The sequence below is a fragment of the Hordeum vulgare genome, chromosome 7H, assembly GCF_904849725.1.
Source record: "Hordeum vulgare subsp. vulgare chromosome 7H, MorexV3_pseudomolecules_assembly, whole genome shotgun sequence".
NCBI lineage: Eukaryota > Viridiplantae > Streptophyta > Magnoliopsida > Poales > Poaceae > Hordeum > Hordeum vulgare.
Window position 1 is genome coordinate 5,372,770 of NC_058524.1, and position 72,089 is coordinate 5,444,858.

Sequence of the window (72,089 nt, forward strand, 5' to 3'; positions counted from 1 at the left end):
AGCGTTGGAAATTCTTCGTTGCCAAGCAATGGCATTTTGATTCCTGTACGTCAACACCAACATATAAAATTGTTATAGAAGTCTGTGTTATTTGTTGCAGTCTTGCAACGATCCCTTTTACCTAGGCTTGGGCATTCGGTTACCCGGAAGAGTTCGGTTCGGTACTTCGGGTTATTTTTAATTTCGGTTTTGAGAATATGCTACCCGATCGGTTAACTAAAAAAGAGATAACCGAGGATTCGGTGCACCAGATATTCGGTTCGGTGCTCGGGTTGATCAAGTAGGACCGATACACTTCAGTGTAGAATCACCGCCGCTCGCCAAACTTTTTTTTGAAGGGTCCGCCGCTTGCCAGACTTGATGGCAGAGAAATGCAATTGTGCAAGATAGGTTTAGATAGCAGCAGGCAGCGAGCGCATTCTTTCATGGGGCAGTGTGCAACTAAAAAAGTTGATGGGTGTCTGCGCAAAAAAAAACTGATGGGTGACAACGTGTCACGGGAAAGAGCAAGGAGACGTCGCTATCCAAGTATCCATGATGCCTCAGAGTATATCCAGGAGAAGGTGTAAGGCATGTTTCTTTTTTTATTATAACAAAGCCTACGTATGTTTTACAGTCGTCTAGGAAAAGAAAAATTGACGTGCACTACTTGTTTGATGGGCTAATCGGCCTAGCTAGATGGGCTTTACTTAATATTATATAGAGTAGTAAAATACTTCGGTTCATTCGGGAGATTCGGTCAGCGGACTCCAGTGACCGAATTCACCGAACTAATTTCGGTTTTTGCCATTTGCTAACCGAACAAACAATTGAAGCTTCGGTTCTAGGTTATTTCAGCTTCGGTCTCGGTTTTTTCGGCTTCGGTCTTCGGTTCTCGGTTTTTATGCCCACCCCTACTTTTACCAACTGCAGTATAAGCATTGCATTATGCACTAGCAACACTGGATAAGGCTACGCATCGCAAAGTGTTGGTAAAGACATTAGCAACGCATATATGGACATTTAGATACGGAAAAAGGCGTTGCTATAGGGGGTCCTGTTGTAGTGGAGGGGAACTTGGATGATGATGATTTTACAATTGTTAGATCCAGAAAAAAAAGAAAGAAAGAAAGTGAATGTCATGATATCTAAACATGTGACTAGAAGTCAAAATCAAAAGTTGAGTGGAGTTGCAGTTAAGACCATGGCTCCTGGTAAACCTGGCAACAAATCTCAATCTCTCAGAAAAAAAAGAAAAAATGATTAGTCTATTTTGGAATTGTAGGGGGATTGGGAAGAGAGGCATGGTGATATATATATCTGATCTGATTAGAGAGTATAAACTTGACTTTGTTGGGATTCAGGAAACTACGAAGAAAGATTTTTCCTCTAAATTCTTGAGGAAAATTGATCATGGGGATGTTTTTTGTTGGAATTGGATTCCATCGGAAGGGAAGTCGGGATGTATCTTATGTGGATATAGGAATAATACCTTTGATTTGGTGAATTGTACTGTTGGCAAGTATGTTATGAAACTTGAGTTGTGGGACAAAGGCTTGAAAATGAACTGTTGTATTCTGGTGGTTTATAGATCTGCGCACGAAGAATTTAAGATTTAATTCCTTACAAAGCTTGCAGCGATGTGTGGAGATATATCATGACCATATATTGTAGGAGGAGATTTTAATATTCTTAGATTTACTAATGAGAAGAATAAGAAAGTCAAGTTGGGTCATTCCTCGAATCTTTTCAATTCCATTATCAATTCTCTTTCCTTGCGAGAGGTGGATATGAGTGGTGGCATGTTTACTTGGTCTAATAATCAGTGCGAACCAACCTTAGAAAAATTGGATAGAGTTCTCATGTCCAAATCTTGGGAGTGTCTGTTCCCTTTTACCTTTGTTAGGAAGATTGTGAGAGAGATCTCGGATCACTGTCCCCTGATCCTTAATACTCATGATAATGTGCCTATTCTTACTGGTAAGAGGGAATTTAAATTTGATCTAAACTGGGTACATAAACCTGATTTCCTGCCACTAGTGGCCAAAGTTTGGATAAAACCTGTGCAATCTGACAATCCTATTGACACTATGAACATTAAGTTGAAAAGATTTAAGAAATATTTCAAAGGTTGGGGCTCAGATAACTTTGGTAAGGCCAGAAAGAGAAGAAAGTGGCTGAGAGAGGAACTGGGACACCTTAAGAAGTTGCAAGAAACAGATACCTTGAGCCCTGAGCTTTACTGTAAAAAAGTTGACCTTCTAGTTGAGTTGAATAACCTCTTATTAGAAGAGGAGGTTGCGTGGTTGCAGAAATCTCATGAAAATTGGTTGTTGAAGAGTGATAGCAATACTGAATACTTCCACATGACGGTGAATGGTAGAAGGAGGAGGAATACAATTCTTTCGCTTAATTGTGGAGATACGGTTATTGAAGGAAACAAGAATTTACTTAAGCATGCCATTGATTATTACAAAGAGCTTTTTGGGCCTGCTCCTGGAAACTTGTGCGGGATTGACAGTAATATGTGGGTAGAAAAGGAAAAGTTGGGTGATATTGAAAATTTTATTCTTGTGAGACCTTTTTCGGACACGCAGATTAAAAATGCTTTGTTTTCTATGAAACACAATAAAGCCCTTGGTCTTGATAACATTACAATTGAATTGTTTCAATATTGCTGGGGTATTGTGAAAAAGGATGTAATGTTGCTTTTTGAGTGGTTTTACGAGAATAAGCTTGATGTGGAGAGACTTAACTATGGTATTATAACTTTGCTTCCCAAGGTGGTCGGGGCTAATAAAATGCAACAATTCAGACCTATATGCTTGCTTCGATGTGTGTACAAGCTGATTACTAAAGTGCTTACTATTAGGTTGGAACCTTTTGTTGATATTCTGTTTAGTAGGCACCAGAACACTTTCATTAAGAAAAAGGGATATCATGGATGGAATTATGTCGCTTCATGAAATTCTGCACCACTCCTATGCTCGTAAGAAGCCTGGGATTGTGCTCAAACTCGATTTCGAAAAGCTTATGACAAAGTAAATTGGGGCTTCCTGTTAGAATATCATAGAAAAAGGAAGTTTAACACCCAATGGATAGACTGGGTTAGGAAAATCTTGGTGGGAGGCACTACCAGCGTGAAGTTGAATGATGAGGTGGGGGATTACTTCCAAAGTTCCAAAGGGGTGAGACAGGGTGACCCCTTCTCTCCCTTCTTGTTTAATTTGGCAGTTGATTGCCTGACAAAGATGGTACTTAAGGCGCAGGCAAATGGCTTGTTTATAGGACTAGCAGCAGATTTATATTAATGAATCATGGGGTAGCTATATTACAATATGCTGATGACACCATCTTATGCTTTGAAGATAATCCTAGAAATGCTCTTAATATCAAACTGTTGCTATACTTGTTTGTGGTTATGTCAGGCCTAAAGATCAATTTTCTGAAAAGTGAGATTTTTCGGTTGGTGCTGATGATGAAACAACGAGAACTTATGTTGAAATGTTTAACTGTAAAATTGGATATTTTCCCATTAAATACTTGGGCATGCCTATCAGCTATGCTGGCCTTAAGGGCAATGACTGGTTGTTTATTGATGATAAATTTACTAGCCATGGAGAAACCTGGATTAGCGAAACCTTGTCTAGCGGAGGCAGACTTATTAAAGTCAATGTTGTACTGTCGCACATTCCATCCTGTTATATGTCCATGTTCTTAATTAAGAAAACTACTTTGGAAAGATGGAACAAGCCTAGGAGGAATTTTTTTGGCATTGTAATGGGAGAAAATGTTATCATATGGTGAAATGGACTCGTGTTTGTAGATCCAAGATGAAAGGGGGCTGGGGGTAAAGGATTTGAGGAAACAAAATATTAGCCTGCTCACAAAATGATGGTGGAAACTAGAAAAAAGGAAGGACTGTGGTAGGATATTGTAAAAGCTAAGTATCTTAAAAAAATCCTCAGTGGCTAGGGTCAAACAGAAAGCTAATGACTCCCCATGTTGGAAAGCTATATTGAAAGTCAAAGAAAACTATATGGCTGGTAGAGGGGTCCAGCTGAATAAAGGAAATATAGCTAGCCTTTGGCTAGATGACCTGGGGATAACTTCCTTTTAAAAGACAAATACCCTAAACTGTTTGGAATGTGTGTGGATAAGGAATGTACTGTGGACAAGATGAATAATATGAACCATCTTTCTTCGTTTAGAAGAAGATTGTCCAGTGAACTGCTCCAAAATTTGCAACATGTAGGCTCAGCCAGTGTGAGTTTTATGGGATTGTAGTACTAGTACTATAATTCTTTATGGAACTGCCCCTACTTTATTGGAAACACGTGCATTGAAGGTACATGTTGCAAATTGCTACGGAGTGGTCCATGCTGATACAACTAACCTCCTACAGAGTGGTTCCATGGTGCAAATGTTTGAAGCAAAAACACACGCCCAGTTGACTGTCTAGATGGCGGGAAAACACTAAGGATCTACGAATAAGGGTTGGCGTTTTGGCTCCCGGGAATGTGCTCCCGGACGAATAGTAACACAAAAATTATATTAAATATTTTTAAAAGTTCTGAATTTCTTTTTGTAGATGTGTGTGTTTTATCGCAAGCATGCAAAACAGAGCTGCGGTATTTCGTCGGCACAAAAAAGACAAAGGTGGGGTGACATTTTGGGCTAATTTTTTATCTTCAATTTGTTTTTGTTTCACAAGCCAAAATACTTAACCTTTTTTGCGTCAAAATTTGCAGGTGACATTTGGATGTGACTAAGTACACATCAAAATTTTATCTTGAATATTTTTCATTTCAATTTTTTTTGAATCTGGAAGCCAAATTAACGTTTTGTCTATGAATCAGTATATACTAGCAAAAAAACCCGTGCGTTGCAACGAAAGAGAAAATAACACACGCTTTGAACGCAATATATTTTCACATGGCATCACATTTGTGTTGTTGACGATGACCTCAGTGCTCACACAACGAAAACGTGTTTGAATGTACAATCACTCGGAATAAGATGAGAAATATGTGGTTTCTCCCCACGAGATTTTCGAAAGGTGTGCATGTGTGGTTAACGATGTTTTCTTTCCTCTCAATTTGGTTTTAATTTAATGGATATTTATTGCAATTCGTATGGTCGTCGGAAAGAGAGAAAAAAAGACCGTGCACTACAGATTAAGTTTGCACCAAAAATAATATTTAAGAAGTATTCAACAGCTAAAAATAACATCCTATTTAGATTCTACACATTTTTTCAATCAAATTTCATATATAACATGTTAAAATCGGAGTTACGGTTTAAAATATATGGATAATTTTGTTTTAGATAAAATATGGATTGATTAACTGAAAAGTCAGGGTTTTTTTGTTAAAACAAAAAAACGTTTCGGCTGACTTAAATAGGGACGACGGGTTGATTACCTGAAACATCAGGGAGTTTTCTGTAAAATGCAAAAAAAAAACGGTTCGGCTCTGACTAAAAGATGGAACGCGGGTTGTTTATCTAAAACTGTGAGGACTTTTCTGCAAAACGACAGAAAACGGTTCGTTCTGACTTAAAGTTGGACTGCGGGTTAATTAACTGAAACTGCGAGGGATTTTCTGCAAAATGACCGACGCCGGACGACAGAAGCGCTGCGCGCTTTATTATTACTAGTAAAAATGCCCGTGCGTTGCAACGGGAGGAAAAGAAATAATTACGCTCAATATCCACACTTGTCAATTCCAAGTTTCCACCATCGCACGACACACATGTCATTGAATGTAAGGGAATGTTTGAAACTGAAAAAGCTATTCTCCTTGAGCTGGATGTGAGGGCCGCCCTCCACAAGCTACACCATGCACCGGGTCTGACGCATCGCGTTGCAACCGCAACAAGAAGCAATTGAGCAAATCAACATTGTGAGCCGGGTGTTGTTAGCTCACGTCGTTGAGATCTGAGTGATCTAGCATTGGCACTCCGCCTACGGCTCGCATTCGGCAACATTACATCAGCTCTAGCTAAAAGATGAGCCAACATATTTGCTATTCTGCATCAAAAAATCTCCTCCTGAATATTACTTGTACACATCTCTTTAATTTCCTGAACAGAAGGGCAAACATGATGTCGATCTAACCCATCACACTGAGAATTTTTTTACTATCTTCGCACAGTTAAGCTCAATAACCCATCACAAGGCCTATGTGTTAAAAAACTCAATAATTACATTGTTAACCCTTGATTTAAGCACCATCTCTATTGTCATACTCATATGCGCCACCAATAACTCAGCAAAAGAGGGTCCAATTGCCGTTGCAACACAACCTGCATCCAAACACCCACTTCTCTTGCTCCTTTACCTGCTTATTATTAGCAGCAAAATAATGCTTTTCGTGTCCTCCGTGGCATGGCAGTCCCACCAGGGCAACTACTTTGGATTCTGGAGTGCCTCGCCTCTCCCATACAACATCCTAAGTGACATACATAGGTGTTCCTCCTATCGAGAAGAGATTGTATTTAAGATCCACAAATTCAGATCACCAGCCGATCTGCCCTTTTCCCTTTCATAGGATAGTTGCCATGAGAGGTCACAAATTTATTCCAGCTCCCTCTATGCCTCTTTGACATAAATACAGTCGTAAAATCAGTGATAAAAGATTCCCCTGAAGCAATACGAACAGCTTACCAGATCTTTACTCTTTCGCCTCTTAAGCTCATCTCCAACAACAATACTCCAAAAAGAAATAAACCAAAAATAGATTTTTAGGCACACCATGGTAGCATCGTATCCATCCACACACACATCACGCTAACATGAGACCCAAACATGAGAGAGAGAGGAGATGAGACTGCAAGGCTAGCACATGGGAGCAGTGTTGCTGCCGGCATAGCATCATGGTCGCCAACGGGAGCAGGAGGGCAGGGGTGCTGCTGTGGCCTCAAGGCTAGGCAAATGCGGATGTGTACGTTGTGGTCTCGTGGAAGACCGGCGATGGCAGCCCACACGAGCAGGGGTGGGGTGCCGTTGCAGGGTGGATGCGAAGGTTGTGGATGTCTACAAAATCTGTGTATCATGAAAGTTCGCATAATATAATCTGGCAAAAGAAAAGGACCACACAAATATTAAGAGAAGTGAGCATTACCATTAGTGGTAACAAAAAAAAAGAATTGGTTGCCTGGTGTCATGTTTCCTAGACACCCATGCAAAGGGCTGGCGGATAGCATATTCTTAAATCAAGATTTCTCACAACCCTAACATATTGTGCATATACAACTTCAAACCCAGACAAAGTATGACAATCAAAAAAGGGAAAATACATTTAGAAACGACTTGTTGATGAACTTATTTTTTCATGAAGTTGAATCAAACACGGAGCAAATAGAGAATCAAACTGAAGTGTAGCATCTCAAATATTTTCAATCACTACAAATTTTCTACCCAAATATGAATCTAATCTTTCAGACCAAATCAAGGAGAACGGTAACTTTTCATGATTCTAGATGAAACTTTTACAGAATAATTTGGGAAAATCTGATACATACCTCAGGTGTAACACGTTCAGACATCAGATGTTCTTCTGACTCAGGTGTGTCATGCTCCGACCATAGATGTTCTTCTGACTCAACTGTATCATGCTCGGACCGCTGTTGTTCTTTTGGCCTGGGTTGAGCATACTCGGACGACAGATGTTCTTCCGGAAGACTCAACATAATCGACATTGGAGGATTATTCGAAAGTTGCGATGTGACGTGATTTAATGGAGGTTTTCTGGCATACGATTAGTAGTCTACCATTATCTCATATGGTTGCTATTTTCAACTATGGATGCAGTATCGCAGTTGTCGTGCCCTATCACTGATAGCTTATACATTGCTCTCTAGTTTTGTTAAAGCAAAAGGATGCTAAATAGGAAAGTATTTCTCCATTTTTTGTCTATTTTCCCTTTGTTGATAAACGGTTTACTTGCAATTTAAATTCATGTGTTTTACTTGATTCCTTCATTTTTTTAAAGTGATATTAATCCTTACTTTGGTCATATCCCACCATTGGCTTCCTTCATAGTAGTACAGCTAAGCTCTTTCAAGCCTTATTAATGGTATAAGTTATTTTTTACTTATTTAGCTGAATACAAGTGATTGGTTTACATAGGAAATCAATAAAAAAATTAGCAATTACGGAATAACCGGACTTCAACCCAAAAGTCGATAAATAAATAAAGTGTGATGTTAGGTTTTTTTGCTATCGTATACAACCAGCAGTCCTAATGGATGTATATTCCTTTCAGAACACATTAAGCTGCTGTTAGCTAGACCCTCGAGATCTATATCATCAAGCAAACGCTTAAAATTACTGCAAACTGTAATCCCCCAACACCATGCATTTGCTTACCTTCTCTGTGTATAACTCAGATCCGTCCTTGCATCTCTAATCTTACTTCAAAAGAAAAAATAATAAATCTGAATGAGCTAAGCTGATATACAGTGTATAACCCCAACCATGGACCAGTTGACGAGATAACCGAAGCATACAAATTGATGTACAATTACCTTCGATCTAGTGGGTACCATCGACTTCTTGAGGAGGGACAATGACCACGGCATCAAACTTTTCCTTTTCTCGGGACAACGTCCACACTACAAGAAATATGCTCGTTTATGACAAAAATATATCGACCGTGGTCAATAGGTCATAGAACTATGACCAAAATTTACGAAATTGCCATGAAGTGTCCAAGGGGGCTCCTTACTCTACACTATTATGATCGTTGATGTCAAAAGGTCAAGTTCTGATTGCATCGAATGGTCATAAAAAGATATATCACTAGCCGTAGCCTTATTTTGGGTCTTCCTTGACCAAATTAATAAGGTCACTGGCTTGGATGGGGTGATTGGAGAGACACCATTTAGTAATTTTGGACATATGTCGTACATACATGTCAATCTAGCCTATGTGTGTAGGACACCAAAGTATATAACTATACTAACATGTAGGAACCGACTAATTGGTGGGACCAATATCTCAAGAGTAGGACTTGCTAATATGCAAGGTGTTGGGTAACGTCGCATGGGAAACAAAAATTTTCCTACGCGCACGAAGACCAATCATGGTGATGTCCATCTACGAGAGGGGATGAATGATCTACGTACCCTTGTAGACCGTACAGCAGAAGCGTTTAGAGAACGCGGTTGATGTAGTGGAACGTCCTCACGTCCCTCGATCCGCCCCGCGAACAATCCCGCGATCAGTCCCACGATCTAGTACCGAACGGACGGCACCTCCGCGTTCAGCACACGTACAGCTCGACGATGATCTCGGCCTTCTTGATCCAGCAAGAGAGACGGAGAGGTAGAAGAGTTCTCCGGCAGCGTGACGGCGCTTCGGAGGTTGGTGATGACCTTGTCTCAGCAGGGCTCCGCCCGAGCTCCGCAGAAACGCGATCTAGAGGAAAAACCGTGGAGGTATGTGGTCGGGCTGCCGTGGAAAAGTCGTCTCAAATCAGCCTAAAACCTCCGTATATATAGGTGGGAGGGAGGGAGCCTTGCCTTGGGGCTCAAGGAGCCCCAAGGGGGTCGGCCGAGTCCAAGGGGGAGGACTCTCCCCCCCCCCCCCCAAACCGAGTTGGACTAGGTTTGGTGGGAGGGAGTCCCCCTTCCTTCCCACCTCCTCCTTTTTTTTCTTTCTCTCTTGATTTTCTTCTCCTTGGCGCATAGGGCACTTGTGGGCTGTTCCACCAGCCCACTAAGGGCTGATGTGTCTCCCCCAAGGCCTATGGGCTTCCCCGGGGTGGGTTGCCCCCCCCCCCCCCCGGTGAACTCCCGGAACCCATTCGTCATTCCCGGTACATTCCCGGTAACTCCGAAAACCTTCCGGTAATCAAATGAGGTCATCCTATATATCAATCTTCGTTTCCGGACCATTCCGGAAACCCTCGTGACGTCCGTGATCTCATCCGGGACTCCGAACAACATTCGGTAACCAACCATATAACTCAAATACGCATAAAACAAAGTCGAACCTTAAGTGTGCAGACCCTGCGGGTTCGAGAACTATGTAGACATGACCCGAGAGACTCCTCGGTCAATATCCAATAGCGGGATCTGGATGCCCATATTGGATCCTACATATTCTACGAAGATCTTATCGTTTGAACCTCAGTGCCAAGGATTCGTATAATCTCGTATGTCATTCCCTTTGTCCTTCGGTATGTTACTTGCCCGAGATTCGATCGTCGGTATCCGCATACCTATTTCAATCTCGTTTACCGGCAAGTCTCTTTACTCGTTCCGTAATACAAGATCCCGCAACTTACACTAAGTTACATTGCTTGCAAGGCTTGTGTGTGATGTTGTATTACCGAGTGGGCCCCGAGATACCTCTCCGTCACACGGAGTGACAAATCCCAGTCTTGATCCATACTAACTCAACTAACACCTTCGGAGATACCTGTAGAGCACCTTTATAGTCACCCAGTTACGTTGCGACGTTTGATACACACAAAGCAATCCTCCGGTGTCAGTGAGTTATATGATCTCATGGTCATAGGAATAAATACTTGACACGCAGAAAACAGTAGCAACAAAATGACACGATCAACATGCTACGTCTATTAGTTTGGGTCTAGTCCATCACGTGATTCTCCCAATGACGTTATCCAGTTATCAAGCAACAACACCTTGTTCATAATCAGAAGACACTGAATATCATCGATCAACCGGCTAGCCAACTAGAGGCATGCTAGGGACGGTGTTTTGTCTATGTATCCACACATGTAAATGAGTCTTCATTCAATACAATTATAGCATGGATAATAAACTATTATCTTGATACAGGAATTATAATAATAACTATATTTATTATTGCCTCTAGGGCATAATTCCAACAGTCTCCCACTTGCACTAGAGTCAATAATCCAGCCCTCACATCACCATGTGAATTACATTGTAATAAATCTAACATCCATACAGTTCTGGTGTCGATCATGTTTTGGCCGTGGAAGAGGTTTAGTCAGCGGGTCTGCTACATTCAGATCCGTGTGCACTTTGCATATATTTACGTCCTCTTCCTCGACGTAGTCGCGGATGAGGTTGAAGCGTCGTTTGATGTGTCTGGTCTTCTTGTGAAACCGTGGTTCCTTTGCTAAGGCAATGGCACCAGTGTTGTCACAGAACAAGGTTATTGGATTCAGTGCGCTTGGCACCACTCCAAGATCCGTCATGAACTGCTTCATCCAGACACCCTCCTTAGCCGCCTCCGAGGCAGCCATGTACTCCGGTTCACATGTAGAATCTGCTACGATGCTTTGCTTGGAACTGCACCAGCTTACTGCACCCCCATTAAGAATAAATACGTATCCGGTTTGCGACTTAGAGTCGTCCGGATCTGTGTCAAAGCTTGCATCGACGTAACCTTTTACGGCGAGCTCTTCGTCACCTCCATACACGAGAAACATCTCCTTAGTCCTTTTCAGGTACTTCAGGATATTCTTGACCGTTGTCCAGTGATCCACTCCTGGATTACTCTGGAACCTACCTGCCATACTTATGGTCAGGCTAACATACGGTCTAGTGCACAACATCGCATACATGATAGAACCTATGGCTGAAGCATAGGGGACGGAGCGCATATGCTCTCTATCTTCATCAGTTGTTGGGCACTGAGTCTTACTCAATCTTGTACCTTGTAAAATTGGCAAGAACCCTTTCTTGGACTGTTCCATTTTGAACCTTTTCAAAACTTTATCAAGGTATGTGCTTTGTGAAAGTCCTATCAGGCGTTTTGATCTATCCCTATAGATCTTAATGCCTAGAATGTAAGCAGCTTCTCCTAGGTCCTTCATAGAGAAACTTTTATTCAAGTAACCTTTTATGCTCTCCAAAAGCTCTACGTTGTTTCCAATCAGTAATATGTCATCCACATACAATATTAGAAACGCCACAGAGCTCCCACTCACTTTCTTGTAAATACAAGATTCTCCAACCACTTGTATAAACCCAAATGCTTTGATCACCTCATCAAAGCGTTTGTTCCAACTCCGAGATGCTTGCACCAGTCCATAAATGGATCGCTGGAGCTTGCACACCTTGTTAGCATTCTTAGGATCGACAAAACCTTCGGGTTGCATCATATACAACTCTTCCTTAAGGAAACCGTTAAGGAACGCCGTTTTGACATCCATCTGCCAGATTTCATAATCGAAAAATGCAGCTATTGCTAACATGATTCTGACGGACTTAAGTATCGCTACGGGTGAGAAAGTCTCATCGTAGTCAACTCCTGGAACTTGTGAAAAACCCTTTGCCACAAGTCGAGCTTTATAAACGGTCACATTACCGTCAGCGTCCGTCTTCTTCTTAAAGATCCATTTGTTCTGAATAGCCTTGCGGCCCTCAGGTAGTATCTCCAAAGTCCACACTTTGTTCTCATACATGGATCCTATCTCGGACTTCATGGCTTCTAGCCATTTGTTGGAATCTGGGCCCACCATTGCTTCTTCATAATTTGCAGGTTCATTGTTGTCTAACAACATGATTGATAAGACGGGATTACCGTACCACTCCGGAGCAGCGCGTGATCTCGTCGACCTGCGTGGTTCAACAGAAACTTGAACTGGAGTTTCATGATCATCATCATTAACTTCCTCCTCAACCGGCGTCGCAACGACAGAGGTTTCCCCTTGCCCTGTGCCACCATCCAGAGGGATGAGAGGTTCGACAACCTCGTCAAGTTCTATCTTCCTCCCACTCAATTCTCTCGAGAGAAACTCCTTCTCGAGAAAAGCTCCGTTCTTAGCAACAAACACTTTGCCCTCGGATTTGAGATAGAAGGTATACCTAACTGTCTCTTTTGGGTAACCTATGAAGACGCACTTTTCCGCTTTGGGTTCCAGCTTTTCAGGCTGAAGCTTTTTGACATAAGCATCACATCCCCAAACTTTAAGAAACGACAACTTTGGCCTTTTGCCATACCACAGTTCGTATGGTGTCGTCTCAACGGATTTTGATGGTGCCCTATTTAAAGTGAATGCAGCTGTTTCTAATGCATAACCCCAAAATGATAACGGCAAATCAGTAAGAGACATCATAGATCGCACCATCTCTAACAAAGTACGATTACGACGTTCGGACACACCATTACGCTGTGGTGTTCCAGGCGGTGTCAACTGTGAAACAATTCCACATTTTCTTAAGTGATCACCAAACTCGAAACTCAGATATTCACCCCCACGATCAGACCGTAGGAACTTGATCTTCTTGTTACGATGATTTTCCACTTCACTCTGAAATTGCTTGAACTTTTCAAACGTTTCAGACTTGTGCTTCATCAAGTAGACATAACCATACCTACTCAAATCGTCAGTGAAGGCGAGAAAATAATGATATCCGCCGCGTGCCTCCACGCTCATTGGACCACACACATCGGTATGTATGATTTCCAATAAGTCACTTGCACGCTCCATTGTTCCGGAGAACGAAGTCTTAGTCATCTTGCCCATGAGGCATGGTTCGCACGTGTCAAGTGAATCAAAGTCAAGTGACTCCAAAAGTCCATCAGCATGGAGTTTCTTCATGCGCTTTACACCAATATGACCCAAGCGGCAGTGCCACAAAAATATGGCGCTATCATTGTTTACTCTAACTCTTTTGGTCTCAATGTTATGTATATGCGTATCGCTATCAAGATTCAATATGAACAATCCTCTCACATTCGGTGCATGACCATAAAAGATGTTACTCATAGAAATAGAACAACCATTATTCTCTGACTTAAAAGAGTAACCGTCTCGCAATAAACAAGATCCAGATATAATGTTCATGCTCAACGCAGGCACTAAATAACAATGATTTAAGTTCATCACTAATCCCGACGGTAGCTGAAGTGACACTGTGCCGACGGCGATTGCATCAACCTTGGAACCATTTCCTACGCGCATCGTCACTTCATCTTTCGCCAGCCTTCGTCTATTCCGTAGTTCCTGTTTCGAGTTGCAAATATGAGCAACAGAACCGGTATCGAATACCCAGGCACTACTACGAGAGCCGGTTAAGTACACATCAATAACGTGTATATCAAATATACCTGATTTTTCTTTGCCCGCCTTCTTATCTGCCAGATACTTGGGGCAATTGCGCTTCCAGTGACCCATACCCTTGCAATAGTAGCACTCCGTTTCAGGCTTAGGTCCAGCCTTGGGTTTCTTCGGCGGATTGGCAACAGGCTTGCCGCTCTTCTTCGAATTGCCCTTCTTGCCTTTGCCGTTTCTCTTGAAACTAGTGGTCTTATTCACCATCAACACTTGATGTTCTTTACGGAGTTCAGACTCTGCGACTTTCAGCATCGCAAATAACTCGCCGGGAGACTTGTTCATCCCTTGCATGTTGTAGTTCAACACAAAGCCTTTATAGCTTGGCGGCAGTGATTGAAGGATTCTGTCAGTGATAGCTTCTTGCGGGAGTTCAATCCCCAGCTCAGCTAGACGGTTTGAGTACCCAGACATTTTGAGCACATGTTCACTGACAGATGAGTTTTCCTCCATCTTGCAAGCATAGAATTTATCGGAGGTCTCATACCTCTCGATCCGGGCGTTCTTCTGAAAGATAAACTCCAACTCCTGGAACATCTCAAATGCTCCATGACGCTCAAAGCGACGTTGAAGTCCTGGTTCTAAGCCATACAAGACTGCACATTGAACTATTGAGTAGTCCTCCTTACGTGCTAACCAAGCGTTCTTAACATCCTGATCAGCCGTAGCGGGTGGTTCATCTCCTAACGCAGCATTAAGGACATAATCCTTCTTCCCAGCTTGTAAGATTAGCTTAAGATTACGAGCCCAGTCTACAAAGTTGCTTCCATCATCTTTCAACTTAGCTTTCTCTAGGAACGTATTAAAATTCAGGATGACCGTCGCGTGAGCCATGATCTACAACACAAATATATTCAAAGTGGACTTAGACTATGTTCAAGATAATTAGAGTTTAACTTAATCAAATTATTCGCTAAACTCCCACTCAAAAAGTACATCTCTCTAGTCATTTGAGTGGTTCATGATCCACTTACACTAACTCAAGTCCGATCATCACGTGAGTTGAGTATAGTTTCAGTGGTAAGCATCCCTATGCTAATCATATCATCTATATGATTCATGATCGACCTTTCGGTCTCATGTGTTCCGAGGCCATGTCTGCACATGCTAGGCTCGTCAAGCTTAACCCGAGTGTTCCGCGTGCGCAACTGTTTTGCACCCGTTGTATGTGAACGATGAGTCTATCACACCCGATCATCACGTGGTGTCTCGAAACGACGAACTGTAGCAACGGTGCACAGTCGGGGAGAACACAATTTCGTCTTGAAATTTTAGTGAGAGATCACCTCATAATGCTACCGTCGTTCTAAGCAAAATAAGGTGCATAAAAGGATTAACATCACATGCAATTCATTAGTGACATGATATGGCCATCATCACGTGCTTCTTGATCTCCATCACCAAAGCACCGGCACGATCTTCTTGTCACCGGCGCCACACCATGATCATCCATCAACGTGTTGCCATCGGGGTTGTCGTGCTACTCATGCTATTACTACCAAAGCTACATCCTAGCAAAATAGTAAACGCATCTGCAAGCACAAACGTTAGTATAAAGACAACCCTATGGCTCCTGCCGGTTGCCGTACCATCGACGTGCAAGTCGATATTTCTATTACAACATGATCATCTCATACATCCAATATATCACATCACATCGTTGGCCATATCACATCACAATCATACCCTGCAAAAACAAGTTAGACGTCCTCTAATTTTTTTGTTGAATGTTTTACGTGGTGACCAAGGGTATCTAGTAGGATCACATCTTACTTACGCAAACACCACAACGGAGATATATGAGTTGCTATTTAACCTCATCCAAGGACCTCCTCGGTCAAATCCGATTCAACTAAAGTTAGAGAAACCGACACTTGCCAGTCATCTTTGAGCAAAGGGGGTTACTCGTAACGATGAAACCAGTCTCTCGTAAGCGTACGAGTAATGTCGGTCCAAGCCGCTTCAATCCAACAATACCGCGGAATCAAGAAAAAACTAAGGAGGGCAGCAAAACGCACATCACCGTCCACAAAACTTTTGTGTTCTACTCGAGAAGACATCTACGCATGAACCTAGCTCATGATGCCACTGTTGGGTAACGTCGCATGGGAAACAAAAATTTTCCTACGCGCACGAAGACCTATCATGGTGATGTCCATCTACGAGAGGGGATGAATGATCTACGTACCCTTGTAGACCGTACATCAGAAGCGTTTAGAGAATGCGGTTGATGTAGTGGAACGTCCTCACGTCCCTCGATCCGCCCCGCGAACAATCCCGCGATCAGTCCCACGATCTAGTACCGAACGGACGGCACCTCCGCGTTCAGCACACGTACAGCTCGACGATGATCTCGGCCTTCTTGATCCAGCAAGAGAGATGGAGAGGTAGAAGAGTTCTCCGGCAGCATGACGGCGCTCCGGAGGTTGGTGATGACCTTGTCTCAGCAGGGCTCCGCCCGAGCTCCGCAGAAACGCGATCTAGAGGAAAAACCGTGGAGGTATGTGGTCGGACTGCCGTGGAAAAGTCGTCTCAAATCAGCCTAAAACCTCCGTATATATAGGTGGGAGGGAGGGAGCCTTGCCTTGGGGCTCAAGGAGCCCCAAGGGGGTCGGCCGAGTCCAAGGGGGAGGACTCTCCCCCCCCCCCAAACCGAGTTGGACTAGGTTTGGTGGGAGGGAGTCCCCCTTCCTTCCCACCTCCTCCTTTTTTTTTCTTTCTCTCTTGATTTTCTTCTCCTTGGCACATAGGGCACTTGTGGGCTGTCCCACCATCCCACTAAGGGCTGGTGTGTCTCCCCCAAGGCCTATGGGCTTCCCCGGGGTGGGTTGCCCCCCCGGTGAACTCCCGGAACCCATTCGTCATTCCCGGTACATTCCCGGTAACTCCGAAAACCTTCCGGTAATCAAATGAGGTCATCCTATATATCAATCTTCGTTTCCGGACCATTCCGGAAACCCTCGTGACGTCCGTGATCTCACCCGGGACTCCGAACAACATTCGGTAACCAACCATATAACTCAAATACGCATAAAACAACGTCGAACCTTAAGTGTGCAGACCCTGCGGGTTCGAGAACTATGTAGACATGACCCGAGAGACTCCTCGGTCAATATCCAATAGCGGGACCTGGATGCCCATATTGGATCCTACATATTCTACGAAGATCTTATCGTTTGAACCTCAGTGCCAAGGATTCGTATAATCCCGTATGTCATTCCCTTTGTCCTTCGGTATGTTACTTGCCCGAGATTCGATCGTCGGTATCCGCATACCTATTTCAATCTCGTTTACCGGCAAGTCTCTTTACTCGTTCCGTAATACAAGATCCCGCAACTTACACTAAGTTACATTGCTTGCAAGGCTTGTGTGTGTTGTTGTATTACCGAGTGGGCCCCGAGATACCTCTCCGTCACACGGAGTGACAAATCCCAGTCTTGATCCATACTAACTCAACTAACACCTTCGGAGATACCTGTAGAGCATCTTTATAGTCACCCAGTTACGTTGCGACGTTTGATACACACAAAGCAATCCTCCGGTGTCAGTGAGTTATATGATCTCATGGTCATAGGAATAAATACTTGACACGCAGAAAACAGTAGCAACAAAATGACACGATCAACATGCTACGTCTATTAGTTTGGGTCTAGTCCATCACGTGATTCTCCCAATGACGTGATCCAGTTATCAAGCAACAACACCTTGTTCATAATCAGAAGACACTGACTATCATCGATCAACCGGCTAGCCAACTAGAGGCATGCTAGGGACGGTGTTTTGTCTATGTATCCACACATGTAAATGAGTCTTCATTCAATACAATCATAGCATGGATAATAAACTATTATCTTGATACAGGAATTATAATAATAACTATATTTATTATTGCCTTTAGGGCATAATTCCAACACAAGGCTCACCTTACACATGGGAGGACCTAACTAACACATACAAATAAAATATTGAAAAAAATAAAAAGAACATAGCGCGATTTGAACGAGTGCAATGTTTTGGAGGACGGGCTTCATAGAGCTCTTTATTTGAAAAATTCCAAAAATATGTTTTTAAGTTTTAAAAAACTATAAAAAATCATACTCCCTCCGTCTGGAATTACTTGTCATCAAAATGGAAAGAAATAAATGTATCTAGAATTAAAATATGTCTAGGTACATCCATTTGGAGGACGGGCTTCATAGAGCTCTTTATTTGAAAAATTCCAAAAATATGTTTTTAAGTTTTAAAAAACTATAAAAAATCATACTCCCTCCGTCTGGAATTACTTGTCATCAACATGGAAAGAAATAAATGTATCTAGAATTAAAATATGTCTAGGTACATCCATTTCTATGACACGTAATTCCGGACGAAGGGGGTTCATATTGACATGGATGAGTTTTACATGTGTGTAAAGTCTCACGGTAAAATACATTATAGTGTGAGCTGCACAAAAAAGTCAAATTCGTGCATTTTTATAGTGAAGAGTGCATGTATTGTTTGTCATTTAAAAATCATGATTTTGTCTTTTTTGTGCATCTCTCACCGTATGGTATATCATTTGGAAATTGTACACACATGTATTACACATCTGTATGAACACGTATGAATTTTTTTTAGTTTTTCTTTTCAAACTTTAAAATTTGATTTTTTTAAATAAAGAGTTTAATGGAGCTTGGCCTTCATTTACCATTTTCGGATTTGAACACACTACATTTCGTAAAGTAACGTGATTTTCTTTCAATTGTTTGAGGATTGAAATCTGTTTTAACAATTTTTGTAAAATTTTATGCGAATTACCTATATTATTCCATGTCCAATTTTTATATATACTTGAGATGAGAGTTGTTCAATTTGAATTATATCCAACATATAGATACAAATCCTTCTAATACCTAACCAACTTATTTTAAATAAAAATATATACATTTTACATGAGTGTTTTTTCGGCACACTCAACGATGTTCCGCCTAACGTTAATTTATTGACGATTCTGTTCTCTTCTTGTCACTACTATAAACTATGATTTACCTAGAGCTCATTAGCCTAGGAATTTCTTTGAAAAAATAAATCCCCCGTGAGTGCCACACAGAGCCTTGATAAAAACACATGGCCTCTCAATTACCACGTACATGAGCTCCTGTGTGTTTTGCGTCGGCAGCGCGCGAAATATTTTGGCTTCCCGCGCCGTTTATTTACCTCCGCGCACGTTTGGCCCACTTATCAGTGAGATATGAAAGTGCGTGTAATATTTGGAGAAAAAAAATCGTCCAAATTTCCTCCCGCGAACAAAACTTTGCGCCCAGGTCCAATTCCCTCATCCCTCTTCCGAAGGAAGCCTCGCAGATCTCAGAGAGCCCAGCACCCGTTCGCCACCAGTTCCTAGGGTTTCTCCTTCGATGTTGCCGCCGCCGCCACCTCCGGCCACCGGAGTCCCTCCTCTCCTCTGGCTGGTGACTTGAGATCTCCCTCGCCCCTGAAGCACTCCGTCCAGATCTCCCCCTCCTACCTCCCAGTGCATGGAAATCTTCCACCGATTTGCATCTCCCGTCAGGAACTTTATGTCGTCCGAGCTACCTCTCCTGCATCTTGGCGCGACTTCTCCACGGAAGCCACTACATGCCCTCCTGCCACGGGACCTGCATGGTCAACAAAGACCAACCGCTGCTTCTCCCTCCACCGAGCACATCTTCGCCACCGTCGCCGCCGTCCTACTTTTACTCCCCTCCTGAACCGAGGTACCGCTGTCCTTCCCTCCTCCCACTTTTGCCTGCTGGATAGATCCAATTATCACTTGTTTTTATGTTCCCCTTACATTCCTTGCTGCATAAATTAGATGTTCTATTTCGGATCTCAGAAGTAAGCAAACTGTAACCTGTAACCACCGATCCTCAATGACGCTTAGAAGTCATTAAAATATGATGTTGGTTTCTTTCATGTTTCTGCAAAAGTTCGAGTTCTCCCGTACTTATTAATGGATCTGTAGGTTGCTAGCATAGATCTGCTCGGTTCTTACAATGTCCATAATAAGTTGCATCATAGTCTATGAATAATGAATGCCAATAAAATTGTACAAGTGCTGCTTGTCCGTAATTGTGAGTTGCGTTGCCTCCTTGCATGTACGAGGTGCTGATAGCTTAAAGGGTTTCAGTTTTTAGGGAGGGAGAGAGATGAGGCCCTGCTTCTAGACTTTTACCCTGCTTCATACAAGGTCGGAACACTTCTAGCGAGCATGTGTAATTTTTTGATGGTTGTCGGAAACTAGGCTTTTGTAACGCGGGTTCCAATTCTCCATCTGAATTCTGGGCATAACTCCCGATCTTTTGTCAGTTTTTTTTCATCTTCAATGCATCCAAAAATTTATGCTTTGCAGTAACATCACTTTGGAAAAAAACTCATTTCATTTTCAGCAAAGGCTTGAACAGGAATTAATACAGTCATGCATGCATTTTTTAGCAAATTACGCATGCTTTTTAGCAAAGTATGCATGCAGTTCCTTTTCTTCTTTTGAAGAACAAAATGGTACATATTTTGATGCTGAGTCCACAATTTATTTTTTATATACTTATTAGTAAGTCTTGACTTCTAAATAGATGTCATTTCAGTTCGGTGAAAAGCAAACTGAAAAACTTATTTTTTCCTAGACAACAGAATAATCTCAATCACTTTAGATATAGATGGAAACATGTTTATTTAGAACAAAATGGATACATGCGGACATAAAAGGCCAGAAAAGCTTTGCCTATTATCGATAAACATTATTAATTACATATGGCCTAATTATACACGTGCAAATTGCCACCATGCATACATGCTTAATATGTTATCCTATGCAACATACCTGGCTACACTATACTCATGTTATTAATATATTGTACTATTTGAACGTACGACATCATGCCATATTTATGTTAGCTTAATTTGGAAATCACATCGACGCCGGAGCGGGTCATGCCCTAAGAGGCCGAGCTCGACGCGCTGCTCCGTGTCAATAGGCAAGGACCGATGATGTGTACGCGGTACCTGCACCAACACGTTAAGTTTTTTCCTGGCTGCTTGGGAGTTCTATCCGTAATTTTCTTTGGTCTTGCAGAAACTGGCGTAGCCGCTGTACCTTGAGATGCTATTGTAGCTTCAGATGCTGGACTGGAGCAAGTACCCTGAGGATAGCAACTACGGTGAGATGTGGAAGATCTTGTTCATGGTAGCATGTCATTTAGCTCAACCCAGTCAACTTTTGAATAAATCTTGAGCTATCTGAGTTGATCCATGCTTTGTAAGAATTTTGTGAATATATTTGTGAAAGTATATATTGATTCTATCATGCACACCATGCATTCTATACAATTCTATGTAAGTGCTAGTGATTGCAATAACATTCAATTAATGATACAATAATATCAAGTGCTTATCCTTTTTTGGTTGTTGTTTTTAACTTTTCTAGACACATGGATGAAAGGATTAATTGTGATCAAGCGAATGGTATGGCAGCGAGGAGTACAACTTCCAGTTCAAGTTTTTGGCGATGAGGGACAAGTATGAGAAAGGGTGAACATGTATGATCACACATTACTTCCTTTGCATTACTCCTCATACTATATCTTGTTTAGACGCACATTTCTGACTTTTGAGGCAAATGCGTGATGCAAATACTGTTATCTCTACTACTACAGTAACCAGTTTTTGAACTTGGGATTTACCACTAGCTCTATAGTCTACAACGGCAAAAGGTATCAATGATGTGCCATGATGGTAGTAGTAATATGATCATGTATGCCAAGAAAAAAAATGCAGTGGGATTTAATCTCTGAATCAACTACTTGGTTACAAGAAACTATTATATTTTCAGACTTCAGGATACATATAGTTGCTCAATTTATTTTAATGAATACTGAAAAAATTGATGAGCTATGAACTGAACATAAGTAATAGTGTTGCTATTGGTGTACTACCTGGTTCAGAGATGTTAGTTTTCCCCTCCCATTTCATACCATTGCTCGAAAGAAACATGTAACCTACTCTGAGAAAAGTAGTGAAATAGTGTTGCTAGGTTGACGATTTACTACTTGGAAAATATGTGTTCTTGATATGTGTGAAAAGTTGGATGCATCCCCAGTTTTCGCATCATCATTTTCTGTACAAATTTAAATGTTCCGTAAATGACACATGCCTTTTACTAGTATATAATGGGGGCAACTTGTCTTTAACTAACGGTGGTGAAGTGCTAAATGCTTTATTGTTGACATATCTTGATAGGAGGCACTGTCGAAATATTTTTTGTTTGCTATTGTGTGTTTTACTTTTATTGTTTAAATAAGATCAAGTGATCATCAAAGTACAAATTTTTAACTAAGTGCTTGCTGCTATTCGAGTTGGTCTTTTTCTTAAGAATCATGAATCTGATGTATGTCATAGTTTTAGTGGATCTTTGAAGCTCACTACAAATGAACAAAACAGATTTTTTTTCCTTATGTTTTGACTTCATGCTCAATGGCCTAATTTATTCTTTAAATTTGCAGATGTTTTGCATGAGTCACTATTTGCCAAGAAGCAGAATATTTGAGGAAGAAACTGCTTAAACTGATGACATATTTGGTGGCATGGGAAATTGCTATTAGTTAGTTTGTATGATTGTTAGTTTTATTTTGTCAAATGTTGTGTTTTGGTTTGTAAAATCATTGTAACATGAGGCTGATTGGCGGCAATGTGATTTGCTCTTTTCTTGGAAATGAGCAGACTTGTTAAATTTTACATGGCAAATGGAACTTGTGGGTTGTGCTTACCCGCCATGAGAATTTTGGCCTGGCCAGAATGTGAATAGAATAAAAAAATCTTAATTTTGAATTATGGCCTGGTAACAAGTATGTTTGATTAAATAATTGGGCCGAAATATTTTTAGGTTAAAAATATGGCCAAACTTATTGGGCTTGGCCCATTCAAACGACTATGGGGACTCAGCCACGTCAGATCCTTTGTGTTGTCCATGTCATCAATAGTGCCACGTCAACCTTGATGCCATGTGGATTATGCCACATCAGATCCCATGTGGTTGAGACGTAGGAGTAACGACCAAAGTTTTGGTCATTGGTTCTATGACAAAAACATTTTGGTCATAGGTTCTATAACCAAAAATTTAGGAAGGTCAAGTTTGTTCATTTTTGACGGCCAACTGTTGACCTTCGAAATTTGGTCATAAGAAGGTCATAAATTGAAAATAATGGCAATTCTTTGACCAAAATGATGGGTCATTAATGAACTAATTTCTTGTAGTGCCAGGTCGGGTTCCCATCGTCGACTTACTCGCCGGCATCTCGTCGACCCTGTTGTCCTCAACCCGCAAGGCTGCTCCACCCGTCGTCCTCGTCCCCTGAGATCTCTTGAGTCCGTCTGCCGCCATCACCACTGCCGCATCATCCGCCGCCACCACCACAACCGCATCGTCCACCTGCCCATAGGGCCACCCGCTGCTGCCGACTTCTTGCACGGGGCTGGCGTGCGGCGGCCTAGGTCTCGACGTCGGCAAACCTTGCGTGGTGGACTCCGCTGCTGTCGGCTTCTTGTGCGGGGCTGGCGCGCGGCAGCCTGGGCCTCGACGTCGGTGAACCTTGCGTGGTGGACTCAGACGACGCGGGGAGGAGGGCGCGGCAAAGAGAAGGCAGGCGGAGGCCAGAGAGAGCTGCCGGTGGCGTCGCCTCGGAGTGGATAAGAGAAAGGGGATGACCACGGGTTAGATTGGATAGGGGGTGTTGTTGCAAAAGTGAAATGTTATCTCATATGAAAACAGGATTGCGGGTTGATTCCTAGAAAACAGGAGGGTTTTTATGCAAAACTGGCACAACGGGTTTTCTGACAGAAATGATAGCCTCTTTATTATTAGGTAAAGATTAGGGGAGATATGATCATACACACTATTCTGAACGCTGTTGGTGCGTCCCGAGCCATTCATGCATGAAGTGAATGGTCCTGGTGGTTATGGGTGGCGGTCCAGATGGTGTGTGCGGGTGCACGTGAAAAAAAGGGCGCATGGGGACATGCCTCTGAGCTGGTTCGCTTGGTTTGAGGTGATGCATCCTGTAGTGCCTTAATAAAAAAAATAACGGTCGGTTTGGTTGTTAAATTTGTCAGGTAGAAAAAATGTACTGCGTATTGAGAAAAATGCACTAGAGTTTGGGGATTCGAAAAAAAAAATGTTTTTATACGATGTGTACATGGTGTTATATAAATCTAAGCACATTTTCTATATACTTGGTTAACTTAAATATAATTGACTTATGGTGTATGACTTAGAACTTTAATTAAATTGAGACGAAGGCGTAGAAGTGGGGGAGGTCCAAACTTCAATATAACTCACTCGACATTTTGTGGTGTAGTGATCATTGGAGCGACACTCCTATTATTTGTGTGTTATTTTTTAATTCATTGGGTCGAATGAATTCAAGATAATATTGCTGGGCTTGGTTTTTCCCATATATAAGTATCCTGGTTTATATTATACTTTTATACAGATTTGAGTTGGTAGTATTTTATTTACCACTCAAGTTAGTAGGAATCAAATCAACCATTTCATGAAGAACAAGTATTTTTCAACCATTTCACTTTTTCTTAAGCCCCATGTTTTCCCTTCATTTGAAAAGTACAATACCTCTCTCTTCAAGATATGGTTCCCTCCAAAATGCCCGCGAGCCATCCAAACAACCATGTTGCACATTTCCTTTGTTTTAGCTTCACACTCCCTCCGTTCCAAAATAAATATCACTGCTTTAGTACTAAATTTATACTAACTTAATGCTAAATTTGTGACACTTATTTTGAGACAGAGGGAGTACTATCTAGCGTTTTAAATAGACCCTTAGAAACTCCGAAGCATAGTATTCACTTATTTTCATTGTAGCTTAATTTGTAGCTAATATTTTTTTGAAAGAGTTCATCTCTTCAACTATCATGCAGCCAAACAATGCATGATATTAATTCCCGCATTTTCACGGCTCTTTGTGAACATAATACAATCAAAGTCGCTCATCTACACGAGCATACACTCATCCTTATGAATATATGCACGCAAGACCCTATCTCTATAAGCACCTTCGAAAGACTGAGTGAGCATATCATATTGAAATTTTACTAAGTCACCATAGACGCCTCGCACTCGATGGAAATATCTCCTCTCACTGAACGAACATCGCTGGACGTCTAAAATAAATAAATAAAAATAATAATACGAGCACCAACTATCAAATTTAGGACTTGAACCCTGACGGGTTAAAGATACCATCGTCCCATAACCATCCAACCATAGGTTTGTTCACGTGGCTCTTCCACATCAGAAATAACAATAAAAAAGTGCGCCATTCTTGCTTCCGAGTCCCCGAGGCCCAAAGAAGATCTCAATCATGTACAGAAAGGTTGTCAGTATTATTTCACCAAAAGGGAGGGGCCTTTGATGATATTTTACCTTAGACAACATGACAGCTCCGTCTCCTCCTACCCTTTGCCGCGCCAGCCAGACCGCCCGAGCCTCCCCACCTAAACCCTAGCCGCCGCCGCCGCCGCCACCGCCGCCGCCGATGGCGAAGCGCCCGCGCAACTTCCGGGCGGTGCGGTCCAACTCCTTCGAGTCCTACCTCCGGCGGGTCATATCCGAGGCCGGGCTCGCCGTGCCGGGCTGCTGCGCCGACGACGTCGCCGCCGCGCTCCGCTCCCGCCACCCGGACCTGCGCCGCAAGCAGCACGCCCCGCTCGTGGCCGCCGTCCGCCGCGCCCTCCTCACCATCCCCCTCGCCCCCGCCCCCGGCGCCGGCTCCGACTCCGACATGGACTCCCGCGCCTCCTCCCCCTCCTCCCGCCGCCGCCACCGCGCCCACGCCACCGCCTCCTCCTCCACCTCCTACTCCGAACACGACGACGACGACGACGACGCCCCCTCCCCTCCCCCCGCCTTCGACGTCACCAAGGCCATGCTCCGCACCCGCTACGCCTCCCTCACGCCCAGGAAGGAGCCCGCGGCCGCCGCCGCAGCCGCAGCAAGCCAGCAGCTCGAGATCGAGCTCAACTCGGAGAAGCCCCGCCGGCGCGTCACGACCGATGGCGGCGGCGGCGGCGGCGGCGACCCCAAGCAGGAGGCAGGGGCCAGCGAAGGAGGCGGCGGCGGAGGGGCCAAGGGGCCCAGGTTTTCTGATCTTGGGGGGATGGAGACGGTGATTGACGAGCTGATGATGGAGGTTGTGGTTCCCCTGTGCCACCCGGAGCTGCCGCTGCGGCTCGGGGTTCGGCCTGTGGCAGGGATTCTGCTGCACGGGCCGCCGGGCTGCGGGAAAACCACGCTCGCCCACGCAATCGCCAACGAGACTGGCGTGCCATTCTACAAGATATCGGCGCCGGAAGTCGTATCTGGTGTCTCTGGTATGCAATCTGATTTGATTCATTGCGCTACAATTTGCAGATGCTCTGAAATTCTGTGTATGCATATGCAAATTAATTTGATATTTACCCATCATGTATCGTGCTTGAAACAAGTGAAATGCAACAGTATTTATGGAGTGATGATTTTGGAAATGTTTCACTTGGGGTTCAACTTGCAGAATACCAAAGCCCATCCTTGGTCAATGAGCAAAATTTATACGTACGTGTAACTGATGAACTCTATAGATGTTAGTATTGTGTAATTCAAGCTTGTCACTATATTCCACCTAGAAATTGAAACTGCTGACACATGATAGCTAGCGATCGAGTTAGTATTGTGTGCGAGTGATCTTTAATTCAATATATCTTATGTTCTACTGTGAAATTGGTTTTTACTGCTTTGAATGATTGAACTTAGTTGTGGTAGTGAAACTCCCTCCGAGGAAAAAAAGTTGTGGAAGTGAAGCACGTGTCCAAGGCTCCAAGGGTTGCTTTATGCATTGCCATTGGCCAATAGTTGGGCAGATATTTCTCAAGAACTATATAGTGTTTATCAGGGCATTATACTTAAAAGGGTAGTGCACGGCTTAGATACATGGTGAATAGCCGAGAGCTAATTTTATGGATCCATCTTCCACCTGCCTGGATTAAGTAAAGAATATTTTTTTAGAGGTGCTTTGATGCTCTCCTGGGAAGTGAGAAGATTATTTTTAGCATATCAGTAGAGTACAATTTGCAACCACCACTTCCCAGTACTAGCGAAATAATAACAATACTGCTTCATGAACTGAGCGTGAAATTTACACTGAAGGAGTGCATACATGCACTGTTCTAAGTTGTCTCATTCGCCTTCAATGGTTTTATATTCATCTCTGCTCCTAGTTAAATTTTATCTGTCAGACCAATTTGGACGTTCGCCTCATAATTCTTGTACTCGTGCAGGAGCTTCTGAGGAAAATATCAGAGTCTTGTTTAAGAAGGCGTACAGAACTGCTCCCTCAATTGTATTTATAGACGAGATAGATGCAATTGCGTCCAAGAGGGAGAATTTGCAACGTGAAATGGAGCGGCGGATAGTTACACAGTTAATGACATGCATGGATGAATTCCACCAGAATGTTGGATCGGATGGTGGTGACTTGGACTCGCAATCATCTGAAAAGAAACCTGGCTATGTCATTGTCATCGGAGCTACCAATAGGCCTGATGCTGTTGACCAAGCGCTTCGGAGACCAGGGAGGTTTGATCGAGAAATATCTCTTGGTGTTCCAGATGAGATTGGACGGAAACAGATTTTGAAGATGCTTACTCAGAACCTAACACTGGAGAAAGACCAATTTGACCTGTTCAAGATAGCAAGGGCTACCCCAGGATTTGTTGGCGCAGACTTGAAGGCATTAGTAGATAAAGCAGGGAATCTGGCAATGAAGAGAATAATTGTTGAAAGAAAAAAACAGAGTGGTGGGGGTGATGTAAACAGCAAGCAGGACTGGTGGAGACATCCTTGGAGTGAAGATGAGATGGACAGCCTGTGTATTACTATGGATGACTTTGAGGTAAGCCATACATGGTCATTTTTTCTTTCTTCTATTAACCAGCTGATATCTGATCATACATTATATCATTTTCATTGTCTGTTGTGTACCATGTTTCCTGTCCTTTTGTCCTCCTCTGCTATTAGTTTTTTAGTAGTGTGTTCCATCTTTGACGTGCTTTCTTACTTCAATCCCTGAAGGAAGCAGCCACAATGGTTCAACCATCATTGAGAAGGGAAGGATTTTCTTCTGTGCCTGACGTCACATGGGAGGATGTTGGAGGTCTTGATTCGTTAAAGAAAGAATTTGACCGGTGCATTGTTCGTTGTATCAAGCACCCTGAAGTTTATAAGGTAATCACATGGGCTGCATTGTACACTACTTTCTTCTGTCTGTTACGTATTATCTGGTCAATTGGTCATCATAGTAATTGGCAGCTTACAAATTTAAGCCATTTCTGAATTTGTACTGAAGGTAGTTCATAGACATCTGTGGTTCTTATTTGGATTTTATAAGGTGTAACACTTCATGAATGCTTAACATGCTTAATTTTGTTTCCTAAAAATATTTATTTTGGTGTTCATATTCTCCTTTTGCTGTCTTCCTTTCAAGGATTTCGGAGTGAACATGCAAGCTGGGTTTTTGCTGTTTGGACCTCCAGGCTGTGGGAAAACTCTAATAGCAAAAGCAGTTGCGCATGATGCAGGGGCAAATTTTATTCACATTAAGGTAATTGATTACATTTCCGTATTTTTACACTAATTTCTATCGTGTATAGACTGCTAAGATGTTCTTTTTTGCTGGAACTTTAGGGGCCTGAGCTACTGAACAAGTATGTTGGGGAGAGTGAATCAGAAGTAAGGAAAATATTCACCCGTGCAAGGATTAACTCCCCATGCATCCTATTTTTCGACGAGGTATTTGTTTAGCTGTTTGCCTATTGTGTATTTATTCTTGAGGAAAACCCGGTAGTTGCTTAGAACAATTATGAATACTTGGTTATCTAGCAAGTTGCAGCAAGTAGTCAAGCAACTTGCAGCAAGTAGTCAAGCAAATTGTACCTGTTGGGTGTGAAAATGGGTTTCCAATTATACCATGCTCAAGTGAAGTGTTTATTCCATGTGACTTGGCAGATAGATGCTCTGACAACAAAAAGAGGGAAAGAGGGAGGATGGGTTGTTGAACGCCTCCTAAACCAGGTTCGAGCGCTGTCTTGGTCACAGATGTTTCCAATAGAGATTCTCCAACTCCTTTTCTTTTATTTGTCCTGTGTTAATCAATAATCAAAATGCTCTGTTTGCAGTTACTTGTTGAACTCGATGGTGCAGATCAGCGTCATGGTGTTTATGTTATTGGAGCTACGAACAGGTACTGTCAGCTACCGCTTCTTTGTACATGCTTATACCTGAGTGTAAGATTCATACTGCTGCTTTATTTCTGGTGCAGAATTGATGTTATAGATGAGGCTGTTCTACGGCCTGGTAGATTTGGGAAGAAACATTTTGTACCTTTACCTGGTGCTGATGAGCGGGTTGCGATATTGAAAGCACATACTGAAAAGAAAACTCTCTCGGAAGATGTTGATTTGGAAACAATTGCACGTCGAGAGGAGTGCAATAATCTCACTGGTGCTGACCTGGCATCACTGGTGAGCTTTCTGATTTTTCCTCGAGGAGTCCCCCTGCTGTTTGAGTTTAGTGAAAGCTGCGCAACTGCTTGCTTGCTTGCTTATGTTTCGGGGATGCTTCCCAAGCTCAACGGAATATCTGTATCAATAGAAGTGTCCATCTGTTTGCATACAAAGCATCTGATTTAGGAAGGTGCAAAATGGAACTAACCTGTTTGAGCATGCCTTCCTTGTTCAGGTGAACGAAGCAGCCATGGCAGCGTTGGAAGAGAGGTGCGAATTCCTGGCGAAAGGGGACTCGTCAATGAGTACTGACTTGACTAATAAGATAAAACTGCAGCACTTTGAGCATGCTCTATCTAAAGTAAAGCCCTCAGTATCAGAACAGGTACTGTAAAAATGCTACAACTTGTTGATCTTACGCTAGTACTCCCTCTGTTCACAAATATAAGATGTTTTAGATATTTCAATATTGAATATGAACTACATACATACTGAAATGTTCCACTGTGGTTTATATACATCCGATTCACAAAAGAGTTAGAACATCTTATACTCCCTCCGTTCCTAAATATAAGTCTTTTAAGAGATTTCACTAAACGTCTACATACGAAGCAAAATGAGTGAATATACATTCTAAAGTATGTCTATATACATCCGTATGTAGTCCACTGGTGAAACCTCTAAAAAGACTTGTATTTCGGAACGGAGGGAGTAGTTGTGAACGGAGGGAGTACTCCACTGTGGTTTATATAATACTATCATACCACCAACAGATTTACATCTCTTGATGTTCTTGGTTGCAGCAAAGGAAACACTTCGACGCGCTGTCAAAGAAATATTCAGCCAACTGATCCATCGCCGTGCTTACAAGGACCATACTGTAGCCTTGTTTCTACTTCCCCTGTTCCAAAATAAATGTCTCAACCTTGTACTAGCTCTAGTATAAAATTGTACTAAGCCTCTAGACAATTATTTTGGGACGGAGGAAGTATTATTTTTGCTCATACCATAGCTTGGTGTAGAGATTGCGTGTGCTGACCCTCTACACTAAAGCTATGCAATTTTGGTAGTGAGGGACTTGTTTTCGGTGTTTGGAAAATATGAACTCGTTATGCTTGTTGTACGGCTTTTACCGGTGCTCCGTCCCCTTGTAATGTTTTGAATTGAGAAACACGGAGAAACTTTTTGTGGACTGAGCATTCTTGATCAATGCAGAATTCTTTCTCTTATTGGAACCTGATGCTAAGGCTCAGTCGGGGCTTTTTGTCGATAGATGCAATGAACTATGATCGTATAAATGGCACGAGCAGGTTCCAGGTGAATTACAGTAGAGGGCAGACCAACCACCGGGCACCACGTTGAAAATCTGAAGTGTTTCCTATCCAACTTTCATTTATTATTGTGTAACAAAGAAAAGGTGGAAGCAGAGTAAACATCATCGATTGCAGTTATAACATTCCAACCAACAGTATACCCCTCCAGAGTATGCCAAATGCGCAGACATAAAAGATGGATGCATGGGACACTATTTATTTTTGGCAAGAATATATTGAAACATAGAACATGAGATGAAAAATGTGTGAAATATATTAATAATAGCATGTATTTTCTCAAAGGATAGTATAACAAAGCTACACCTGAGGCGCACCGATTCCAACATAGCTGCAGCATTTCATGTCAATACCAATTGAGTAGATGTCCGTGAGTAATTTTCCACTGCTCAGGAATGAGTTTTATTGTCGTACTAGTCTGAAAATCTTCATTCCTTATTCTGAAACCTAATTTTAAGACAAATCCACAAATGAAGGAGGCAAAGAGTAAACAAGAGAAATAGAAGTACATAGAGTCATAGACAGATAAAGACTTTTAAGTAAAAAGAAAATGGTCCATTTCTCAGTAATTAGAAGTAATAAACATCAATCCCATTATTCTGAAACCTAATTTTAAGACAAATCCACATATGAAGGAAGCAAAGAGTAATCCCACAAGTCAAAGTAGCACCAATAGAAATAGTTAGTCCTGAAGGGTAACAGTAATTTCAGAAGCGGATTGAAACTCTCATAATATCTCGGAAACCTGCATTGCGAAACAAAAATCAGTTTAGATCACAAGCGCTCACTGTATTACTAGCAAAACAAATTTTAACTGTTACAAAGAGTTTATTTACATGTATTGGCATCTCCGCAATGACGAATCCACCGGTTTCTTCCAGAGACTTTAGAAGAACTACCTCACCACCAACAACCATATTAATCGCGATTCCATCTGCACGATCATAGTACATCAATTACATCAGCACTTCCAAAAAGCGGATCAACTGATATTTTTTTAAGTTACCTGTTGCCAAGCATGCCGATACACGTCTCAAGTAAGCCTCCTGAAAAATTCAGGCACAGACATCAGGTAAGACGAGATGATCTACAAATTAGAACCAATGGTGCACAACGAAACAGCATGAATGCATGATAACACCGAAAGTTAAAATTACCATAAACAGCTAAGCGTATTTGGGCCATAGAAGTCCTGAAGGTAAATTATCATGAAAAATTAGGACTGCTCACCTTCTTTGTAGGCAATTCATAGTTTATCAGCACACGAGACATAAGGGGAGCCTCTCCCATCGCCGCCGAAGGCAAGCAAGCATCAGTTACAACTGTAATATTTAGCTTCAAGACCACACTTTCAGGTTTGGGACTTCCATCAATAGAAGCAGCTTCAATCTGATTCCGCTGTATTGCTGCCCGACGGGATTTCTCAAGAACAGATGCACGCTCAACTTCATCTTGATCGCTGTACTGTGTACATAAATCCACACATTGATATTATTAACTAGCAAAAGTACTTCATAGCAAGGATCATGAACAATCAAGAGAACCTGAAACAATGTTCATATTATTATAGCAGGGGTAACAGGAAAGGCAAGAAAGCCAGGGATCATTGGGATAAATAAAAATATCTGCGGTTGCACAATCATAATTCCTAGATGAAGGTGTCAATACTATCAATGTTTTCTCTTGAAGAATTAAGCAATTAACAGTGCAAACTGTGTATATCATACACTTAGCTATCCCACAGTTGTCAATGATGCAACCACAAAGTACATCACAGAACTGAACATGGAAATTGGCACCCCACCAACTTGAGCATACCAGCGGTGACAAGGACACGAAGGGGAGGTTGGCAACAGCAGCACAGACAGCATCTAGCTCATCCCGGGATGAAACACATATGGCAATGGGCACCGAGCCGTGGCGATCATATACAACACCTAGGAGCTCCAGTAGTGTCCTCTGCACACAAAAACCAACCACAGATTCCCAAGAATAAATATATGGTTCAATGTGCCCAAAAATGTACGTTAACAGGGATGTTGGACACGCACCATCTTGAACTGGAGGGGGTCAACGGCGAGGTAGAAATGGCGCCCGGAGCTGGGGATGTTAAAGAGGATTCATAAGTAGGACGGAATGCACATGTGGCAGGAAGACCAGGGCCAGGGATTATCACCTTGGGTGGGGTAGGGTCACCGCCAGGGAGCTAGGAGACGTCATCCCGTCCAGAGAGGAAATCGAAGCCGCGGTGGTGGAATATTCCTCAGCAAAGAACAGCAGCGCAACCGCCTAACAGAGAACAGAATAAAAAAAGTAAGGGGCTGCAGCTCTACTTTTCCTTGCTAAGCTTAAATCTCGCAATGATCTTCTGGAAATAACTTAATAGAGGTGCATAGATGGGAATGATGTGTATTAACCGCATGGTACAGATAAGCCGAATGGAGGTGCATAGATGAGAATGATATCGGAGAAATCGCACACAGCTGAGAGAGCATATATATGGAGAAATCGCACACAGATATCGGAGAACTCTTATTTATCGGGTTCTCTCTTGCTCAAAGCCTGTACCAGCATCTACCGAACCATATGATAAATATTTGCTTTGATGCATACACGGTGACCAAACCAAACCAAGCAGGAGCAGATGTTGAGCATTACAAAAACTAATCAAGCAGTCACAGAAATTTAGCATGCAAAGCTTCAGGTGTTGAGCATTACAGATTGATGCAATGAGGCCCATATATATTGGTACATTTTCAGGTAGAGTCATATCCTCTGGTTTTTATTTTATCTTCTGGAAGGGATGGATTGATTACCAGAGGACGACGAGGTCGAAGAAGGTGGCCTGTTGATGAGGTCCTCGGCGGAGCGCGCGGGCGGGGGCGCCGGCGATGGTCACCGGCTGAGGCTGGAGCTTCAATCCCCCGTAGCTGTCTAACCCGCGGACGGCCGGATGCGTTCGGTGGTGGGGGCGACGAGGAAATCGGGGCGGGCGGCAGCGAGGGTGGGATAGGCGGCGGCGGCGGCGGCGGCGACGGTCACTGGTGGGCGGCGGCGCCGCCGCAGGCGAGAGGGTCACGGCCTGGTGGTAGGAGCCGCCTGGGTCGGTCCTCTTGGGCTTCACTCTGGCTCCAGCCCATGTAACACACTTTTGTCATACCCCCTTGGCTTTAAAATAAAAGTCTCAACTTTATACTAATTTAATATAAATTTATATAAAAATTAAGATATTTATTTTAGAACAGATGAAGTATATTTTATCAATTCAGAAGAAGAAGATTTATCTTTAGGGAAATGATTGTCATCATTCATCGGATCCACAATTTTCGTTCGTCATCTTGCACGATGTGTCCGTGGACCCGTGCACTTTTCCACTCCTGAAACAACTCCCAGTCCCGCTCTCTTCTGTTTTGCGTTATCTTCTTGCCCCCGCTACAGATCAGGTCGAGGCGCGGGCAGCCGACTGCGACCACCGCGCACACCCGACGGGCCAGCGCCACTGTTATCGGCGAGCATGCTGAGGTTAGGTCGCCGTGGATGCACGCCGAGATTCGCCCATCCCTCTACAGCCTGACCATCGCTCGCCGTGGATCCCTCGCCGAGATCTGTCCACCGTCCGTGATGCATAAGTTGCAGTCGCCCGAGCGCCGCTGCCTGTGGATCTCCGCCGCCAAGCGCCTCCCGACGACCAGATCGACGAATCCGGCAAGATCGCCACTTAGTCCTAGCACCAAAACGAATTGTGTTAGTGTGCGATGTGATGTGATCAGTGAGTTGTTACTATTTTCGCAACAAAGGTCTTGCTAAGTAAAAATAGATGGAAGATGTGTTTGCAAGTATTGCAATAAGGGTTTTGTTGCATAAAATTAAAGAAGAGTAGATTTTTCGAACAAAGGATTGCTGCAGAAAATTAGAAAAATTAGGCGGATGCCATGAGAAAAAAAGAGAAAGTTTCTATAACACGGTCGTTGTTTCCTCAATACAACCATTATTTCAAAAATTGTTTCTACAATACAGCCGTTATTTCAGGAATTAATGAGTGGGAAAGGATACAAACATGACATGCCAAGAGAATGATCTACGTCTGCCTGCGTGTAGATCCAATGGCTAGCGAGGTGGCTGACGTGCGCATCTGCCGGTGGACGCCTAGCATCCCCCTTACCTTTAACATGAGACGGAGGCAAAAACTAGTGTTAAAAGAGCGTAAATCTTATCTGGCTGACTTCCCTGGGAGGCCATCCCGAGCAAACGCCCCATCACCGCTGCCCGAATCTCAACGTAAGGTAAATGCCACATCGGATGGGTGGAGACATTTGTTTTCTATCAATTTCCACACGAATGCTCGTTTTTTTGTGAAAAACGTTTAAAGGTTGATTTTCACCTCGCTGTAAAGCTCCTTTCCCATGTGACTCGTATCATGTGGAGTCCACCCATAGCTTCTCGTCCCTAGCCTTATCTCCTCCTTTTCCGCTTGTTTTTGTTCCCGTCGCCCACCCCCACTGGTGCGGCCTCCTTCCGGTCGCCACGGCGGCGGCCGCCCTCACGCTTCTCGTCCTCCTGCCCACCTCGCCACCAAGGGAACACGTCGCATTCCTCATGTGCACGGCCATTGCCGCGCACCCGCCCCCGCCTCCTACGCGCACCCGTGTGCCGACCACCTCTCCCTCTCGCTCCATCGCCTCCGCTCCGTGCTCGAGTCCGACGACCTCCCCGCGGCACTCCACTTCGCCTCCACTTCGCTCCAGTACCAGCATGACTGCTCCCACCTTTGGCCTTCCCCACCTTCCCCTCCCGCTCGCTCACCTCCCACTTCCTCAACTCCCTCACCCTAGAGCTCGTTCCATCGCCGACCACATGGCTCATGGGCACCGTCCCACCGATGGTCTCGCTATACTGAAGCTTCGTGCGAAGGCCATGCTGCAAGGGAGATTCGAGGCAACCCGTGCAGCGATGGAGCACAGCCATGTGGTGGTAGCGCTGCAATGGAGCTTCATCGGAGCATCACCAGGTCGTTAGGCTGCAATGAAGCTCCGCCGATGCCGCATTGGAGCATCGCCGGTGCTGCAATGAAGCTTCACCGGCGTCGTCGGTGCTCCGTTGCAGCTTCATCTCACTCTTGAGGGTTGCTATGGAGCTCCGCCAACGCTCGATGTTGCCATGCACTTCACCTACAACTACCGCAGCAACGCCAGATCGGAGGTTCACCAGCCAGATTGAACGGCAGGGCAGGTGGATGATTTTTATAGAAAATCATCCGCCTGATCCGTAACAACTGCCTTTATTTTTTCTTTTCCAAAAGATGCGTCATGCGCGGGACGAGGTCTCAAGTTCGAGACCTTTAGTGAGAGCGCGGGGGCTTTTAGCCATTGGGCTACATAGGCGGTTCGTGAATATTTTGTTATTTAATTCATCCAAATTTACTGTTCTTTTAACTTTCTCACATGGCAGTAATATTTACAGAAATAGTAACACCCATATGTGTGGGCTGAGGCAACATGATTCACACGCCTTCGTAACCATCAACAGATTTGTTTTTTGTTTTTTTGGACTTAAAAATATTTTATCTTTTAAATAAAAATTCAATTAAAAATTTGTTTTCATCATCAAATCTGTCTCGACAAGATCTTCAAAACTAGATCCACATATTGATATGTTTGGACAACTTTTTTTGGAGGCCACAAGTTGCCAAATGTTTAAATTGAAGTTATCATAGTGTTTACAATAAAGTTGCCATGGCACGTGTAATCTTGTTTTTCTTCTATATTTAAAGCAACCATTGTATTTCAACTACTTTTCATGACAATTTTTATTAATTGACCATGGAAAAATATGGTAATTTACCACGGAAAATTTAATTCATGGATCATGACAGTTTTTAGTAATTCATCATGTCAAATTGAGTTTATAGATCATGTCAATTTTATTATGTTGACCATGACAACTTTAGTATATTGAGCATCAATTTTTTTTTGTAGGAACCATGACAAATTTTAGTGCATGAATTATGACAAATTTAAGTAATTCACCATGGCAATTTATTTTATAGTTCATGACAAATTTGAGCTAGTGACCATGCATTTTAAAGTAATTAACGGCATATTTCTTTTTTTACTTGTGAACCATGTCAAAATTATTCCATGGATCATGGAAAATCTTAGTAATTGATCATGGCAAGTTTAGTTTATTAATTTCTATTTTTATAACATCTCAAAGTTTACTTTAAACATAGAAGAAAAAGTAGTTCAAATATATCATGGCAACTTCAGTGTAATCAATGATGGCAATTTATATGCAATGGACATGACAACTTTTAACCCCCCAAAAAAGTCGTTAAAACATATCAATGTGAGACCTAGTTTTGAAGATCTCGTCACGACGAATTTAATGGTGAAAACGGGTTTTCAATAGAATTTTTTATTTAAGAGATAAAACATTTTTAAAACTGAAAAGACTAAAGATTTTGGATGACATCATCAGCTTCATCACTTGTGGATGCATGCGATGACGTGACGTAACCTGTGATCATTGGGTGTGTGGGATGTTGTGGCTCCTACAACAAGTGTGGGTGTTATCGTGACCCTTTATTTATAAGAGGATGGTATTTATGATTATAGAAGGGATGTCATTTTTACTATAAGAGGACGATTTTTTAAATTAAAATAGGATGCCATTTTTAATTATAAGAGGATGGCACATCTATTATTAGATGATCGCCGTTTCATTTTGTAAGAGCAACATTGTTTTATAGTAGAATGTCATTTTTTATATTAAGAGGATGGCACTTTTATTATTAAATGATCGCTGTTTTATTTCGTAAGTGCATGCCATTTTTTATAATAGGATGGCATTTCTATTGGTCTGACCTGTGATGATGAAATTTTTATTATTTAAGAGGATGTCATTTTTATTTTAAGAGTATGCAATTTTATTTATAAGATACAAGGATAACATTTTTATTTTGTAAGGGCATGTCATTTTTTACAATAGGATGGAAATTTTATTTTTATGAGGATGGCAATTTTATTATATAGGAGGATGGAATTTTTATTATAAGAGGTTCACATTTTTTTAAGAGGATGGTATTTTTATTATTAGAGAATGTCAATTTTATTATACAATATGACAGAATTCTTATTATAAGTGGTTGGCATTTTTATTGTCAGAGGATGGTATTTTTTTATTAGAGGATGGCAATTTTATTTATAAGACATGCCATTTTTTATTTTAAAAGAGGGTGTGCATTTTTATTATTTATAGGGTGGCATTTTTATTATTTTAAGAGGGACAACATTTTTAATATTGAGAGGGTGGAACTTTGTTACTGCCATTTTTAATAGCGGCATGTTAGTTTTATAAAGTAGCATGAATTTTTTTACTTTTCATATCATGGCACTGATAATTTGATGTTTTTTCTCAGTTTAGCAATAGAAAGAGAAAGAGAGAAGATAGTAAAATATAACACAGTAATAGCCAACTATATAAGAGAATGGACGCTTGGAGGCTGAGCTCCATGGAGGGCAATTTTTTTAAAAAATTCAAATTTAAAACTTTTCACTTTCAAAAAATTCTGAAAAATATGCATGTAAAGAAGGATGTTATGTGTATGTGTGTAAAATTTTAGGATGAAAGACCTTGAAATACGATCTGCACAAAAAAGATAAATTCATGGCCTGAAACGATGAATAGTATCATGTGTTAAAAAGCCTTAGATTTATCTTTTTATTCAACCCTCATTTTAACGTATTTTTTCTAAAAATTTACACACATATGTGTTACACCCTCATTTATATCTGTATTTTATTTCAAAAGTTTTTAAAATGTAAAAATATGAATTTTCATGGAATTTAAATATTAAGTTTAAAGGCCTCCATGAAGGCCGAGCTCCAAAAGCACATTCCGACTATATAACCCAGATTACTATATGAATGGCATTGCAGCTTCATATAGCCATCAACTAGCTATATTATTAGCCATGCTTTTATGGTGTTATATATATGGGAATGAAAATATTTCTGATACGTATCCGTCTAATGCCTTACTACTCCATAACAACTAAGAGGATATACCAAACAATGGTGTAGATCCTATTTTCCTTTTCAATATTAAGTATTTTGGGTTTTCAATAGTTTATTTTATCATTTCATGCATTTTATAAATGCGAAAAGGATAACTTATGTCTCGCTGAAGAACGACCATTACTGTACCTCCCGCCCTGGATGTAGAATGGGAGGTAGGCTAGTTTCGGTTCGTGGACAATGGCGTCTTCTTCTGGCGAGATTCGCTCCAGGGGTGGAATAGGTAGCCTTGGCAGCGCAAGTGGTTTCATCTCGGGTAGTTAATTCGTACCCGAAAATGTGTCCCACCGAATTGTGTTGTTCTTTTTTCTGTCTGAGGTCGTGTTTACTGGGTTTGTTTTCGAGTTTGTGATCTTTTTTTGTGGGTGTATATCACTAGGTGGACACTTAACGAATGAAGAGGATCAATAAAAATATGTCATCGGTGAGCGTATGGAGGCGTGTTTCCGGCGGATATGTTTTTGATGGATTTGTTCAGATCTGGCCATAGTTCGTCTATATTTGTGTGTCTTTGGGTTGGATCCTTTCGATCTACACTATTGTTCATCGACGGCGGTCCTTGTTCTGGTTCTATAAAGCCTTAGCACAATAATTTCATGACTGTCTACTACCATAAGTTTTATTCGGCTCTGACGAGAAGGGACAATGACGACGGCACGCTTTCAGCTAACTTTAGTGCTTGTAGTCGTCGTTAGGTGGTCTACAGATCTATATGTAATTTTTTATTAGCCATCGCCGCGCTGTATCTCCCATCCCACCTTGTCATCATCGTCATCGCCCTTCTCCCCCTCCCGTCCGATCGTGTACGCGCTGCGGGGGGACAACCAGCGCTAACCACCCTCCCTCCGATGGATCCCGCTCACTTCAGCTCTCTCTTCTCCTCTTCCGACCAGCCACAAGCTAACGCGCACGACAGTTGTTCGAGGAAATGTCGCAGCGAATCCTCTCCCTCCAAGAGCTCCATTTGGACTGGATCCAGCTTTTCCTCCATCGCCGGCTGCATCCAACACCAATACATGCTCTGTCCATTCTCACACTCAGACATAACTTGTGCGTGCTCCCTCCTCCCCTGTTGTCCAGTTCAATCTAGTCCCGTTTCAGGCTAATACCCCCCAGACACCATCGCATGACACGAGCTCCTTACACCGTAGCCCTCCATGAACCGAACGTAGATCAGATTGACGATCACACCTCCTGGCGCACCTCCCGGCGTCTAGAGCCTTCGGGTCAGTTCTCAAAGTCTCTGTACCGGTCCATAGTGGCCACCCCAGCCCTAGAGCCCTTTGAGTTCATCTGGTCGATAAGGCTTCCTCTGAAGATCAGGATCTTCATGTGGCAATGGATCCGCGGTAGGACCCCCTTCGGAGTGGAGGTGCTTAAGCGGCATGGCCCGGGGCGATGGGATGTGCCCCCTATGTGGGACAATTGAGGACTCCAACCACATATTCTTCGCATGCGTGACTGCCCAGTTCCTATGGTCATGCCTACGCGGGGCCATCGTTGGCCGTTGGTGTAACACCAACTTCCCTGATCTTAACACCGGGATCGAGGCCTCCCCCCAACCCACGGTATGCACACTAGGTGGCCGGTTATTGGGGTCCTCGTTTGGATGTTGTGGACGGTTAGGAATAAGCTTGTGATTCAGCGTGTTCCTCTTCGCCGCGCAACTGATGCCGTGTTCAAAATGTGTGGTTACTTGCAGCTCTGGCGGCCGCTTAGTCGCACCCATGACTAAGACGCCATCAACTCATTCACTGCTGATCTCTAGACGATGGCCCATCCGCCGCTTCCTCGTCCACCACCTGAGCCAGATTAGCTCCTTCGCTTTGCGTCATGTCCGCCTTTGTTTTTTTGTTAGGGCTTGTTGATCTGTGCCCTTTGCAGAACCCTCCCGTACTTTTGTTGTGTGTGTTTGGATCTATTTCTTGTTCGACTTTGTGGCCATGATGGTTTGCTTTATCTATAAAGCGGGACGAAAGCCTTTTTCGATGAAAGATACAATGCGTGGGCTGGAATTGGTACAAAACTTTCATATGCCGGGAGATGAAGGAGCTACATTTTATCAAGAAGCTCAAGGAAATTCGAATGGATGGTGAAAGCATCAATAAGATGAAGGTACAGTTACACAGCCAATACGTCAGTTTGAAGCAAATTAGCTCATGCATTTCACCCCGGACAGTAGACCCAATGTATTCTGGCTATGCTGCTCATGTCCTGGTTCAGATTACACTGCTCGAGTCCAGTCCTTGTAGTGTTTACCCTAATTACTGTTCCTCTCCGTGTAATCTATTTCCTTAATTTCATCGGTGTGCGGGACAATGCCTCTGCATCTCTAGCTGGTTATGTGTATCTGTGTGTTTGTTCAGTTCTCCACTAAACTTGAGTACTTCATTCATCCATCCATCCATTTGTAACCAGATGATGTTTTCTATATTGAAATTGTATCCGATTTGTATCTCTGCATGTTACTTCTTGTATGACATCATCGTCTTGGATACATATTATAAGAAATCGATAAGAGGCTTCAGTTTCATGAGAAAGAAGAGGAAATGTTTGTTTTCACGGGTTATGCAATTTCATACCACAACCTTATCCTCGCCAATCAATATTGTTTTGAGATCCGTGCTAAATAACTAAGTTACTGCACCAGATTTTCTCTTTTTTGTTTTTTTCAAATAAAACAACGTATGAACTTCAAACTTCGCAGAACAACTTTCTAACTAGAATGTGGGAAAAAACTTTTAGAATTTTTGGTCCAACATAAATATATATAATGAGATTTTTCGGATTAAAGTATGTTACTTTTAGCATTTATGATGCACGGAAAAATAAAAAAGTTTTTCCACGTTCTAGTTAGAAAGTTTTGTTGTGCTGCAAAGTTTGAGGTTCCAATGTTGCTTTATATGGGAGAAAAAAAAAGAAAAGTGTTTGCACGAATCACGATGCAAAAATGAGTGGCTAGATAAGGAGGTGCCCCAGAGCCTATGCTCTGCTCTACAACATGTTTACCAAAAACAGAGCTAGACCAACTTGTAGAATTGTGAGAATCTTCTTGGCACTTTGTTACTAGTTCATTTGTTTGTGAATTTGTGATGGTAATTTTTCAGTTAGAGAACTGCTCAAATGAATTCAGTTTGCAGAATCTGTTGGTCGACGACATAGCATGTTCAGAAATACACAAAGATGACTCTGTTCTATTACTGCCGCAGTTTCATGGGAAGAACCGACTTCAGATATCAGTCTTAGCTCACCTTAAAACAAATTTAATGAATTGACATGAGATATGAGATATCTAGAGCATCAGCGTCCATCTATGCTACATTGACGTTGTCTCAACACAAGCTCACCTAGATACAGAGTATAGGGAACTTGTATCTGCCAAGTAGATGACAAAAACAAAAAAGAAGTTGAACTTCAACTCATATTGCGGCATCAAAATTGCATCCAAATGCTCGGACCAGCATCAGCACCAGTGTTTTCTTTACTGCTATTTTCCTTCTTTCTTTCATGATGAACAAAGTTTTGTGACTGAAGGGAAGCAGAGACGCAAGTGATATGTACTACACCGTATTATATACACTAGCCCTGTCTGTTTTTCTTGATAGCTTAGTCTCGATGCTTTCCTTCTGCAAATAACCAAATATACAGAGATGCATCGATGAGAATGATCATATGCATATGCATATGCGTGCATGCCTCTAAATATATAATCTGATCTCCAAAAACTTAATATAGTATCTGAAAAGTGTACACAAACTTCAGAGGTTACAAGCTCAATCAACATTAACCTCTTGCAGAAACTAGCCAGTAAAAAAAGAAAAACTTTTGCATAAATAGATCATTTACACCTTGTTTGAAAGGAGTAAGAAAAATCCAAACGCTAAAACGTGTACGATCTAAGGATACAGACTTATATGATCGATCATCTGCCAACACAGAACAAAGCTTGCCAGTAGAAGGAACATTAAACAACACATTTATAACAATCAACAGCGATTACAAAAATCAAACGCACAAGCTTGATCGCCATTACTTATATGGAAGTCAGAGCATAACAAATTATTACAACAAACAGCCGATAGCTCACAAATCACACACCACACAGAGAGAGCATAGCAGCAACATGAGCACACCGGGCCTCACGCCACGTAAGCTTAATGCTACTCCTATTTATTTCTGTCTTGGGCAAAGCCTGTACCCATAATCTATCAAACCAGATGATAGATACTTGCTTTGATGCATATACGGGGCCAGTCCAGCAAAGCTGACCCAATCAAACCAAACTGGAAGACGCAACATCACGTCAACCATGTACAAAGATGCAGGCACAAAGCCACACCATGGCAATGCGGATGCAGAGCACACCCCAATCAAGCAAACATGAAGTTGAAAAAAAATACAAAGCCATATACCACAGAGAAATCTTCAACTTCGTAGGTCGATATGCATATGTAGCTTGAAGCAGGCTGAAGATCAACTCAATGAAGAAATGGATCACCTACAATGCAGCATAATAAATCATCAATTATGTGATTAATCGACTATATAAATTACTGGCAGTAGGGTGGTATGCTGTACGCGGACTAAGCTGACTAGCACACAAAGTTTAGTTATAAATGAATGGAGATGTGGCCAAATATATCTCACCTGAGTACGGTTCCTCTTGGCAGCCGGGCCTTCTTGTAGTACCTCGAGTGGACCGGCTTGTAGAGCGAAGGGCAGTAGTTCACATCACCCTCTTCAAACACCAAGTTGTCCCACCAGTCCTTCTCGCAGTCCACCTTGGGACATTGCTTGCCAATGACAGGCAGGCGCCTAAGGCGCCAGCAGCCCCGTATCTTGATAGTCTCGAGCTTTGGTGCTAACATCTTTTTTCCACAGATGAGCTGCAACTTGGGGAGATCATGTAGGTTGATGTGCTTCAGCTCGGGGAAATTTATAATTGTTTGCTTCTCTTGGCGCTGAGGGTCCAAAGGGAAGATCTCAACAAGATCACCACAACACACGATCTCGAGGGTTTGTAGGCGAGGTAAGGTAGTCATATGTGTGGATAAGGGGAGCACATGTATGAGCCTGGGGCAATAGTCTAGGTGCAAGAATTCTAGGTCTTGAAAGGAACTTTTTTGTGGTTGGAAACTTACACTCCACTTCCAGATGTAGCGCACCTTTGGGAGCTTGGATGCCCAGAATGTGGTCAACATAGAAAAGCAATGGAACCACCAATTTTCATCATCACTTGGTGTGGGAGTAGCAAAGACAGAGCTTAGCTTGGGGCACCTCTCAACTTGACACCATTTAAGGTAGGTCCATGATGTATAGTTAACTAGTGGGACTGGGATGCTAGTGATGGAAAAGCTGTCATGCACATGCAACTTCTTAGCATGGTTGCATATAAATTTAGGGATTAAAGCAGCTCTAGTACTAGTTCCTTGGGTGCTGCCCTGCTGCTGCAGCAATCCACTTTCCATCCCCAGTTCATCTTGTAGGTGGACATACCAGTCCTTGAATCTATCAACAGCAAGGGCAGGCGCACCAGCCCACATCCACCTGATAGCACCTCCATTAGTATCAACATCATTTAGGTAGTCTTGAAAGATTACATCTCTTGCATAGAAATAATGACCAGGCTGTCTAATTCCTTGAACACATTCACTGTCACCAACAACATCAGTACTTGCAGAAGATGAAGCCATCTCCATACATCCACCCCCGGAGTCGAAATATTCTTTGAAGGGCGCTAGGGACCTAAGGAGCCTTGCATCCCTTGTAGAGATGTACCAATCAAAGGATCTAGCTGGTTTTTCAGCAGGAATTGCAGATGATCCTATAGCAGCACTAGTCTCCTTGCTCTTTTCTTCCCAATTAGCTTGGCCAGATGATGCAGATCTGATGGTGCTGATGTGAAACAACTCCAAATTCCTTGTACTTTTGCCAGCTGGTGGCCATTGTATTGATTTCAGTTTCTCGCAGCCTAGTAGGATGAGCTGCTTGAGGTTCACTGCTACCATTTCTCTGAGGTCGACGGTCTTCACTTCTGTGCCTGAGAGGTCCAACTCCTCGAGGGCCCCCATCAAGCCTCTCAGTAACACACTATTCAATTTAGCAAGGCCCTGGAAGGAGATGCTTGATATCTTAGCAATAACAACATCACTGATAATGAAGCTAAATGACTCAAGCAATGGGGGCAGAGCATCAGGGACAACTTGTTCCAACCCAACACAGTTCTCAAGGATGACTGCCGTAAGGTGGATGGCTCTCGACATGTTAAGGGTTGGCCATTGCATGGCTATTTCTGTGGTAGAGTCTGGGTCGGCTGCTACTCGGAGCTTGACAAGGCTAGCTTTACTGCCACATAGATCAACTATCCTCCAATCCTTGATTCCCTCCACATTCAGTTCCCTGAGTTCATCCATCAAACACATAAAAAAAATTGAGTACCAGTCTGTATGCCTCAGGTCCAACACCCACAGCTTCTGGAAACATGATTCATTTTGGTTGTTGCCTTCATGTTCCTCACCTCTCACATCTGTGCAATGGTCCAGCAGGAGGAATCTTAGGTGGATGCAACAGAGGAAGGGAGGAGATGTGAAACTGAAGGTGCACCAAGACAGATGTAACACACGCAGTCTATTGTTGTGTGGGAACATGACAGCTGGTAATATCACCCTCCTACCATCTGATTTATCTTCTAGGAGGAAGAAAGATGTCGCCTCAGGAGGCAACTCAACAATGTCATCATGTAGCAGGGCTTGCTGTGTGACGGCGACCCAACGGTCTTTAGGACTGGAAATGCGAACACCAGTATCTGCCATGTAGGTAGTAGACTCCATAATCCAATCCAAGTGTATGTTTCTCTTCAAAGCATTGCCAACCTCCCATGCCGATGTATCTCCTTGATCTTGTATAATCCCGTCGCTTACCCAATAGTTTGAAGCATGCATCTCCCAGTCGATATGACTCACAAGTCTTCGTGCCCAAACATATTGGAAGCACTCGGCTATCTTATCAGGATCAAGAATACCGACACGCTTGGCAACCTCCGCGGACTCTTCATGCAATACATGATAGTGCAAGTCTTCACTTCCCATGTAAACATCAACCTTGTTGTTGCCAAGTTGAAGCCCCAGATTTTCATAGAGCAGATGAAAACCCCCACCCCAGGTCCACACCACTTTGTTACTCAAAAATGTTGTTACAGGGATGCCACACTCGTATAGATCAATGTAGTGTTTGCTCCCGTTGTGGAAAAACACCACAAATGTACTGCTAGCAAGCTTTCTGAAGATCTCCTCTCTGACATCAAATAAAATCCCTCTAGAGCCTTGGTCTATCCCATTGAAATCATCCTCCTCATCATACTGATCAAAGATGGCCATCACCGACTGGGGAAGCTCTAGCTCCTCGGCAACTGCCTTTTGCAGGGCTCTCATGCTTTGCCACAATGTGCAATCCACGTGGACAACCTTGTCAAATTTCCTTCCTTTAGCAGCCAGTGATTTCAGACGTTGGGCTGCCACTCTGAGAGCAGCAGATGCCCCGAGTGCACACCAGCCATCGAAGTAGATATTTCTTTCATGTTTGCTGATGCCATCCAGAATACCGAGTATCTCTCCTGCTGCAGCATCGATGGTATTTGCCTTGATAGCGATGGCCTGTAAAGTGTATAATAATCACTGAATGAGGTTCATCAATTTTACCTTTGTTTATTTTTCACTACTTTGTTTCAAGTTGTAAGGCACATTTTTAACTATATAGGGACAGGACATATATAAGAACAACAAAGATAATACTACCTCTGTCTCAGATTATAAGACGTTTTTGGTAGGCTATTTAGCCTACTAAAATGTCTTACAATTTGGGCCATAGGAAGTAGTTAATTATACTCTTTATGCTTTTTTTTGTAAACATTCTGTTACGACTATATAGGTGTTTTATAATGCCTGCAATCAAACACTTAAACTTGATTGTGTACAATTTACTATCATCTAAATTCATAAAAGAACAATGGCTAATGTATGTATAGATACAAAATCATGGGAGCGAAGGGAGTCATATAAAAACAATGGCTAATGTATGTATAGATACAAAATGAATGGATTACGTACCCACACCATGATGTATTGAATTGATCTTCAGGTTCATTTGGAGTTGAATTGGATTGTTTAATCTAACCCATGATCTGAAGGATCCGCAGCAAAGACTCCAGCTGGCTTAATTCGTTCCTGCATATGTGTAGGATCGATGCAATCATTTGGACAAGTTACAAGATGATCCCTAGCTCGTTATAAAGTCTTTCAAAAGCTAGGCAAATTTGCAGAAGCACTCCGCAGATCATATAGTACCTATATAAATGATTGGCACAGTAACATTACCTTGATTGTGGCGCAGCTGGACTGAACCAGTACAAGTTTAGCTAAGACGAATCCAAACAGATCGATCAGGTGGACCAGAAAACTAGACACAGAATGGAATAGATACACCAAGCTCTTGCCCAGGCGTGCATACATAGTAGTATTCCTTGGCTTTGCTTTGCTGCTTTACTCTTCTGCCAAGCTGTCAAAATTCTTTGCTCACAGCACACTCTACTCTCTAGCTCCTTCCATCTGTCATCATCAGATTCTTTGCTTGCTAAGTTTAAAGACCACAAAGGTAAAGGTAAAGATAAAGTTAGGCTACGGGTGACCCTACTTGTGATCGAGCATTTTTTTTTATCTAGCAGTGGGATCATGGTTGTACGTGCCTACATAATACTGGGCTTGTGCCAAATTTGAGATCAGGCCGACCGAGAAAAGTCGAAACCAATTGTACAAAAATAATAAGAAGAAACCAAACAAAGGACGCCACTGGAAAATCAGGCGAAGGCACAGGTTCAGGCACACAGACTTGAAAAGCAACGGCAGGAGAGCTACTGCTGAAACGGCGCACCAGTTGGCACGTCCACTGCCTGACGACACCTTAATTAGTGGGATCGAAGACAATGTTCTTTGCTCTCGTTTCTTCACAGAAGATGATGTATCGGTTAGCACGGCATTGCGCATTCGATTTGATGAGCCTGAAGTCGAGCACAAACTTGTCCCTGTGGGTGGTGTGCCTGAGATGGCACAACACATTGTCGACGTTCCTGTTGCATGATGTCGAGAGCCGTCTCCACCTTCTCGGTGGCATGCATAATTGCGACAGCACATAGCCGAGGATATCCTGCACGCCATTAACAAGTACTCCCTCCGTCCCAAAATAAGTGTCTTAAACTTAGTACAAATTTATACTAGAGCTAGTACAAAGTTAAGACAGTCATTTTGGGATAGAGGGAGTACTTCCTCCATTCCTAAATATAAGTTCTTTTAGATGTTTTACTATAAAACTACATACAAATGTAAATAGCATACTTTACAGTATTGTTTCACTCATTTTATGCCGTATATAGCCTTCTAGTGAAATCCTTAAAAAAAATTATATTTAAGAATAGAGGAAGTATTACTAAATGAGAGATTCCGGCCGCCAAACCAATTTACTTATCCATGCGTAGGTGATTGAGTTAACCCCCCGGCCTCCCTTTCTGAAATCTGAAATCAGAAATGAAAAAGTAAAAGTGTGCACCACCACGGCTGGCTGCACCCATTCACATCAAGCAGATGGTGAAGCTGCACAGTCTTCTTCTTCTTGTTCTTCTTCAACCAACATAAATTGCCATAGAAAAATGTTCAATTTGCTATGGTAAAAAAAATCCGACGTCACATTTGTAGTGAGGTCCTAAATAAGAACTAAACTATAATTATTGTGTAAGCATTATTTGGGGCAAACGAGTGTCCCGACACTGTCACACATATGGGTGCATGCAGCATGTGGTTTAGGTTTTGATTTTATTTGATGCGGTGTGGCACATAGTTATCCGAGGACAAGATATTTAATTTCATGTCTAATAGATGTGTACGTACAAATCCGCCACACGACGGTGGCCCCGCACATGCCTGCGGTCCATCTGTCATGGACAGCTCAAGTTGCCCGGACGCGCATCGTCCGAACAGATTGGACGACGCGAAGAGTCAAGGAAGCTCCCCATGGCATGCCACCTAGAAACAGGCAGCACAAAGGGCTCACCCTTGAAGGCCCTAGTAGGCGGGTACTCTATCATCCTTTAGGCGGGTACTCCAACATCCCGGAAGGCCTCCACGACAGCACAATGGTATGCTTGTCAAAGAACATTTATAAATTTTAAGCTTTTAATGTGATACGCTTTTTTTTCCTTTCTTTCTTTATTTCTACACTAGTAGAAAATGGCCCATTTATCCCGGTTCCAGAGACCCATTAGCCCCGATTCTGGAACCGGGACTAAAGGGTCGGGACTAAAGCTCAAAACCTTTAGTCCCGGTTCGCTTACAAACCGAGACAGAAGGGTCTCCATGTGGCCATTGCGGGGAGCCCGGGCAGGAGGACCTTTAGTCCTGGTTGGCCGCACCAACCGGGATCAAAGGGCATCCACGCGTCGGCATTTGGCAGGAGCTGGGATTTTTGTTTTTTTAAGAGGGGGGGGGGGTTGGGTGTTTTGGAGGGTTAATTTAGGGGTTTCATATTGTGTTAGCTAGCTAATAGAGAGAGGTGTCCTCTCTTTCTTCGTGCTTGATCGATGCTAGCTACTATACATATAGAGATAACTCGACGCTAGCTAATAAGAAAATGAAGGAAACCATTAATTACACAAGATAGTCATGCTGAACATATATAGAGAAAAGTGACATCTCTTTCTCCGTGCTTGGTCGAACAACAAGTTTTCATATATCTATCCGACGCTACAACATATATACAATATAACACCTTTTACAACCCTAACATCATCTACCTAAGATCCAATCACAAATCCACATGGTATTCTCCGTCTTTAGGTATGACGTGCTCAAGAAAGAATCCTGCCAATTCCTCTTGAATTGCTCGTATGCGATCATATGGTAGGAGTTCATCCCGCATCTGCCAGATCTAATTTAAAAAATGGGGTCAATACATGCATATATATATGAATAAAACTCAACACAATTGATGGTAACATATAAAATAAAATTGTGAATATTACTTACGTACTTGAAATTGTTTGTCAGAGAAGTCCCGCTCAAAGGTCGAGTGGCAAATGAACTCGCGTACATAGTATGCACATAAAACAGCCCCTTCTTCCTGGTACAAACACTTTACGAGAATAGAGTTCAATCAAACTGATAAACAAGCATGGTAATGATAGATTGATGAAAATTTGAATCAATTAAAGATGCGCGAAACTAGCTAGTACTACTTACTTTGGGGTGCGTAAATCACAACTCTTTGTTTAGACCGGGACCTTTTTGGTGAACTTCTTCCAAACCCTGCTAGGCAAAGAAAAAGATTACTTGATATCAGTAAATTAACGAAAGTTGCATGCCGATATGGTCCCGGTATTGACTGAACTTACTTCTTGAGCATTGCAGTCATGTCCGCATAACCCTCAGGATCTTTACGTTTCGAGTCTAAGACAGTTACTAATGCTCTTCAAGCTTAATGAATAGCAGAATAAAGTGGAAACTGTGCACGCATATATAACTCATCAATTAGATTACTTAACCTCGAGTAAGCGAAACCGAGTATAGAGAGAAGACAACAACACCCATTTGAAGTTGTAAGGAAACAATATTTCCTTTTTGTTTTGATGTATAAGTAACGTCTTTAACAAGTTTTCATCGGTCTCTTTGATTGAGTTTCGTACCGTCCATTCATTTACTGCATCTGGCCTAATGAACCCAACATCGAAAATTCCTGCTTTTTTGCATTAGATGATCTTCAATCTACATAATATAATGAGGATACTTATATATACAAGCAATGAACAAGTTGAGCTAGAGACTTAACTATAGAAGTAATACTTACAGACAATAGGAAGTCATGAGTTGTTTGTCGAGGGCTAGTTGATTGTATAACTGAAATAACTCCACAAATTCAATAGGCATCATGGAAAGTCCAATGAATTCGTACTCTGGTTTCACTGCCACATACATAGTGTCTTTCCCAGACTCCCTGCAGGTTTCCATGTACCACTCATGTAATTTGTGCATCATCGTTGTTAGAGGATGATGACCAGGTTTGACGAGAGGCTTCCCGTGCACGTATTTATATTGTTCTTTTGTTACCTCATCTGTTTCAAAAATTACATCATCCCCCAAGTAATCACCAGGATTGGTATCGGGCACCATCCCCGGAGGATTAGAGACGATATCGCTAGACACCTTGAGCGGGGGGCATGGTTGCTTCTCCTGTTCGCCGAGCTGGGGAATGGTTTTCCCACTTCTTCGTTCTGCTAACCTTGCATCACTGGAAGTACTTCCCGACCGCCGCGCTGCTGCATATGTCTTTTTAAGAATGCGGTCATAGTTGGAATCCAGCGGAGGCGGTGGTGGTCGCTTCAGGGCATTGATAGTGCGCGTCACTTTCACCGGATCTAGCTTCTCCTTCGAAGGTGGAGTTTTATTTGAAAAATGGTGCCTCAATTGGGCACGACATATGTCCTCATTTTCCTGCGCGGTCCTCTCATATGGTAACTTTTCCAGAGGCTTGAGAGATGGACCGTATCTCCCGCCTCTGCTTGTACTGCTAGCTGGCGGAGCGGCGGCGTCTCCCTTCCGTCGTTGCTGACGAGGCAGAGAAGGACGTGGGCTGCTCTGACGCATTGGAGGAGCCGGAGCGACGGCGTCTGTCTTCCGCCGTTGCCGACGAGGTGAAGGAGGAGGCGGTCTACTCTGACACGCCGGAGTAGGCGAAGGAGGAGGCGGAGTGCCCTCACGCGTCGGAGGATCCGGAGAAGGAGGCGGAGTGCCCTGATCACTCGCCGGAGGAGGAGGAGGAGGAGGCGGAGTGCCCTGACCCGGTGGTGGCGGAGGAGGAGGCGGAGGCATCTAGTTTGGAAGCTTGATGTACTCCTTCTGCCATAGACATGTACTCCTCACAGCACAAACCAGCTGATTCTCTCCTTCACCATTAGGGTGGTCAAGCTCGAGCTCCTCAAATCCCTCCACCATCACAACATCATAGCCATGTGGAATCGGAAGGCAATGAAAAGTTCTGTTGGGTTGAGGAGGTGCAAGAGAGCCGACAACCGCCTTCAAAGTGAGGTTCCAACATTTCGTCATAAGCTCTCAATGTTGAGCCTCCGTGATAGTATCCACGGGGTAGCTAAGAGTCGAGAAGTCAGGCTGAACGGGCTCCGTGGAAGCCACATTGCTTCTCCATTGAGATGGCGGGGTACCTTCTGGGGTAGCTTCGTGCCGTTGAGATGGTTGACCGGTAGCTCGGTGGCTCTCAAGTTCCTCTAACTTTTGTAGTCTTGCATTGATCTTCTGCATGTCGCTCAACTCTGCTTTCCTATTTCTCTCCCGGCTTCTATAACCGCCTACGTCGGGAAACCCAACCTTCCACGGAACGGAGCCTGGTGTGCCTCGTGTTCGTCCAGGGTGCTCAACATTCCCTAGGGCCTCAGTCAGCTCGTCCTTCCCTCTGTCGGAAATGAACGTCCCTTCCTGCGTTGCGGTGATATACTTCTAAAGCTTCTTGATGGGTATTGCAAGTTTCTCGTCCGTCCAACGGAACTTCCCTATTTCAGGGTCCAAAGTTCCCCCAACTCCAAAGAACCAAGTCCTTGAACGGTCTGGCCAGCTCCATGTCTGTGGTTCGACCCCTTTAGCAATCAGGTCATTCTCAGCTTTGTCCCACAACGGACGGGCTTTGAGGGTAGCCACCTGACCCCGTGTGATGGTGATACTGCTTCGTTGCAGCATTGTTCTTGTTTGTCTTTGACATTTTCTTACTGTTGTCCGATGTCTTGTAGGCCATAAATGCGGGCAAGTGATCTCTTATCTTCTCAAATCGGTCGATGAATTCTGGAGTCTTCCCTTTGTCGATAAACTATGATTTCAACTCCTTCTTCCACCTCCTGAATAGATCTGCCATCTTATTAAGAGCACACGCCTTGACCAGTGGCTCTATAACTGGCTTATTCAGATCCTCCTCTAGCGGTAGGGTGAAATTTTCCTTCAGCACGGTCCAAAGATCATCTTTCTGTCTATCGGTGACATAATCACCTTCAGGGACGTCGTCACCCTTAGCCTTATTCCATTGCTTCATGCTGATCGGGATGTTGTCCCTAACAATAGCTCCGCACTGAGCAGAAAATGCGTCCTTGGTCCTCTTGGGTTGAATCGCTAGGCCATCATCCGCGAGTGTTGTGATCGTGAACCTTTCATCCTTGCGCATCCTTCTCTTCGGGCCTCGTCTCGTTACCGAAGTTTGGTTTGATCCAGAGGGATATAAAAGAAGAAAGAAGAGTTAATATATGTACATACCAAAATAATTAATGCATCAATTACCTAGTCAGCACATGCTTAATTAATATATATACCTCGCCGGACTTTGCAATAGCTCCCTCCTTCGTTCGGTCAACGGAGCCATCATCATGGTCTCCTTCTTCCTCCAGCATTCGGTCACTAGAGCCATCATGATCATGTCCTTCCTCCTCCATTGTTCGATCACCCGAGCCGTCATCCTCTCTTTCTAGACCATCGGTGTCACTGAGATACGACAAGACATCACGTCCGTCGAGGACTATCTCCCCCAACAATTGTTCTTGTTCCAAGTCTCTTTGATCCATAGTTTCTGCAAACATTTCAGCTCCTTGTATGAATAACCGAATTACACAAACTTGTATGTTTTAAACATGCACAATACATTTTCTTTGGTTCCCATTAATATTGGCCAAAAAAGTTCCATCACTATATGATTTATGTTTTGTGAATGAATGAATCGGGACTTGACAATGCATTCCCATGACTTACAAGATATAGCTTGAGAGTGCTTTCAAGGGAAGGGAAGCAAGAAGAAAACCCTTGCCAAGTGTTAGCGATTTGACATGAATTGAATGTGCCAAGTGTAACCTGATTCAATATCAAGGTGAGGCATGGCAAATTGCTAGTCGAGTAGAAAGCACAAAAGGATATTTTGGAGTTGGACTCCCTGAATATATTGCAGATTTTGTGCCGGTGTATATGTTTACCAAAAACTTCCTCGTAGCTTCGTGCTATTAGAGATAATTATTGTCAATATGTTCTATAGTTTGTGGTATCTTCCCTGGAATGAAAACCTGAACCATGGAGTAGTGTTGTGACAAGTAGTGACACCACCAAATGCAGATTTCATTTTAAGATGAGCAACAGTATAACAACGAACAACATGCATGCAAAGAAAAGAAAACTATTTGCTTAACTGAATTATTGCACCCAATAAGAAAAATGCATGCATCTTGACAGTATTTTTTTCACTTGCCCCAGCAAGAACTGAACTTTGGTTAATTGAATCATTAACTACCGAGCTGTCCAGATAATCTACAAAGTTTTTAGTATCAAATTATATTCAGTATAAGGACCTTGCATATAAGCATTCTACACACAGGAGTACTACTTATCTTGATGAATATAAACCACACAAGAATCATACTAGATTCAGACTAGATTTACAGTAAATTTGTTGAGCAAGATTCTGTTTCAAAAAATCTAATCTGAATTTACATTGTTTGTTGATGAGGTTAAAATCTTCAGTCAAGGTTAAAATTTAAGAATTTGTGACTTTTAGAGATGATGTAACTGCACTCTAGAGATGCAAATTTTGCCAGCAGACAATGAGTGTGTGCTGAAGGTGTAGGTACACTATTTGCTCAGGTTCAGGCACACTCAGTCAGCAAACAATCCATATCGACTGATCAAACAACTGATCATGTAACTGCACTATTTGCTCGCAGATTATTTTCAACCAAATCAAACTGTACACAATTAAAAAATTTAGGCAGACGCGGCGGCGACGACGCGACAAGCAGAGCGCGACCGGGGCGGCGGCACGACAAGCAGAGCGCGGGCGGCGTCGGCATCGCGGCGGGCGGCGGCGTCGGGGCGCGGGGAGGGGGAGAGGAGAGAAGGGGAACGACGCAGCGGCTCACAGTGGGATCGAGGACGGTGTCGGGGCAGGGCTCGATAGCGACGACGGTGAGGTGGAGCAGCATATGGCGTCGGGGCAGGCCTTGGCGGGGACGGTGACGAGGAGCAGCCTCGGGGCGTCGGGCAGAGAAGAACAAGTGATTTCAAGAAACTGCAAAGTATGGGCTTATATACACAGAGCATTGGTCTCGGTTGGTGGCACAAACCGGGACTAATGCAACCTCGCTAGCCGAAGGGCGTCGATAGTTGTATATAAGCGGTGGTGCGCCTCCCCTTTTGAGCTCCTCTCTAATGCAGACCTACGAGCCTAAAAGCTTCTCTTTTCCAGTGGGCCTACTGTGCCTGCTGTGGGCCTACATTCTGGCCCAACTAACAGATCCCGGTAGGTGGCATTTTTTTCCAGTACTTTTGTTTTATTTTTTTCTTTATTTATTTTCTTTTCTTTCTACTTACAGCTAAATACTTAGATTTTTGGAGTGATTCTTTTTGCTTTAGGTCGCAAAAATTATATACTTTTTGTTAGTGCCATTAGTTTTCAAATTTGAATAGTTTAAATTTGAATTGTCTGAAATTTGTGTGAATCACTAGTTTGTGAATAACTTTACTTTAAAAATAGATTTTTGAGTGATTCTTTTTCCTGCTATTTAATATTAGTGTTTTTAATCATTATATTCAATTTGGTAATTTTTATGTTAATTTAAACGAGCGTTTTAATATAAAACAGATTTTGTTATTTTAGTTTGCTATTAAAGTTGCATGTAAAAAAAATCTGGTGTCAATATTCAAAGATTGCATATAAATCATATCACTGGCATTTAAAATACACCTGATGGTTTTCCCTGAAAATACAAAATACAAAGATTGCATATAAAATGAGTAAGAACTTGAACTTGAAATGTTTGCTTATATTTTGTTGCAGCCATGCCCTTTTTATTCACCCATAATTGATTTACAAGTGACGAACATCATCATCATCAACACTAAAACCAAAACTTTCCCTAGACATACTAAAACCAAAACTTTCCCTAGACATACATATTGTAGATTTAGGTACAAATTTTCCCTAGACATACATATTGTAGATTTTTTTTCTAAAACAAATTGTATGTCTTCGGTGAGGAGGGATCCGGTGCGGAGGTGGGGAGGGCTCCGGGGGAGGTGGGGAGGGCTGCGGTGAGGGAGGGCTCGGGGGGGGGGGGCGCTCCGAGGGATGTGGGGAGGACTCCGGTGGAGGTGGGCTCCGGGGGAGGTGGGGAGGGCTCCGGTGGGGGAGGGCTTCGGTGGGGGCAGCGGGGGAGGGCTTCGGCGGCGGCGGCCGCAACACGGGGAGTTGAGCACGCATGGGAGAGCGGGAGAGGGAATGAGTGGAGGGACAGGGGGAGTTAGTGGATTTTGGGTAGGGTTAATCGTAGGTAGGAGTAGCGCTGGATTAGCTCTAGCGCTACCGCAGTAGCAGTAGCGCTCGAGCTAACCCAACGCTACTGCTAAATGACCTAGGTTATATAACAGTAGCGCTCGTTTAGCTACTTCTAAGTTATCAGTAGCGCTGGCGCCAAACCAGCGCTACTGATAACTTTATTTTCTTTATTGCTTTTCTTTATTAATTTCTTTTAGTTATTTTTCTTTATTATTTTATTTTTATTACCTTTCCATTTTTTTATTTTCCTTTCCTTTTCTTTTTCTTTTGTATTGCTTTCTCCCTTTTTGTTTTTTTGTTTTTCTCCCGACGGCCTCTAGCACACATGGAGTCGATGACGAGAACATCTCCCTCCCACACTACGCGAATATTACCGGAACCATGTGTTATTACATACAAAAATACGTACATATATATGAATGATTGTTTCTCAGCTGCGTCGAAGACGTTTCACGTTGAGATTCTTCCTTTTCTTTTTAGTTGTCTTGATTTTTCTTTTCCGGCACCATGGAGTACGATATTTCTTAGGTAATGTAGTCTAGATTCTTATTTTCACGTATGCTTCATCGTCATTGTCATCTTCCCTCATCGGGTTGCCGTATTGGTCGTAGTCTTCCTCGTTGGCGACTCTATCGATTCCGACGATGTTTCTTTTGCCTCTCCTCACGAGAACACGGCTAGGATTGGCCGGGTCGGTTATGAAGAAGCATTGTGTCACGTGCTTAGCGTGTATCCATGGCTCAGTTTTAGCGATGACATTAACGTTGACGGTAACACTCTTTGCGCTGGGTATAGACATGGTCGTGAAATACTTGTTTTCTCTTACAACAGCCTTAGCCCACCTGACACGGAACATCGTCGCATCGTGCTTTCCAGCATAGTTAAGCTCCCACATCTCTTCGACCCTTCCGTAGAATCTTTCAGTTGTGCTGTTGGAGTCGATCGCGCATTCAGTCGTCACCCCTGAGTTCTGGTAATCACTGTTCATGTCTTTGGCCTCTGTGTAGAACGTGTACCCATTGATATCGTATGCCTCATAGGACAAGAGTTTGGACGCGGGGCCCTTTGCTAAGACGTGTATGAGAAAACCGTTCGCACTTCCCTCTTCAGGGGGATTAGCACGAACCTGCTCTCTGAACCAACGCAAGAAAGTGGCATTGTGCACTATAGTAACTTCGTCGTCCGTCTTGCGCATCCCCTGATCACGGTACTTCTTTGCGATGATTTCTTTGTGCAGTGTTACATAATCATCTACCACATCTAGGTGTTGTAGCACTATTAAGTTAGCCCTGTCAAAGTCATCCCGTCGATCCGAGAGTCCACGTGCAATTCCCTTCGGCCGTTATTGTGACCTTCTTAGCGAGCCTCCCATGGTACTTCTTGACGGGCAAACCAACAACAGGGTCTTCTTTACCCATATAATTCTGCAAAAGGAGATGCACTCTTGGGTCAGATACCTTGTACAATGCCCCCCTCGGGACGGGCCATGTTACGAACAAATCCCTTGATCACCCCATTCATCCTCTCCAACAACATCATGCTCTGAAGGAATGTCGGCCCGAGGTCGATGATCTCGTCCACGATGTGGACACACAGATGCACCATGATGTCAAAGAATGTGGGCGGGAAGTACATCTCAAACTCACATAATATGACAACGATCTCTTCCTGTAGCCTTCGCAGCTACTTCACACTTATGGACTTTCGAGAGATAACGTCGAAGAAGTTGCACTGACCAGTAAGTGTCTCATGGACGTGCTTGTCCATTATCCCTCTAATGGAAACCGGGAATATCTGCGTCATCATCACGTGACAGTCATGAGACTTCATCCCGTTGAACCTGTTCTTCTTGGTGTCTAGAAATATGCTTATCTTCCCACAGTAACCGGAACTAAATTTGATTCACGTAAGGCACTTGACAAATTGATCGATCTCTTTTGGACTTAAGGTGAAGCAAGAAGGGGGGCAACAATTCTGCTCCTTCTTGTTGACTTTTCTTCCCCTTGGCCCCGTCGCTGTCTCTGTCTCCGTCTCCTCCGTCGACTTTTTACCGGGCATGTGGAGATCCCCCGATCTCCAAATCCTCCAAGTCGTTCCTTGCCTTCAGCCCATCCTTGGTCTTCTCCGGCATGTTCATCAGTGTGCCAAGCAAGCTCTCGAGGACATTCTTTGTTATATGCATTTGATCAAGGCAATGAGGTGTGTCGTGAATGGGCCAGTACTCCAACTCCCAGAAAACAGACCTCGTTTTCCATACCTTCAGCAGCGGATCCAACGCCTTTTCCATCTTTCTCGGCGCGGGGCACTGTTGCCAAACATTCAACAACTCGTTGATTTCGGCGCCACTCCTCTTACGTGGAGGTCCTCGATGCTCATCCAAACCATTGAATAGATCTCCACGTTTTCTCCATGGGTCATCCTTTTTGAGCCATCTACGATGCCCCATGTACACGATTTTCCCAGACCCGCCATATTTCGTTGACGTAAGATGCTGAGACATTGTATCATCCATGCACATCGTGCATCCGCTGTATCGTGGCACACCTGGCCTGAGGTGTACCCATAACCGAGATAGTCGTGCACCGTCGTCATCAGCGCATCTCTCATATAGAAATAATCTCTGGTGCTGGCGTCCTATGTCTTGACCGGCGATTTCCATAACGTGTCTAGCTCCTCTTTCAGAAGCCCCATATATAGGTTAATATTATTTCCCGGTTACTTCGACCCTTGAATCAGCATGCTCATGTGTATTTACTTTGTCTTCATGCACTTCCATGGGGGAGGTTGTACATCCATACAAAGACGGGCCATGTGTTGTGGTTGGTGCTCTGGTTTCCAAACGGATTCATGCCATCGGTACACGCACCAAGCACGATGTTCCTTGCATCTTCTCCGAAAAACGATATTCGTCATTGAGTGCTCTCCACTAGCTACCATCTGCGAGGTGTCTCAGCTTCGGATCATCTCTATCATCAGGCTTCTTCCTCTCCGCGTGCCAGCGCATGAGCTTTGCTTCCTTAGGATCTACGAAATACCGCTGTAGACGAGGAGTGATCGGAAAGTACCATACAACTTTCTGAGGAGCTTTCTTTCCTGCCTTCTTGTATCGAGAAGCATTGCACACTGAACACCTGGTTTTTCCCGCGTGCTCACCCCAATAAATGATGCAATCTCATTGGTGCATGCGTGGTATCTAATGTGCGGTAGATCCAGAGGGTAAACGATTTTCTTGGCCTCATCGACACTAGTAGGACACAGGTTCCCTACGGGAAGAACTTTACTTTGTAGATACTTCAAGTGCTCATCGAGGCTTTTGCTTGTCCATTTGTTTTTGGCCTTCGTCTTTAGAAGTTCGAGCGTGAAACTCAAGCGGGTAACCTCGGGATCGCAACCGTCATATAATGGAGTGTTCGAGTCTACTTAAAGTTGCGCCAGCTTGGCCTCCTCTCTATCATCAACTGTGTCTCTATTTGTACTCTTGCGAAGGAGGTCTCGAACATGAGGGTCCTACATGACTGAACTTAGTAGCGTCGAAGTCTACGGCATGTCCATCGAATCTTCTTCGCCATGTCCGGACTATGCTACTTCACCGTGTCCAGAATCTTCTCCGACGCCATGTCCAGACTCTTCCCTGCCGCCGTGTCCGGACTCTTCACAGCCGTCGTGTCCGACGCCATCGTCTTCTTGTCAATCGGTCATCTCTTCGTCTAGACCCATGTCGTTATTCCCTGCCATGTGGACGTCGTCATTATCATCTTCACTTATCCACCGAGTATAGCCATCCATGAAACCATTGATCAGCCAGTGGGCCTTCAAACTGCCATGATCAAAAGGGTCCAAAATTACTCCTTCTTTGCATCTTGTACACGGACATCTAATCCCAGTCCGTTTATTTTCATACATGTCCATAATCGTGGATTGCAAGTATGGCTCCACCTTTCTACCACTCACCTTCATGACTGCAAGGTATAACAAGCAAAAGGGTCATAAACAAAATGCATGCATATAAAAATTTGGCATGACCTTGCCTAAAAATAGGACATATCGAGTTTGATCGTAATTCGCCGAAACGGAAATAAATCGACATTTCGGCAAAACATAAGAAACTCAGGGGTCATGTCACTCACACAATATCCCTTCATATCGCGAACACACATACTCCCATTATTGAAATGCACAACTTTTTACTCACCTATATATATCCCGAGAGAGATTGTGCACGGCTAAATAATGGAGAGGTAACAAATGGTGGAGAACTTAGAGAGAGGAAATGAAAAAGGAGGGGATATGGCAAATGGGGGAGGAAGGGGGAGAGAGGGTGTGTGTGGGTGAAATGAGGGCGACAATGGTGGAGGAAAGGAGAAAGGAGGGGATAGGGCAAAGAGGGGGAGGGGGAGAGGGGTGTGTGTGGGTGAAAGGGCAACAATGGTGGAGGAAAGGAGATAGGAGGGGATAGGGCAAATGGGGGAGGAAGGGGGAGAGGGTGTGTGTGTGGGTGATAGGTAGAAGAAAGAGAGAAGAAGGACAATAATGGTGGAGAAGTAACAATGGAGGAGGAAAGGAGAAAGGAGGGCAAAGGGGGAGGAAGGGGGAGAGTGTGTGTGGGTGTAAATGGAGCTGCCCACGTGTATCAGTAGCGCTCGTTCCAAGGAAGCGCTACTGCTACGGAAATTAGCAGTAGCGCTTTTTACAATCCAGCTCTACTGCTATAGATACTGTCGGTTGCCTCGTTGGGCACCGTTTAGTAGTAGCGTTTTTTCCTGTCTAGTGCTACTGCTATGGAAATTAGCAGTAGCGCTGGCTCCAGTGAAGCGCCTCTACTACAAATACCGCGGATGGCCTCGTTGGTCTCCGTTTAGCAGTAGCGCTGGAACTACAACTAGCGCTACTACTACAGTAGTTATCAGTAGCGCTTACTATTTCCAGCGCTACTACTAAGTAGCAGCAGCACGTTGTATTTTCCAGCACTACTACTAGGCTCCTACCTATAAGGTTTTTCCTACTAGTGCGCCTCCCAACGTTTCCAAACAATCCGTCCTTTTGTTCCCACATGACCACATGAATTATGGTGTACATATTGTTGATGCAGGTCTCCCTTCGACGCAGCACATCCCGACCACAACGAGATCTATCGCAACTCCCGGCATGGACTCGAAGGTTGATACTTCCCCGACTTCCTCATTGGTAGGAGCATCTACAGCTACGCCTGGATCTCCCAACAGTCTACTGGACACGCCAGCAACCACCACTACCGCCTCGCCCGCCCCAGTGGCCGCCACGCCTATGGTTGACTCTCCCATCGAGGCTAGTCCCGCTGCGACCGGTGTTGCGGGGGTGGCCTTTGCTGGACTGACGGGTCCGTCTCCGGCTACGATTTCCGCTCCCTCGCGTGCTATCGGGATCCGCACGGATCCTGCTTCATCAACAACCTGCATCACCACGGGATCCCAGGAGTATTCACGTGCTGCTCCGGCTCCCTGCGCCACCACTTCTTCTACGCTAGGATCCGCTACATCATCCAGTCATGCCATGGTTACTCGGAACCGTGACAACACGCGCCCTGTCAAGCAACGCCATGATGGCACGATCACTTATGATCTGTCCAAGCATGCGTTTTTGGCTCTTCGCGAACCTGGTGATCATCGTGAAGCTCTTTAGCATCCTGGGTGGCGTCAGGCTATGTGGGCTAAACTTGAGGCTCTTCGGCAGAATGGCACCTGCACCCTTGTTGCTCCCCCGCCCAATGTCAACATCATGGACTGCAAGTGGGTATACAAGATCAACCACAAAGGTGATGGTTCTGTTGATCGTCTCAAAGCTTGTCATGTTGCCAAGGGATTTAAGCAACGGTATGGGTGGATTATGATGATACAGTCCGGTTGTCAAGCCTATCACTATTTGTTTAGTGCTCTTCATTGCCGTGTCTCGTGGGTGGTGTTTGTGGCAGTGGGACGTCCATAATGCGTTTCTCCATGGCATCCTTCACGAGGAAGTATACAGGCGCCAACCCCTGGCTGTGAAGATTCTTCTGCCCCTTGCTATCTGTCCAAGCTTCAGAAAGCACTCTATGGTCTCAAACAGACGCCTCATGCGTGGTAATCTTGATTGAGCTCTCGACTTTAACAGTTGGGTTTTCTGGCATCCATGGTTGACACATCTTTCTTTATCTTCAACCGTGATGGTGTCACCATTTTCATGCTTGTGTATGTTGATGATAACATTGTGGCCAGCTCCTCTCCTACTGCTACCATGAAGCTGCTGGCTGATCTTCAATCCTCGCTTGCTCTCAAAGACCTTGGTCCGTTATACTATTTTCTTAGTGTTTAGGTGACATCATCACCAACGGGAATTCTTCTGTCTCAGCAGAAATACATTGGCGATCTTCTTCATCGAGCAAAGATGGACAACTGCAAGGTATCTCACACGCCTATGTCTTCCAGAGAAAAACTTTCCAAAGGCAGCGGATCACCTCTTGGACAGAATGACATCACCAAATATATATCGGAGTTTGGTTGGAGCTCTGCAATATTTGACACTCACGGGACTAGATATCTCCTTTGTAGTGAATCAAGTATGCCAGTTCCTACATTCACCAACCACTATCCACTTCTCAGCTGCAAAACGCACCCTGCAGTACTTAAAACATACAAGTGAGTTGGTTCTTTCTATATGGAAGTCCCCCTCCTTGTTGTTGATCTGTTTCTCACATGCAGATTGAGCTGGATGCAGTGATGATCGGCGTTCCACAGGCGATTTTGCAGTATTTCTTGGACCCAAACTTGTGTCATGGAGCTCCAGAAAACAAGCTACCCTCTCTCTATCGAGAACCGGGTCTGAGTACAAGGCACTAGCTAATGGTACTGCTGAAGTAATATGGATACAGTCTGTTCTTGGAGAACATGGAGTTTTTATGTCACGGGCTCTAGTTTGTGGTGTGATAATCTAGGAGCAACCTACCTGTCTGCTAACCAAGTTTTCCACGCCAGGACAAAACACATCGAGGTGGACTTTCATTTTGTCAGTGAAAGAGTGGCAGCCAAGGCTCTTATGTTCGATTCATCTCATCCAAGAAACAGATCGCTGACATATTCACCAAACCATTAGCAGAGACAGGGCCGTCTTCAGAAATTCAGGGGCCCGGGACGAAAATCAAAATTGGGCCCTGGGGTCTTCTTAATCTGATCCTAATCTTAATTTGCTACTAATCTTAATCTGACCCTAATCTTAAACTGATCAAGAACAAATTGATCCTAATCTTAATCTGCTACTCCTAAGTCCTAACTAGGGTCTGCTCCTGACCTATGTCAGTGATAAAACTAAGTATATTGTATACCTAACCTAATAGTAATAGATGGTAGCATGGGACCTGGGTGATCGCCGATGAAGCGCGGACTGCGGATGGCGGACGGCGGACGCGGAATGCAGCGGCAGACGACGTTTCGACGAGCGGACGAACGACGTCTTGGACGCGACGGAACCAGGACTGGCAGAAGGTCAAAGGTGCAAGGTAGGAGATGAGACGACTGGCGGAAGCAGTGGAGTCCGACGACGTGTTAGCCATCGATGGAAACGAGACGTTGTATATGATCAGGCGTGTACGTGATATGCACTTATGCAGCAGGCCTCGTGGGCTGCCAGCCTTTTTGTTGTTGAGCACTGTTTAGGCCTTGCTGGTGGATTAAATAGCTAATTATAATTATAACTATATACATATATACTACTAATACCTAGTAATTTGGGGCGCCCAAATTTTTAGGGGCCCTGTGCGGTCGCCCATCTTGGCCACCTCCAACGACGGGCCTGAGCAGAGACACCTTTTGTCTCAAATAGATACAATCTTAATCTTTTAGCTCGAAGTTTAGATTGAGGGGATGTTAAACACCGCATATATATATTGTATAGGTAGTTAATGTCTCCTGAGTATCTCTTGTAACAACCTGATGTAATCTAGTGCCCTAGAGAACCTCTATATATATTGATCCGGCGGTCACTCTAGAGGTTGCGTCGATCCAATCTATTCTCTCTCGTTCTCACAATTCGGATGGATGGTGAAGGGAAGGCATCGATAAGATGAAGATACAGTTAGAGTAGCAGTATGCGGATCATCCAAATCTCAGAAACTCTAGCTTGAAGCTAATTAGCTGATATATTCTGGCCGTGTTGCTCATGTCCTTCTTCGAGATGGCCATATGCATCAATTGATGCACAGGCGGGGGGTTTTAACCTCCACTTCGAAAAAAGGTCCTTCTTCGAGTGGCTGCTGGAGCCGTCGGATAAGACAAAGAAGCCATTGATGCAGCTGCTTCTTTTTTTACTGTTTTTTCTCTTTCTCTTTTGTGGACGCACTAGGTAGTGTGCGTGCCTCACATCAGTCACAGGAAGCAGAGCAAAACAGAGACGGAAGTGTCTCACCATTCTAGTGCCGTACCAAAATTTTTTGTCTTCTTCTTTGGACGCAAGAGGGATAAAGAGGTGGCTGCATCAAGATAACTCCTGATTAAGTACCAAACTCACATCATCACATACATACTACTCAACTGTGGGCTCATATTCTGTAGCTCTGTTTTCCTTCTAGCTTAACGTCGGGACGATCCTCTGCAAATAACTAAGCATATATATATATATATATATATATATATATATATATATATATATATATATATATATATATATATATATATATGCATTGATGATAGTTATCATATTTATATGTTTGTTTCGAGAACTTGACACAAATAAATAAAGGCTAATATATATATATCATACTCCCTCCGTCCGAAAATATTTGTCCTAAAAATGAATATAATGAATGTATTTATAATTAAAATAAGTCTAGATACAATAATCTTTAGGACACACTAGTGGAAAACGGGCCTTTGGTCGGGACCCTTTAGTCCCGGCCTGCCTCTGGGCCGGGACTAAAGGCCCGGCCACATCGTCCCAAATCGCAATGCCTCCCTCGAGGCTTTAGTCCCGGCCCGTAAGGAACCTTTAGTCCCGGTTGGCGTCCCAAACCGGGACTAAAGGGCTACGCGGTGTGCAGCCCGCATGTGCGCCACTCAAACCGGGACTAAAGTCCTCTGCCTATATATAGCACAGCCCCCCTCTCCCCTCTTCCTTGCATTTTTCTTGGATGGAGGATTGTGGATGTGTGCTAGCTCTCCACTTTTTTTGATGCACTAGAGGTGTTTGTTGAAATGTTTGTTAGAGCGATGCCGCTTCAGTTCACCGAACACAACTACGATATGAGATGCCTGAGCCACGCTTAAACCTCTTCCTCTTTATTTCTACTTATTCTAAAAGGTTAGCAACTATATTTCCTCGTTTAGACCGTGCGGTACTAATTTTTAGGATCGTGATTGTATTTGATATACTGTCGTATAACACATATGAGCCATCCATGGATGTACGGTGATCGACGCACAGCCGCTTACAGAGAAGGCGTGCATTCTTTTCGAGATGCAGCCGATGCGAACAAGCATGGTGGTGGCTATATGTTTTGTCCATGTGTTGAATGTCGGAATAAGAAGGATTACACTTCCTCAAGAGTCATTCAGAGCCACCTGCTTCGGTCCGGTTTTATGTCGGGCTATAATGTTTGGACCAAGCACAGAGAAAGAGGGGTTATGATGGAAGACGACGATGAAGAAGAAGAGAACGATGATGACAACTACCGATCTATGTTCCCTGAGTATGCTGATACCGCAATGAAAGACAATGAAGAAGAAGATCAGGATGAAGAACGGGAACCAGATGAGCCCGCTGATGATCTTGGCCGGGTCATTTCTGATGCACGGCGAGGTTGCGACACAGAAAAGAAGAGGTTGCAGTTCGAGCAGATGTTACAGGACCACAACAAATTGTTGTACCCAACTTGTGAAGATGGCCAGAAGAAGCTGGGTAGCACACTGGAATTGCTGAAGTGGAAGGCAGAGACCGGTGTGACTGACTCGTCATTTGAAAAGTTGCTGGTACTGATGAAGAAGATGCTTCCAAGAAAGAACGAATTGCCCGCCAGCACGTACGAAGCAAAGAAGCTTGTCTGCCCTCTAGGATTAGACGTGCAGAAGATACATGCATGCCCTAATGACTGCATCCTCTACCGCGGTGAGAAGTACGAGAATATGGATAAATGCCCGGTATGCACTGCATTGCGGTATAAGATCAGAAAAGATGACCCTGGTGATATTGAGGGCGAGCCACCAGGAAGAGGGTTCCTGCCAAGGTGATGTGGTATGCTCCTATAATACCACGGTTGAAACATCTGTTCAGAAATAAAGATCATGCGAAGTTGTTGCGATGGTAAATGGAAGATCGTATGAAAGACGATAAGTTGAGGCACACCGCTGATGGTCGGCAATGGAGAAAAATCGAGAGAGAGTTCCCGAGATTTGCAGGTGACGCAAGGAACTTATGGTTTGGTCTGAGTACAGATGGCATGAATCCTTTTGGGGAGCAGAGTTGCAGTCACAGCACCTGGCCCGTTACTCTATGTATCTACAACCTTCCTCCTTGGTTGTGCATGAAGCGGAAGTTCATTATGATGCCAGTGCTTATCCAAGGTCCAAAGCAACCCGACAACGATATTGATGTGTACCTAAGGCCATTAGTTGATGAACTTTTACGGCTGTGGGCCGAACCAGGTGTACGTGTGTGGGACGAGCACAAACAAGAGGAATTTGACCTTCGAGCGTTGCTTTTCGTAACCATCAATGATTGACCTGCTCTTAGTAACATTTCAGGACAGTCAAACAAGGGATACAATGCATGCACGCACTGTTTGGATCGGACAAAAAGTATATATCTGGACAAATGTAGGAAGAATGTGTACCCGTACAATCGTCGTTTTCTTCCGCCCAAGCATCCCTTAAAGAAAAAAGGCAAGCATTTCAATGGCAAGGCAGAACCCCGGGGGAAGCCTGTCATCCGTACTGGTGCTGAAGTATTTGATATGGTCAAAGATTTAAAAGTAATCTTTGGAAAGGGTCCTGGCAGCCAACCTGTTCCTAACGGCCCTGATAAGCGTGTACCCATGTGGAAGAAGAAATCTATATTTTGGGAGCTAACCTACTGGGAAGTCCATGAGGTCCGCTCGGCAATCGACGTGATGCACGTGACGAAGAATCTCTGCGTGAATATTCTAGGCTTCCTGGGCTTGTATGGGAAGTCAGAAGATACACCGGAAGCACGGGAGGACCAGGAAAGTCATAAAGGAAGAGATGACATGCATCTAGGGCAGTTTCAAGGACGTGCCAGCTACGCTCTTACTAAGGAAGAGAAGGAAATCTTCTTTGAAGTCCTTTTCAGTATCAAGGTCCCGACTGGCTTCTCGTCGAATATAAAGGGAATCGTAAATATGAAAGACAAAAAATTCCAAAACCTAAAGTCTCATGACTGCCACGTGCTTATGACGCAATTGCTTCCGGTTGCATTGAGGGGAATTCTACCGGAAAATGTTCGCCCGGCAATTGTGAAGGTAGGTGCATTCCTCAATGCAATTTCTCATAAGGTAATCGATCGAGAAAGTCTATCAGGGTTACAGATTGATGTGGTCCAATGTCTGGTCAGCTTTGAGTTGTTGTTCCCGCCATCCTTCTTCAATATAATGTTCAGCTATGGGCCATTACTGATGTTCGTCCATGTAATCGAATAGACGGGCTCTAGTCCCGATAATTCAGATCTCCATATAATTGTATATATATGCCCGCTTGTAAGATAAGTTAATCTTATATATATATGCATAATTATTTTTATTTAGAATTATATGAAAACTAATTCCCGAACACCAAACGAGGCATCACGTTAATCTCCCGAAGACCTAAACCCTAAAACCCTAAAACCCAAAAATAAACAAAATCTAAAACTCTTTAGTCCCGGTCCGTGTAACGAACCGAGACTAAAGGGCCTGCCCCTGAGGGCGCTACGAGGCGCCACGTGGAGCACCTTTAGTCCCGGCTTGGAACAGGGCCGGGACTAAAGGTTAGGCCTTTAGTCCCGCCCCTTTAGTCCCGGTTGGTGAACCGGGACTAAAGCCCCTTACGGGCCGGGGCTAAAGGCCCCGTCCCCACTAGTGACAAGTATTTTCGGACGAAGGGAGTACTCTTCTGTAGGATCCTCATATACAAACTTGCATGATCATTACAAGCTCTATCGGCATTAACTGCTTGCAGGTAGCTCAGCTAGGCAGTAAGAAAGGAAGTCCTTTTGCTCTTAGCCTCTAAACAATGCTGTTTGAAATTATCATAATTATAAAAACTTATAGGAATAATTATCCTTTTGCATTCAGTGGTGTCCTTGTGCTTAGTTTTGCCCTCAGTTGTGAATCATGCTCAGTTTTTCCCCTATTCTGTCTGCACCAACTCATTCCATGAACACTGCCGTCTCCGTCAGGTCAACGTTTTGAGTCGACCGTTACAGGTGGGACCAGACGGCACAGACGCGCTACGCGATCAGACCGGTGCTCTCGTGGCTTGTGGGACCCAGCAAAGAGCTGTGGGTGTTATAAAGGAACAATTCAAATTCCATTCATTTTTAGGATATATTACATCAATTCGAACGGAATTTTATTAAAAAAAACTAATCTAATCCTCGTCCGTGAGGTCGATAACCGCCGCGTAGCCGCCGCCGTCGGCCCCGTCGTCGTCGTCGTCGCTCCTGGTCAGAAGCCAGTCGTCCTCCTCCTCCACCGCCTCCAGCGCCAAGGCCTGCGCTTCGTCTAAGGCCTCCTCCATAGCCGCCCGTGCGGCCTCCTCTACCGACTGCGCCAGCGCCGCCAGCAGCCCAGTGTGTCGTCGGGGTCGCCGTCCTGGTGCAACGCCGCCTGCTTCGGCGGGAGCAGGACCTTCGGTGAGGCAGGAGGGACGACGGCGGTGGGCGTAGATGCGCGGCAACGGGTAGGGCTGGGGGAGGTGGACGCGGCTGCGCGGCGACAGGAAGGTCCGGGGTGACGGGTGCGCAGCGACGGGAAGGGCCGGCCTCCCACGGGATGTCTCCGGCGAGAAGACCACGGGCGACGCGCCGGAACGCCCCGACGACATCGTCGAAGTTCTTACCTGTCCAGAAGTGGCGATGGCCTCTCCTGTCGTATCGACCGTCGGGGTGCCTCCGGAGTTCCTCCCTCCACGCCGGCGGATCGAGGGTTGGGTGGCCGTCGGCGGATATTCGCAACGGCTGCGGCAGCTTTGCCGACGACGGCATGGGCAACCCGAACTGGGCCAGATCTTCGGTCTTGGCGACTGTCAGGCTGGATGGCCACATGTCGCCCGACGCCACACCTTTGTTGTCGGACTCGCTTGACATGCCGGCCACGGCAGAGATGATCATGGCGAGAAGGGAGAGAGAGGAGGAGGGGATGGTGATGGCCGGGAGGGGGCCGACATCGGCCTTTATAGCCCGCGGGGGCAGGCGAGGCGGCGGGCGTCCGAACCGTGACGTTAATGCGTACACCAGGCGAGGCGTCGGGGTCGATCGAACCACGACATCGATGCATGCGGCAGCTGAGGCGGCTGAACCATGGCATTACTGCACGCGGCAGGCAAGGCGGCGGTGCCAGCGTGCGACACACGAGGCAGTCAGCTGGTCAGCGGGCGCGGTAGTCGAGGTCGAAGGCGGCAGTGCTAGCCCGCGACAGGCAAGGCGGTGGGCTGGTCAGCGAACGCTGTAGTCAAGGAAGAAGGCGATGATGTCAGAGCGCGGTAGTCGAGGAAGAAGGCGGCGGAGGAAGAAACCCCTCATGCGCATGCATGCCCACGTCCGCCTCCCCCGCATGCGCATGCATGCCCACGTCCGCCTCCCCCGCATGCAGACCTAGAAATCGCACAGCCAATCAGATTGTATCTCGCGGATCGCCCTCATTCTCCCCGCATATCGACGGTCTTTGTTTGGCGCTAGGGTTAGACGGACGGTCCTTGTTCAGCGCTAGGGTTAGCGGGGTTTGGGAGGGGTTTGGAACAGTCAAAGTTAGGTTTGACCATAATTCAAATGAGCATAAAAAATTAAAAAAAATCGTAAAAATAAAAAATCAGCGCACATAGTCTTCTTATGTCATATACTAACGATTTAAGTTGATAAATAAGGTCTACATACATTTAAACGACAAGTCCATGTGTCTTATGTGATATCTCAAACTCTCTTGTATGAAATGAAGAGAAGTGTTTTGAGGAATTGAACATGAAAAATTCAAAAACCTCACGACAACTTCATTTTGGAGTGAAAAATTCAAAAACCTTACCAAAATTAGTTTTTCATTTTCATGTTTTAAACTTGTTTAAATGTTGATCAAAGTTAGGTTTGACCAGTATTCCAATGAGCACCAAAAATTCAAAAAAATTAGAAAAATGAAAAACCTGCGCACATAATCTTCTTATGTCATATACTAACGATATAAGTTGATAAACAAGATCTAAATACATTAAAACGACAAATCCCCGTGTGTTATGTGATATCTCAAGTATCTCAAACTTTCTTGTATGAAGTGAAGAGAAGTGTTTTGGGGAAATGAACATCAAAAATTCAAAAACCTCACCACAGCTTCATTTTGGAGTGACTAAGAAGGATTCAGGGTTAGTTTTTCTTTTTCGTGTTTTAAACTTGTTTAAATGTTGGTCAAAGTTAAGTTTGACCAGAATTCACATGGGCATAAAAAATTAAAAAAAAAATCAGAAAAATGAAAAACCTGCGCACATAGTCTTCTTATGTCATATACTAACGATTTAAGTTGATAAAAAAGTTCTACATACATTTAAATGACAAGTCCATGTGTCTTCTATGATATCTCAAGTATCTCGAACTCTTTTGTATGAAGCGAAGAGAAGTGTTTTAGAAAAATGAACATGAAAAATTCAAAAACCTCACCACAACTTCATTTTGGAGTGACTAAGAAGGATCCATGGTTAGTTTTTCATTTTCATGTTTTAAACTTGTTTAAATGTTGGTCAAAGTTAGGTTTGACCAGAATTCAAATGGGCATCAAAAATTCAAAAAAAAAATCAGAAAAATGAAAAACCAGTGCACATAGTTTTCTTATGTCATATACTAACGATTTTTTAGTGACTAAGAAGGATCCAGGCTTAGTTTTTCATTTTAATGTTTTAGACTTGTTTAAATCTTGGTCAAAGTTAAGTTTGATCAGAATTCAAATGACCAAAACAAATTCAAAAAAAGGAAAAACCAGCGCACATAGTCTGTATATATAGAATATATGTGTAGGAAAGTTATTTGGCTGATTTAGACAAGGTCGAAGAAAATCTTGCTTAGAAATGAGGCCGTTTACCCTATCTTTGGAGCTCTTTTTTAGCACATTAGGTTTGACCATAATTCAAATGGGCATAAAAAATTCAAAAAAAATCAGAAAAATGAAAAATCAGCGCACATAGTCTTCTTATGTTATATACGTACTAGCAATTTAAGTTGATAAACAAGTACTGCATACATTCAAATGAATTTTTTTGACTATGAAGTGAAGAGAAGTGGTTTGGGGTTTGGAACATGAAATTTTCAGAAACCACACCACAGCTTCATTTTGAAGTGACTAAGAAGGATCCAAGGTTAGTTTTCATTTTGATGTTTTAGACTTTTTTAAATGTTGGTCAAAGTTAGGTTTGACCAGAATTCAAATGAGTAAAACAAATTCATAAAAAATAAAAAAAAACCCAGCGCACACAGTCTGGTGG

The 72,089-nt window shown here is 43.6% G+C and overlaps 3 protein-coding genes across 3 annotated transcripts; 1 reads left to right on the forward strand and 2 right to left on the reverse strand.

Moving 5' to 3' along the window:
- The first annotated feature begins 25,471 nt into the window (after positions 1–25,471).
- LOC123413669 (cell division control protein 48 homolog C) lies at positions 25,472–30,832 on the forward strand. The gene is made up of 10 exons (XM_045106606.1): positions 25,472–26,438; positions 27,381–27,994; positions 28,174–28,326; positions 28,586–28,702; positions 28,786–28,890; positions 29,107–29,172; positions 29,277–29,341; positions 29,420–29,621; positions 29,839–29,988; positions 30,407–30,832. Exons 1-10 carry the CDS (start codon positions 25,604–25,606, stop codon positions 30,452–30,454), a joined length of 2,355 nt encoding a protein of 784 aa, XP_044962541.1. The 5' UTR covers positions 25,472–25,603; the 3' UTR covers positions 30,455–30,832.
- Positions 30,833–31,467: 635 nt separating this feature from the next.
- LOC123407947 (eukaryotic initiation factor 4A-III) lies at positions 31,468–33,972 on the reverse strand (the record flags this gene model as incomplete). Its single annotated transcript, XM_045101193.1, has 8 exons — positions 31,468–31,679; positions 31,771–31,868; positions 31,941–31,980; positions 32,165–32,398; positions 32,753–32,893; positions 32,986–33,034; positions 33,111–33,223; positions 33,751–33,972. Coding segments are annotated over 8 exons (915 nt in total), but the record flags the coding sequence as incomplete, so codon positions are not given.
- Positions 33,973–43,005: 9,033 nt separating this feature from the next.
- LOC123410466 lies at positions 43,006–47,510 on the reverse strand. The gene is made up of 4 exons (XM_045103414.1): positions 47,382–47,510; positions 47,115–47,231; positions 43,657–46,661; positions 43,006–43,507 (listed from the first exon to the last, which is right to left on the reverse strand). Exons 2-4 carry the CDS (start codon positions 47,121–47,123, stop codon positions 43,504–43,506), a joined length of 3,018 nt encoding a protein of 1,005 aa, XP_044959349.1. The 5' UTR covers positions 47,124–47,231; positions 47,382–47,510; the 3' UTR covers positions 43,006–43,503.
- Positions 47,511–72,089: the final 24,579 nt, after the last annotated feature.

Coding starts and splice junctions, on each gene's coding strand:
- LOC123413669 (XM_045106606.1), top strand. CDS start 25,604: ATGGCGAAGCGCCCGCGCAACTTCCGGGCGGTGCGGTCCAACTCCTTC. Junction 28,891..29,106: donor GCATCCTATTTTTCGACGAG/GTATTTGTTTAG, acceptor GTGACTTGGCAG/ATAGATGCTCTGACAACAAA. Junction 29,622..29,838: donor GTGCTGACCTGGCATCACTG/GTGAGCTTTCTG, acceptor TTCCTTGTTCAG/GTGAACGAAGCAGCCATGGC.